The sequence below is a fragment of the Oryza glaberrima genome, chromosome 1, assembly GCF_000147395.1.
Source record: "Oryza glaberrima chromosome 1, OglaRS2, whole genome shotgun sequence".
Taxonomy (NCBI): domain Eukaryota; kingdom Viridiplantae; phylum Streptophyta; class Magnoliopsida; order Poales; family Poaceae; genus Oryza; species Oryza glaberrima.
The window spans coordinates 12,716,992-12,777,496 of NC_068326.1; the positions used below are offsets into that span (position 1 = coordinate 12,716,992).

The 60,505-nt window shown below is 42.4% G+C and overlaps 4 protein-coding genes and 1 long non-coding RNA gene across 8 annotated transcripts in view; 3 read left to right on the forward strand and 2 right to left on the reverse strand.

Moving 5' to 3' along the window:
- Positions 1-6,783: 6,783 nt before the first annotated feature.
- LOC127759812 (uncharacterized) lies at positions 6,784-8,589 on the reverse strand. The gene is made up of 2 exons (XM_052284037.1): positions 8,425-8,589; positions 6,784-8,258 (listed from the first exon to the last, which is right to left on the reverse strand). Exon 2 carries the CDS (start codon positions 8,248-8,250, stop codon positions 7,057-7,059), a length of 1,194 nt encoding a protein of 397 aa, XP_052139997.1. The 5' UTR covers positions 8,251-8,258; positions 8,425-8,589; the 3' UTR covers positions 6,784-7,056.
- A 3,349-nt stretch (positions 8,590-11,938) lies between these two features.
- On the forward strand, positions 11,939-14,189 carry LOC127769392 (uncharacterized). 3 transcript variants are annotated; one of them, XM_052294972.1, is made up of 3 exons: positions 11,939-12,231; positions 12,312-12,601; positions 12,850-14,189. In XM_052294972.1, the coding sequence occupies exon 3, from the start codon at positions 12,859-12,861 to the stop codon at positions 14,017-14,019; it is 1,161 nt and encodes a 386-aa protein (XP_052150932.1). In that variant the 5' UTR covers positions 11,939-12,231; positions 12,312-12,601; positions 12,850-12,858; the 3' UTR covers positions 14,020-14,189. The 3 variants fall into 3 exon arrangements, with proteins under 3 accessions (XP_052150932.1, XP_052150922.1, XP_052150941.1); XM_052294962.1 differs by having other exon boundaries at positions 12,312-12,465; XM_052294981.1 differs by lacking the exon at positions 12,312-12,601.
- A 9,317-nt stretch (positions 14,190-23,506) lies between these two features.
- LOC127776650 (uncharacterized) lies at positions 23,507-31,313 on the reverse strand. Its single transcript, XR_008018217.1, has 6 exons — positions 30,484-31,313; positions 30,192-30,395; positions 29,575-30,115; positions 28,719-28,825; positions 28,107-28,160; positions 23,507-23,607 (listed from the first exon to the last, which is right to left on the reverse strand). It is a non-coding gene; the product is annotated as an uncharacterized LOC127776650 (long non-coding RNA).
- Positions 31,314-56,539: 25,226 nt separating this feature from the next.
- On the forward strand, positions 56,540-58,650 carry LOC127754778 (uncharacterized). Of its 2 annotated transcripts, XM_052280366.1 has the most exons (3): positions 56,540-56,755; positions 56,847-56,989; positions 57,401-58,650. In XM_052280366.1, exons 2-3 carry the CDS (start codon positions 56,987-56,989, stop codon positions 58,586-58,588), a joined length of 1,191 nt encoding a protein of 396 aa, XP_052136326.1. In that variant the 5' UTR covers positions 56,540-56,755; positions 56,847-56,986; the 3' UTR covers positions 58,589-58,650. The 2 variants fall into 2 exon arrangements, with proteins under 2 accessions (XP_052136326.1, XP_052136319.1); XM_052280359.1 differs by having other exon boundaries at positions 56,540-56,989.
- A 1,102-nt stretch (positions 58,651-59,752) lies between these two features.
- The window catches only part of LOC127760794 (uncharacterized), a 3,453-nt gene continuing 2,700 nt past the window's right edge, over positions 59,753-60,505 (forward strand). The window contains exons 1-2 of the mRNA XM_052285089.1: positions 59,753-60,064; positions 60,162-60,505. The exon at positions 60,162-60,505 is cut by the window's right edge and continues 2,700 nt beyond it. Of these exons, the coding sequence (XP_052141049.1) occupies positions 60,200-60,505 (306 nt within the window). The 5' untranslated portion in view covers positions 59,753-60,064; positions 60,162-60,199. The remainder of the gene's footprint in view (positions 60,065-60,161) is intronic.

The window sequence follows — 60,505 nt, forward strand, 5'->3', positions numbered from 1 at the left end:
ATGGCTACCTATTGTACTCAGCCTATTGTTACCTTATGCCATTGATAGCTTGCGATAAAAATTGATTAGATGATTGGTTTATGTGATGCTTAGCCATACTTAGATCAATTAGCACACTATGGGTTCCACCTTAATTTAGTCCTTAATTTAATGATAATGTACCACCATGGTATTAATTTAATTAAACTAAAATATGCTTAAATGGTGGGTTGTGGGTGCATGGTTTTGCTAGTTGCACCCATGATAATTAAGGACCGATTCTCAGGAAACCCTGGAAGAATTAGCCGTACTTATCAGAAGCCAGTATGGGCTCCAGGCTGAACTTCGAGTGTAGCTTAACCTAGCCAACGTACCAAGGCAAGGGTGGGCGTGATGGAGTAAGACGGATCATGCTGCGGTCTCTGCTGCTTCCGGATTCACCTTGGCACGAGAGGGGACTACCCGCTTCCTGCTGAGGAGTGGGGGTGAAACCTGAGGTGGGTACTATTGGATAGGGAGGGTTATGCGAAGGGTTCTGTCACAGTCCCTGTGCGAGGTATTGTGGTGGTATTGAGGTGCATGGTAACGTGTTGTGGGGCTGTGTCTTGTGGGTAAACTTGTACACCTCTTATCAGAGTAAAACTATTCGAATAGCCGTGCCCGCGGTTATGGGCTGTCAACTATATTCACCATAATAAGTCTCATCTTAATAATTGGAAATGTTGAACTGGTTTAGTTCAGGTGGTTTGGTTGGGCCTGTTTCAACATGGTTAACCGTTGGGCGGTGATATTTCATATTGATTAATTTATATCTATTGTTTTACTATATTCAACTTGTGATTTTAAAATGCTTGCTTTATGTAAATATCCTATAGCTCTCCTTTGTTATTATTCTGCATCATGCCTTCCATTGGTATGACTTGTTGAGTACAGTGGATAGTACTCAGTCTTGCTTTATTTTCCCAATCCTCGGAAGCAGAGTATAATTCGGATGGAGATTTCTTTGAGGATTAGGCTTGTTTCGGACGTCGAGGATGCCTGTGGTTATGGAAGATGCTACTCTATCGTGTAGATCTTAATTTAGATTATTCTCTTTTTTTTCCGCTGCATATGTAAGATTTATTCATATTTTTGTAAGACGTGGAACTATGTATCAATTTGTCGTTTGTGTACTCTGGCTGGTCCTGGACAGAGATTTTAATACACATTCTACTTGAAATTCGGGTTAGTGAATTTCTGGGCGTGACACTTCTCTATCGCTCCTGGTCGAAATTTCTCGGGCCACCGTACTTGTAACGTCGGCATGAACGCTCTGCATCCGCCTCCTAGTACGAGCGGTGGTCAATGACCATGTAGTTGTCGGGGTGGGTGTCACGCCCAGAAATTCACTAGTAATTTCCGAACTTGTTTGTGCATAAAACCCTCGTCCAGGAATCAGCCGAGGTACACAAACTGACAATTCAATATACAAATCCATCATAATAATAGCGTTACATACTTACAAAAGAAAAGAAAAATAACAGCAGCGGAATAACGGTCTAGCGATGGCTTCAGCTCCACTCCCACAGGCAGCTCAACTGGGGTATAAGCCAAACGTCTTCTCCTTCTGGATCCTTTTTCTTCAACTGAGGTTGATTGATTATTGCAAGAATGAGCATATGACATACTCAACAAGCCACACAGCAAATATGCAAGTGCACAAAGATACCAAAGGATGGCATAATATAGGCTCATTTGCAAAAGCAGCATTTAGCAAACATTTAAGAAAAGTAAAACAGTAGAGTAATTAATCATCAATTTTAATCAACACTGAACAGCACCCCAATGCTGCACAGGCCCAACCATCCTGAACAACCATACCCGGCTGTACAGATCTAACTCCAAACCAGGAGCTAAACAAATTATTACCAGTTATTGCATCAATAATTATTTGTGAGAGGTGTGAGACTAATCACGAAAAACATTGCTCAACCCGCCCATAACCGCGGGCACGGCTATTCGAATAGTTTTACTCTGGCCAGAGATATACCATTGTACCCACAAGACATGATTCCACACATGTTGCCATGCCCCGAAGTACCACCACGGCACTGCAAAGGGGGAAATCGTGACAATACCCTTCACACAACACAACTCACCACAGTGCACCATTCCTGGATCATAATCACCCCCTTATAAACAAGGCATGGACTCCCCAGCGACCCCCACGGACTTCTCGCCGCTTCTCAGTCTGGCACCCCGCAATGAATCATGCTATACAAAAGGTAAAGCCGTTGCCCACGCTGGCTTGTGGTTGGCACGGTTAATGTCTCACAACAGTAGCTCGCGAACCGGTCCTTAATTGCCATGAGCACGACTTTCAAAACCATGTGCTCACAACCCACCTTTAATCAAGTTTTAATTATCAATTAATTATCATAACACGATTAACCATCATGAGCTACCATTAAATATAACCATAAATAATAATGTAGTATATATGATTCATCCCATTAGTGAGCTAATGTTTCTAAGCATGGCTAAGCAATAATATATATAGCATTTAGCTGAACCAAACCAATATATAAGGTTCTAGCTAATCAAATTATAACCCTTAGGAAAATAAAGTCATCTTCGGCCATAAATTAATTGGGAAAGGCTCACCACCCGATGACATTCGAAAATAATGAATAAGTTGAAGTAAAACAATAGCTTTAAACGGGTTCAACATGCTCAAAGGGTCGTTTGGGATCTGTGTGACTTGCCTTGCAATAATCGGTCTTCAATTAGTCTTCTTGAACACTTCCGACGCACTCACGAACCTTCCTCAACGAAAACGCTCTCCTCCGGAACGTCGGAAACTAAAGCGAAAGAACAAAATCAACAAAACAGTACAAAAACAAGCATAAACAGTACATGTGGATATTTTTAACATGTAGATCTCGATTTTAGAAAAATTTAGCAACTTGAACTACTCGAATCCGAGATACGATGATTTAGTTATGATTTTCCGAAGATTTAATCTATTAGAAAAACGGGAAAAAGAAAAACGATGATGACGTCATGATGACATCATCAATGGCCGGCCCGGGTTGGCGACCTCGCCGGAGATTGGATGGTCGGCTGTGAAATTGGAGGACACGTACACGTAGAGGACGACGAGACGAACCCAACGGTACTCACCCTCGAGCCAAACGACGATGGCCGGCGACGAAGGGGCGGCGACGGCAGCTCGGCTTGCACGGGGCGGCGGAGCTCCGGTGACCGGCGACGGAAAAGGAAGGGTGGCCGAGCTTCCCCTCACCACGGCGCACCCAACGGTGGTGACGGCGACCGGCGACGACGATGGAGACGGCGGCGTGGCGGCACCGGAGATGGCCGGCGGCGACGGTTTGCTTGGCGGCGGTGGCGACGGAGCTACGGAGCACGGGAAGGCTTGGGAATAGGGGCAAACGAAAAAGGAGGACTAGGGGGTCCTATTTATAGCCTTGGATTGAAGAGATCGGACTCCTCCTGCAAGAAATCGCTCCGGGAAATCAAAAACTCGGTTTTGGAGATAAACTCAAAAACGAGTTCGATTCGGATAAAATACTCAACAATTTGCTCCGATTTTTAGGGGTAAAGATAGAGGAGGATGAGAGGATCAAAACCCCTCAAACAATCGGAAGAAAAGGGGAGAGATTGGGGAGGAAACGGCGCGGCAAAGCGGCGCGGCAAGGCGGCTCGGCTACAGCCGGCGGCTGGAGCTAGAAGATGAACAGTACACGGGGAGTCAAATTAGACTTTCGGCTGGGCTTCTACTTCCAAGGACTGATTAAAGGAGGGACAAAAGGCAGACTTCGGGAAAGAGAGGGAAAGGACTGCAGGCTGAGAGGAGACTGGGCCGAGAGTGAGAGGACTTTTCATAATTCGGCCCGAAAAGGAAAAGGTGAATTTTAATTACTTTTCCAATTAAATTAATCACTGAAATGATCTTTGAATTGTTAAAAATACTTCCATTGCTCAAATAATTTCAGGAAAAATCCTGAAAATACTTGGACACTCAAAGTACTTAACAAAATTAAAATAAGATCATTTAATGATTAATTTAATATGTGGATAATTACTGAAATGTTCTTTGTATGATTAAAATTAGGAATTGAGCTCCGAAAAATCCGAGAAAATTCCAGAGAGTATAATTAACCATGGAGAATTTAATAAAAATTAAATCCAGCCATGCTTTATATTTAGGAAATTTTATTTCTCACATCTAACTTCACTTGTAAATTAATGAACATTTAATATAAATTCTAATAATAATTTATTAAATAATTTATAAATCCTGAAACGAAAATCAGGACGTGACAGTGGGCCAGGTGACGATAGGGATGACGATGATGATGACGAAGGGTCGCTTGGGTTAGGTGTGTGACCGCTGGATCGTCGTCCTCGCTGTCGATCTCGACGGGCATTAGGGGAACACGAATCTCGATGTTGTCGATCATCATCATCTTGTCATTGACCTCAGCCGTTGTCGCCTTGAGCTCATCATCCATGGTGGTCACCATCATGGTGGCTTTGCAATCCTGTCGGTGTTGGTTCTCGCTGGGACGGCCCCCGTAGGTTAGTGTTGTTATCGCGTCAAGGTGGAGAACATCGCTGATGATGCCTGGCGTCGTCCTATCCTCGCTGTTCCAGCTGGCGCCCATTCGGGTGGTCGCGTAGATCGTGATTGCCTTGAGGCGGTGGGGTCTACTGGCGAAGTTCACGTGGTGAGGCATTGCGGGGGTTACGACCTAGATCTCGGCTCGGATGATCACTCACTACTACAAAATAGCAAATAGGTGTCACCACTATAGGTGCCGGAACATCTGAAACCGGCACCTATAATGCCTTGCAACCGCCCCCACGCGCCAAATATTTAAAACTGGCACCTTTATGTCCAAATAGGTGCCGGTTTTTTAATAAAATCGACACTTGAAACCTGTGCCAGAGAAAGGTGCCAGTTCTAGACCCAAAACCGGCACCTTTAATCTTCTCCCTCCCACACTAGCCGTTGGTGGGCCCCGCACATAGGTGTCGGTTTTAAGACAAAGGTACCATTTTTTTAAAAACCGACATCTATAATAAATTAAAGGTGGCTGTTTTTCTTAAAATGACCGACACCTTTACAGATCGAGCCGAGCTGGCTGAGCCGACCGGCGGGCCCCACCACCACCACCTGGCATCGCATAAGGTCTTCTTGCTCTCAGCCTCTCATCATATCCTCTCTCATATCGCTCTCTTCTCTCTCTCTCTCCCTCCCTTCTCTCTCACCTCGCTCTCTTCTCTCTCTCTCCCTCCTCTCCCGCGCGCTGCCGCGCAGGCGGACACGGCGACCGCGCCCTCCCCTCCGCCAGATCCGGCGGGAAGGGAGGCGGCAGCGACAGGGAGCTGGAGGGGAGCCGCGGCAGCCCGACGGCTGGAGGGGAGGCGGCGACGCCCTCCTCTCCGCTACATCGGGCGGGACCCCATTGGCGACCGCTCGGCGGTGGCGGGAGAGACAGCATCAGCAAGGGGCGGCGGCGGCGGCGACCTCCCCTCCGCCAGATCCGGCGGGAGAGGAGACAGCAGCGGCGGCGGAGCCTCCCTCCACCAGATCCGGCGGGGGTAGGCAGCGGCAACGACGGCGGTGGGCTCCCCACAACGACAGTGAGCGTTTGATTCAATGATTCCAGTAAAGTTTGATTGTTTGATTCGATGATTCAATGATTGTTTCATTCAATGATTCAGTGATGTAAACTTGTTGATGAATATTTGATTTGTGTGATGCATGGATGTTGCCAAATTTTGTGATTGTGTGATTGTGTTCGTTCTGTTCTTGCATGTGGAAGGAGGGACTGCTCGGGTCGATGCGTCGGCTTGATCGCATAAAGCCGGCTTTGTTTTTGATTCTTCGAACCTAAAAGGTGCCGGTTCTAAGGAACCGACACCTTTTTGATTTCAAATCAGTGCCGCCTCTCTTGTGCCAGTTGGGAAAACCGGCACCGGTCTCCCAACCGGCACAGAATTCCTTTTTTGTAGTAGTGACTGGGTTCCCCATTGACCTCTATGTTGACGTGATCATGTACCTCTTCTTCTCGAGTTGAAAGTGGAGGTGGGTTCTGAGCCGGTGGTTCAATTACCGCCGCAAAAGCACTATTGAGATTTGCCACTGTGGACCGTAGTCGTTGAACCCATTGATCACCGTTAGGGTGCAAGGCTGATTCAAAAGGGCTTTCTCTCAATATCGAGTTGACAGTGTTTATATGCTGGGCGGGGGTGTGAGTAGGATCCGTTGTTGCCCGAGCAGCTGCACCACTGGTACCTTCTCCGTCGATTACGCTCACCTTGCATGGAGTGTGAGAAGCCGAGGACTCTTGGTCCTCCAAGCTGTGTAACACCGAAGGCTCGTGTGGATCTACTTCGATGAATCCTACTAAGCGATCAGGAGTTCCCTCCAGGCCATGTTCCTCTACAACATCCTGAGTTTGAAACTCATCGTTGTTGGATCTGAGGGCGCGAAGGTTTGATGGTGCGAAGGAAAACTTTGCAACATGAAAGCTCACGTCCTTTTGTCTTGTGAATCGGGCACCAAGGGATCCTGGTCGGCAAAACAAGCTGAATGCCCCGTTCCTTGCAAGCTTCGAGTTCGGCCTTCGCATGTTGCACGACCTTACAATCTGCCAAGAATGACTGGCCGTCCTGTGGATAAAGCACCAAGTGGTATGCATGGTGTGTATACGAGAAAGCTTGTATACACAGGATATGTTCTTCTTACGTTAGTGTGACAATGTTTATTGGCACATGATGATAAACTGTGGCCAGTAACCAAACAATCTTAAGTGTTTAACTGACGATCAGCTACAACGTTTGACTGTCCTATATATACTCCTATTGCTCTACCGATTGGGCACCGGATTCCTAGTTTATACAAATTTTGAAGCAATACAAGTTCTGGTTCAAATGTCCAACTGTGCAGTACCTTATTTACATCGTTAATAAGCACTGTGTATTCAAGGAAAAGTTTACACTAAAGCTAAATTAACTAATCACATATAATTTCCAAGTTAATCTACGAAACTCACGATAAATGGCACATTAGACGTAGTACTCTTTCAGAAATTTAAGCAGTGCATGAACCGCATGTTCATGCAGGACTAAGCGCACAGCCGCCACCGATGTTGGTACCAGTAACGCAGCCGCTGCAAATAGTAGAAGGTTTGCCCAAAACTTGAGCAGCTTGATGGCCTTCTCCAAATAAGAGACGGTACTACTGATGCCCGTGGCCGTGCCCCGTGCTGGCCACTGATGCAGCATAAACACAACGGAGTACACTAGAAGCCCCGAGACACCGCAAGACACCGAAGTCATCATCATACACCTGGAGACACCAGACCTATCCATGGAGAAGGCCAGGTACGCGAAGCCGGCCGCTGCTACTGCGCCGAGCAAGACGAGTCCATTTCTGTGCGATTTGATCTCGTCCACGGTGATAACCTGGCTGCCACGGTCGATGTTAAGGCTGAACCAGAGGAGTGCGGGGACAAGCTCCGGCACGAAGAGCAGCACGACGTCCTCGCCGAGCAACTCTGCGGCCATCGCGTGCACGGTCACCAGGAGCACCACGAGCGAGGCCTTGCGCAGCAGCTCCGACGCCGCCACGACGCCGGGAGCCACGCCTCCGGCGGTCAGCCTCTTCAGCATGAGCATGAGCGCGCCCAGGGTTGTGGCGAGGAAGAGGAGGAACTGGGAGACGGCGAGACTCTCGGTGCGGAAGTGACCCATCGCGCATAGCACCCAGTACGGCACAACCGATATCGCCTTCAGCTGCTCGGCTTCCTCCGTAGTCGTCTTGCCTTCTTCATGGGCTACGCCGGTAGAGCTGCTTGTGCCAGGCTCGCCGCCGTTGACACGGCCGCGCATCGCGCTGCCCCTCCCCAGTGCGCCGATGAAGGCGAGCGCGATGAAAGGGAAGACGGCGAGGACGATGAAATTCACGTTGATCACGAGCAGCGACACGTAGGAAATCACCACGACGACGGCCGTGTCTATGTAGACCCTGGCGTTGGGGTGCTCCACGAACAGCGACTTGAAATGCGGCACCGGAAGATCAAGAACAACGTAGGAGAGCATGTTCAGAGACCAGATGACTACCAGAATTATTCGCATGATGTAGGTATGGACCCTGTGCTCGTCGCCGGCCGTTAGCAATGGTTCCACCTGGAAATTCAGAAAACCGCCGGCGGCTGGTATGAAGTGCAGCAGCGACATGCTTACACCTTTCGGCTTCATTAGACAGACTACACATAAGGTACAAGAAAATAAATAAACGCACAATTGCTCCACCTAAATCAAAGATCCACCATGACTCCATGAGGACAACACATATCACTACATGGTAAATCGACTAGTACAATATAATCTCTCTTTACATAGAAACAGAGCTTGGGCTACTAGATAGCTTGCCTTATCAGAATTTCAGATGCCGAAACGAGGTCGTTACTCTCGACAATACGGTTGGAAGCTCTCTCTGGAGATATTCCCTGAGCGATTGACACCAAGGTCTTTCACTTCGGATATGCACGGTTGTATATGACGAGCGACAAAGAGGCTGTAGAAAAGCAGGGCACTTATGATGCTTCGAACCTAGTTGGCTTGTCACTACGGTGATGCAACCTCTTTGTTTCTTTACGTATCAATTTCATTCCGTTGATAAATAAATGATTAGAAAAAGTGGATGAAATCGCCCTGTCCTTTCGGCATTCTTTGAAAATTCTATGCTATTATCCTGATGTTAATCTTTTCATAGTAATATATTAAATATCATTGATTGATGTCAAATTCAACTTATACCACTAGGAAAAATAATTCAACTCCGATAGAACACTTTATGGTCAACTTTTTTGTTTTTGTTTATAGGAAAAATACATGCGGATTCCTGGTGATGCACGATCAACACACGTGGGACTCGATGGTAAGATGGACAATGCATATTTACCTATTATAAAAGTTTAAGATGTTTTTGCCCATGATTTTCGTACGTCGTCCGATTCATCCACCTAACCGTATTTTTTTTTGTTAGATTTCTTTTTCACCGCGCATATATGTCGTGCCGTATTTTTTTTCTTCACTCAATTCTCTTCCCACGCGTTCCAAATCATGTGGCATCTAGGCCCATGTAAAAAACCGCGTAGTCTCTCTGGCGTTCTTTACCTTCCGATTTTTAGCCAGAGGTTTCCGTCGTCCGTGATTTTGATGAAAAAAATCACGCGAAAAAAACCACCCCGTAAAGAAAGCCAAAAATAAACAGCAAAAAGGTGTTAAAAAAACAGCGAAAAAAAAGTCGGATTCATACTTGGAAAAAGAAGTGGCTAGAAAAAAGGAGGAAAATAAAACGCGGGCCAAGAGTACGCGGACTGTGGTAGCCGGTAGGAGGTGCTGATCGCGCACACACACATAACAGTACGTACATACTTAGAGATCAGGTGGGATTAGATCTTTTTAATCTAATTCAGTGAGAGGGGGTTTGCCGGTCATACGTTTTTTTACATGTAACACCTACATACGAACCGTACTTACGCATTAGAGATAGGAAGATTGATTAGCCGGAATGATTAGGATTTAGAAAGAGTGATTAACAGGATTTTTCAAGTTTAATCCAATGGTCATCTATCGATTTAATTGAAAAATCACGGTTTTTTTCTCAAATTTTCTAGCATTTCAAGGCTTTGTTTATTTTTTCGAAAAGATAGATATGATGGTCCAATACCGATTTAAGTGAAAATCTATATACAAATATCTTTTATTAAATTTAGTCTATAATAATGGGTACACAATATAATATAGTGGGTGTAAACTTTGTTTTTAAAATTGTAGAGGTAATGTTTGTAAAGAGTGATATGATAATATATTCAATGTTTAAAGTAACTATTATTTAAAAATTATTATAACTAATAATAATTATTATTATCTCTACTATTATAAAAATTGAAAATGTTTCCGCCAAAATTTTAGTGCGTCGTCCGTATTTGAATCGGTTTTAATTTTATGTTTTTGTCAAATCATTTTCTTTTTTCTTACGATGTAGTGTCCCTCTGAGTCCGTTTTCCACACACGCCTTTGCGTGTCGCCGTGATTATTTTACTTTTGAAAAGAACATGCCAATTAAAATAAAGGATAATCGAAATTGCTCGGATCCATCAATTGGCTTATGATGTTGCTTTTCATCATAAGCAGTCTGATGCTTATCGGTATAAGCATTTCCATCAGCCGTAGAAAAGAGTCGGGAATGATTGGACCCACTACCAATGGCTGATACTTATTTAGCCCAATAAATGAACTGATGGGCTTTTGTTGAGAATCAGCCTCAGCAACAACGAACCAATGAGGCTAGCTAATTCTGTCCGTCATCAATTTCTATCCGACTTGAGATCAAGCTGGATGACAAATCGAGCTCGTGTTTGAAGGCCTAATTGTTTGGCTTATTCTTATTCCTAGAAGTCAAATTTTAAATTTTAGAATTTAACCTTGAATTCGACTTTTTGGTTTTTTTATTATACTTTATTTTACAACATTTGCTTTTGTGTCGCTAAGAACATGTACATACAAGATTTGCACGCACAAATAGTCTTTTATTTGGTAATAAGTGATTCAAATAAGCACATGAATAAATGAAACAATAGGATGTGATTATTTATCCATTGCAACACATATGTATAAATTAAATTTTCTCTATCCGATGCAACGCACGGGTATCTTTTCTAGTAAATGTAAAAATCGAAGGGACTGCACGTCACGTAGAAACCGAGCGAAATGATGGACGATAGAAACACTACTAATGTTTTAAGATAGAGATACAGATAGAATTTGAGCTTGCATATTTATAGTTTGACATATTGATCTATTTTTATCAATATTTTTTTAATTTTTTTAATAACCTTCTAGATGACATGCACCAAACAAGAAGGCATCCCCTTGAGGAAAAAAATCCATCTTCTTTGTAAAACTCTATTTGTCTCTTGATGGGACATTCCCATGTTTTCGTATCTTGCCTAAAAAGTCATTAAAAACTGAAAATAATCAGTATGTTATATATCACTCCATTAACATGCATGTTCAAATTTAACTTATATAAGTAGAAATAATATGACTTTGTAAAGAATGTGTTTGCAGATAGATTTATTTTTTCCTAATTGTATAGCTCAAATTTGAACTTGCATGTTTATAGAGATATATATATCATATATTGATTTATCTTACCAAATTTTTTATAATTTTTTGATGATCATTAGACAATAGTGGGTGGATATCTCTTCTAGCTACAAAATTCCATCTTCATTTTCTATTGATATCCATATGTTTATTGATATAGCATGCTTTTTATTGATGTATATTACCTTAATAAAGAGCATGCTATATATATAAACATAGTGATGATTAAAGAATATTTGACAATAGATTAAGCCACAATAAAATAAATGATAATTACATAAATTTATTAAATAAAATGAATGGTCAAATTTATCTCAAAGTGTTAACGGTGTCATATATTAAAAAACAGAGCTAGTATATATTTAGGGAAAAGAGTTACATTCAGAACTTTGACTTGGTCATACTTTTTTGTGGTCTCTTGGAGCCATTGGAATAAAGTCATCAAGATTCTTCCCTGTCATTGTCTGGACTGTGAAAACACCAGCTGTGGCCCTATGTAATTGAAGGTCCATTATCTACAAGAAAGTAATTGCAGGTTTCTATATCCAAATTTGTTTATATGGCATATTGGCATGTAGACAATCAAAAGATATGGAAAAGGGATAAGCACAAGAGTTGTAGCATTGATGTGATTGGGTATAAGAGCGCATCAATCATTGTATTTTTTTGCTGAGACGATCCATATCAATTTCTACCCGACTTAGTGCTTTATAATCTAAACTGTATCTGTTCTGTAAATTGGCTCCACTGCCAGTCTGAGGCTGAGCACATAGTTTTGTTGCTTTCGAGACTTTTTTTTCATTTTTTTTCCCAAAATGAGATAACCTCTACATTTAACTGGATGTACATGGCCAATAAAGTACACGATTACCTTTTTTTTCCCCATGGCACTGCCATTGACTTTACCAAATCAAAGTCCTCGCTGCTCCTTGGTTTCATTGTGTGTCTTGCGCGTGAGTTGCTTGCCCACTCAGTTTAAATCTGTTTCCGGTATCGCGTGGCGATTCAACTGTCTCTGAAGTTTCATGGAAGCAGCTCAAACCCTTGAAAGCTCAATCACGAGTAATTAATCTGAAACCTTGGAATCCTCTTCTTGTTTTTCAGATCGTTCCTTTTTTTTACTTTTTTTTCTTTTTTTGTAGTGGAGAGTGGTTTTGTTCAAGTGCTTAATTAGGATAAAGATTCCCATGCTTTTGTATCGACTCCTCCAGTCATATTGGACATTCCTCTGACAGCGTACTGCGACTCAGAGTACCGTGGTAGTAGTGTTCGATCAATTGCCGAGGATTTGAGATGGTAACACCAAGCAGATTCAATCCCCAGTCATCTGAAATCATCTCATGCATCGTTTTACTCTCTGTTTTCGATTGCACTCCGTGCATCCGTTGCATATGTTGAAACTGTTTGCAGAGCAGATTTTAGTTGGGCACAGGTAATCAGCTACCAAACTAGCATAATGCAGATACTGAACTCCTATTCGTTATTTAGATAGATGATAAAAGTGGTTATAATTTATAAAGATTCACAAGATGATACCCTTCGGCTTTACTTGGTCGCCACAACTTTTATCAGGAACCAATGATACACTATTGCAGAAAACTTCCGGGGCTCAGGCCAGACATATAATAGCAAGTAGCAACCCTCTACTTCTTCGTAATTTCCAAACTTTTTCTGTCACAGGATGCTCTGATGAAACGCTCCCGCGCATTCGCGGAGGCGGTGGTGATCATGTTGTGCCCGGTGCTTCTCGCGATTGCGCTCCACGCGGTTGACCTGAAGAGCGCTGAGCACGGGGCGGCCATCCCGATCGCCATGCTTGTCATGGCAGCCATCACGATGATATCTGGCACCTTCCCCTTCCTCGCACTCTGCTTCTCCAAGAGGTTCGTCGCCAATGGTGGCGCGTGGAGGCTCCCTACAACGGCGACCAACTGCCTGGTCCCGTTCTCCTGTGCGTGCCTCATCGTCCTCGCGTGCTGGATCATACGCCTCATCGTCTCCGAGCGCTGGGCCAACGTCTTCCCCGCCATTGGAGGCGTGCTCGTGCTCTGCATCCTGATCCGTACTGTCATCTACTGCCGTGCACGGATTGACCACCCGGTTGACGATGCTGAGTTTGATGCTAGGCTGGAGAACTCGCTGGAGTTCTTGGCCGGCGTCACGGCGCTGCTGTTCTTGGGGCTGGAAGGGCTCGCGCTGGAGGGACATAGCAATGGCGGACAGGGAGGGCAGCAGCAGCAGCAGCAGCAGCATCTCGCGTTGCCTCTTGGAGTTAGCTTCCTCGCTTGCGTGTTCGGCGTGTCTCTGATGCTCATCGAGATGATCCCGCCTCTTCCGGGTGCAGCTGACAACGGCGATGGCGATGGCTATGCTTTCCTAATGTCCAATTACACCGTGATATTTGACTTCGCCATGGCTTTCGCCGTCTCGGCGGTCATGTGGTCCATCATGCACGCGATCATGGAGCTGCGGGCGCTCCTGCTGCTGTTACCGCTCTTCCTCATCTTGCTGGTGCGTGCATACGATGTCGCTGTCGGCGCCGACACTGGCACCGGCGGCGGTGGCGGTGGCGGAGAGGATGAGAAGCCGGCGTCGATGGAGCTGACCAAGGTCGCGTTCACCGGGTTTATGGCTGTGTCAATACCAGCTGTCAAGACTGGCTCGCTCTGCGGCTCCACCGACTGGTTTCTCATCTTTGCGGCATCGGCCATTATTTCAGGCTTCGCTTGGAGGCTCCTGACGCACGCCAAGATGGGGACGACGGCCAACTTCGCTTCCTTCTGCACACATTTCTGCATTGCCATTGCAACGGTGCCATTCACCGTTATAGCCGTCAAGGCTCTGCACTGATTTTTGTACTAGAGGATAATTTGAAGGGCCACTTTGACAAGCAAAGACAAACTGCCATATTGGCTGCGTATATCTTTTTTTGTTTAATTTTTAGGGAAGGCCGTGTACATCCTTGTTCATAAAGAGAACAGGTTTTAATCCTTTATCTAACAAAATTATTTACTCCTATATGTTGGCGTTATGTCAAAACTGCGTCTCACTTTGGTCACACAAGAATGTCGTTTTAGTCTTTTCAAAGTTAAATCAGACATTGTCACGAAAAAAGTAAATAAGATATAACTTAGTTGATTTAATTATTTTATATAACTAGGAAAAGCCCGCGCCGATGTGCAGGCATCTTATTTATTTATTGTTTAAAAAAATGTTAAAAGAAGTTATTTATACTACAGACTACGGCTATCAAAAAAGCTCGGAGCTCGCAAGCTGCTCGAGCTTGATTCGTTACAGGCTTGATTCGAGCTCGGCTCGAATACTAGACAAGCCAAGCTCAAGGCTAGGCTGAGGCTCACAAGCCTAACAAGCTCAAACTCGAATAGCTCAGCAGGGCTTGATTAGCATAAGATGCATTGCATGTAGGAAGATATTCTTGATGGGTCAATGTATACTTGTCATCATGCTTGACCTGCTCAAGTCTCAAGACCTCATTAATGCTTATCAATAAAGCAATTATCTGGCTGCTAGTAATAGTACTACTATTCCTATTAGATGTAGTAGCTAGGTTTGTTAATTGCAATGTTTCAAAGCCATGAATTCATGAGAAAAGCCGCAGAGGCTTCATTCAAGACAAGTAGCACCCATTAATTTTGACTACCGATAATTTGCATTAATATCTCTTATAAAAGAGTAAGTTCTTTGGAGTTTCACCAAGTCAAGCTGTCAAGCTCGAGTAGGCTCGAAGCTCGCTCGAGCTCTAACTCGAGCAAACTCCCAAGCTCGATCAGTATCCAGGCTCAGCTCGAGTTCATGTTAAGCTCAAGCCTACATATCTAAACTTTCTCGATCTCGGCTCGTTGACAACCCTACTACAGACTTTGATATGAAGAGTGTCTCTTAGATCCAAAAGAAGGTCAATTTGTGTTGGTTATCTCTAAACTCGTCTATCACCACAACTTATTATTTTCTTGAAAGCTGGGTGTCTTTTTAATAGATGAAACTGTATATCTATGACCAAAATAAACCAATAGATCATAACGCATTAATGAAATTCGTCCCACTTCATACATAAGTGTTTATATATCACCTATATCCAAATCGACGTGTAAATATTTCAAAAATATTGCACCAGATAATTGGATAACACCGTTAATCTTAGAAATGAATGCCTCTCTAACAGACAAAGCTAACGGTGCCCACCAAGACTTTGTTCTCTAATGCTTTGAAACATGACTCTCATATCTATATAGTCGTCCCCTCAAGACGTGTACATGGAGCATGATATTAATGCGTAATTCACTATCTCAACATACTCATTTAGGATTGGATTGGTAAATAGGCCAATTGCCAATTGAGCTTTATTGCTAATAGTGCGCAACTAGTACGACCACTGTTGACGGCTGTTAAGTACCAAATTAACACCGTCAATACCTGCATAAGACCATAAACATGGAACATCCAACATAGTGGTACGGCTTATTTTTAACAATTTCCACGAGTGTTGGTGTATATTCATATGCAGGTGACAAACTACCAAAGTTGAGAGGAAATATACATGACGGAGGAGGAGAATCAAACCCGTATCCGAACTTATGGAATTTTGGACCCAGAAACCCAATTAAACACCTCCAAATGGGCCAAACATTCATACCAATGAATTGAGGGGCCCAAAATGAGTGTCCAGGACGAAAACCGGAGCAAACGGAGCCGTCCCGGGTTCGGCCGAACCCTGGCAGAGGCCGTTCGCCCCGGTCCAAGTCCAGTTCGGTAGATAACTGCTTCCCAATGACGGTTATGACCGTTTCTGGCGCTCCAACCGTCATCCAATTGGACACTTGGCAACACAAGAGAGAAGATGCTCTTTGGATGCTTGGAGCATCTCCACACTCCCAAGGCACTTCTCCACCTATAAATACTCCTCTCATCCTCACTTGTAAACACACACCAAGATGTGGAGCTAAATTACAAGAGGCTCTAAGTATGCTTTAGCTTCATTACATGTTTTATAGTATACTTAGAATAGGGAGAGAGTGAAGTAGAAGAAGTCGGAGGAATCCCGGAGTTGTCGGTAATCCTCTCCTTATTCTTGTACTTTGGTAATTACTCTGCTTCAATAGAAATATCATTCTGAGTAATTAAGATTTGCTTAGTGAGAATTATTCTTGGTTAGTTCCTAATTAGCATACGGGATCATTATTCACTATAGTCCAGTAAAATATAGTGATTACTTTAGTGCTTGGCCAGTGCTAGAGTAGTTATTAAATGCGTAGACGCGGTGTCTGGGTAATTAATCTCCAGTGGTTGATGCGTATCCCACAATACGTTAGAGGTGGGTGTAGAGGTGGTGATAGCCCTCAAGAACACTTAAGTCCTCCCTGTCTGGGTACGTAGTAGAGCGACATCTGGGAACAGCGGGTTGCCAGTGCCTGAAGTATCGCGTTAGGATTAAACTTAAGCTTTCCTTAGACACTATTTCTCACTAGGAAATCCTCTCTACCCTTTGCCCATATTTATCTTGTGTCCTTGGATGAACCGGAGGAAGAGATAATCACACACGTTCCCTTGGATTCGATACCCTTGGAATACTCCGTAGGGAAGTGCCACATCGGTATATCCGTGCGCTTGCGGATTCTATCTGTGATCGTAAGAAATACCAACCACCTTAACTTAGCCATATGCATACCCCTAACATACGTACAATATCCTGCAAGCTCTATTATTCGAACATGAACCCTTCAGGGAAGCATAGAGAGAAGATGCAGATGATGAAATAAGCTTTTTAAAAAATATTTTTAGTCGTTTTGTTGTATATGTAGATACAAATTGGTTCTACTTAAATTTAGTGGTATAGATACAATTTTTCTCTTTTAAAAATAAGAGGGGTTAATCATTCGACACTACTTCCAAAAGTTATAGCTAAAGAGGCATACCTCTATGATAATTTCTTAAGCACCATGATCACTGTTTATTTTTCAACAAAGATTTATAGCCTAGAATCTAGTTTGTTTTCAATACGTCTTGTTCCATAATTACATTATATGTCTTTACTATTTTGAAGAATGAATTTATTTTCACAAACTTAGCTAAAAAGGTTAGATGTGTTGCTTTTTCGTTGGAATTTCTTAGATTTCCTCTATTTTCTTACATAGTGACGTGATGGCATGAGAATGTTTGTAACAAGTTTAATATATTTGTTAGTATTGACTATTACTATTTCAACTTTGAGCATTATAACTCAACCATGTATGTCTCTAAGCTTTGATGCCATAATCTATGTTTTTTTAATAATTATTTGGACAACATGTAAAGGGTTAGAATGCGAACCTACATGCCATTTTTTAAATCCAAGCATAATAGTTGATATGGTTTTTAAGGAAAATTTGACACTTTATTCAATCACATTATCTAGATTAATTACAATCGACCTCTAAAAAATATATTAGATTCAGTAGTTATAACCACCTGAAAACAATATTTGTGTGAGCAATAATCCTTCACAAACGTACTAACTCATATGGGTTTTGATATTTTTTTCCTTGTATTATAGATCTAATTTAGCTATTGATGTGGGTAATACATGATGTAATAATTTATGTTATAAAATTCAATTGCGGACTAATTGTAAGATTATTTGGATGAGAATGCATGAAAAAGATATAATGCCCAAAAAGTTAACTGACCAAAAGAGGCAACTGCCAGGTGCACATGATGGCGATCAATAAAATCTAGCGGAAATCTAGGAACTTGAACCAGCCTTCTCTATGGTAGTTTGCCGCCCTCCAATTGGGACCTTGGACATGATTTACAAAAGTAACAAAGTGAACCCCATCATAGAACTCGGGTGGAGAGAGGACCAGAGCATCCCTATTCATGGTAGACCTCATCTAGAAGAAACCTACCGCAGACGGGTTCCGGAAGCTGTTACGAACCTCGTAGTGAAGTTCATCTTGAATGAAGTTGGCAATGACGGCCCGATGATGATCCCAGTTTTGCTCCAAGGAGATTAGCTCAACAATGGCCACACAGAAGTCTTCATGGCGTCGAGCAGGGCGCTGTGGGACAGTGAGGTCAACCTGCGGCATGCGGAAGTCACCTCCAGCATGAACAGCGAGCCCCTGCCTTAGGAAACGCAGTGGATTAGGGTTTAGATTGGCCATTGGGGGAGGAGGGAAGCTATGGGTGGGAGGCACTGTGTGTTCGGGAGAGGAAGGGTTTCCAGAGAAAGAAGGCGAGATTTCCGGAGGAATAGTTTTAGCCTTCCAAACAGCAGTAGTCCGAGCCAACGGTTTCGGATTGTTAGGGTGCGGGGCTTTTGTGGGCTTAGAGGCCAAACAGGAACGGGCTAAATGGCCTGGCAGGAGATAGGCCTTACATCTAAGCGGCCCAGAGCAAGAAGCCCTCGAATGATCCTTTTCCAGGCAACGGTCGCAAGGATTGATTTCCAAATTCAAATTGGGCGACAAATTAGGATCCCGCGTACCTATGGCATGCGAAATTAACTCCATTGCCGGAATGGATGATGGCGAGACGTCAGCCGCCTTGGAGACCGCGGGAGAAGTGTCTGAACCCATTTTCCTCTGCTCAAGCCGGCGGAAAACAGAGATTCTTCGTTGGTCAGGCTTGGAGGCACGCGGGGAGTCTTTTAAACGTGAAAAAACATGCTTGATTGAGATATCATGATTCTGAACAGCTTGAGCATAAGAACGATCCGGCCGCCTTAAGGAACAGGAAGATCTTTTCTTGGGAGCCACAAGCACCCATTCCTTTTCCTGTTCCCGACTCCAAGAGTCAAACTCCCACTGCCAATTCGGCCCCCCATGTCTCCAAAGGAAGAAACGAAGAGCAAAATTATCACAAGTATAAGATTTAAGACAAACCCACAAATCCACTTGCTTCGAACAGACCACAAAGGAGTAGGAGCAATCCTTAAGATGAGAGACAGCGAGATCGGCAGGAGATCCGCCAATGGCAGCCCGAAGGGCCAAAGCCACCGAAGAAGAAGTGAGACGAAAGCTAGCACGGGGAAGATCCACAACTAATTGGAAAGGTGTCGAACTGAATTTCGAAGAAAAATGGACCGGCGAATGGAAGCGACGCCAGGCCTCCTCACGAATAGCATCGCCGGGAGAGAAATTCCATCCTCCCGGCGGTGCCGACGTCACCATGGACGAGATCACCGGAGATCGCCCATAGTCACATACCGAGAAAACCGGAGGCGCGCTCGTAAAAAAAATAAGACTATTAATCATCTTTTTATGGATTGTCATTATGCAATGTTTATATGGAGAGCAGTTCAGTTTTCTTTTGGTTTATACCTTTCTACTAGCATTTCTCATATTTTTGATGAGTGGCTGTTGGGGGTGAATAACAAGATGAGTAAACTTATATTGCTGGGAGCTTCTGCAATATGTTGGGTTTTGTGGTTGAGTAGGAATGATATGTTTTTTGATAAATTACCATCTATTTCATATATGCAGGTAATTTTCAGGGCAACATATTGGCTCCGGTATTGGGCACAGTTGCAAAGCTGTGACAAAGACGGAGAGGTATTAAAAGTTGCATGCCGCAAGCTTGAGTCGACGGTTATGCAGCTTTTTTGCTAATTATAGGTAGAGATTCACAAATAGAATTTAATAATGTGTTCTCCTTATTTTTTATTGGTTCTTTTTTATCCTTCAGCGATGCTTGCTGTCTTATTTGGACTACACTCGATGTGGAGTGCTAGATTGTAATAGTGGACTGTAGCTCTCTTATAGAGAACGATAGTGTCTTACGAGAAGCAGACACCTATGATGCTTTGTCATTTGGTTGTTTCTTTTTGAACGCACATGCTTTTCTCCCCGCTGTTATTATGAATAAATGATTGGAGATAGTGGAGGTGCAATTTGCTTGTCCATTAGCCATGGTTGCAGATTCGATGGAATCATCATGATGTTGATATTTTTCTATTGTTCCTTGTGCCAGTTTCCCAACCTTTCTCACCTATCAGATTTACCATTGGGCGACAATTTAACTAGAGCCTGGGGCGCGCCTATTGTGCGCCGCTTGCACGTAGCTTCATCGAATAGTTTGGTTCGAGTGTTCTGCTGATTATATGTAATTAACCAAGAAACTTTGCACAACTCTGAAAAGAACTGCAGTGCAACAGAATTCGAGCGCAACAACTATCCACGCCGGGCTTATGATAAAAGATCAATTTGAAGATGTTGCTATGAACCTCTTCGATGGCTTCCATTGTTTCGCTGTAAGCTCTCCAAGTTGGATAGCTCTATTCTTGAAATGCTCATTGCAAAATGCAAGATTGGATGTTGTTACATTAGATGATGTGCATTCATGTAATATGTATGATGTACTTTGCCTACAACACAATAGATGCAGCTAATCCAATACACATTAACATTGCTTAACATTAACTCAGTGAGGTACTTTGCCAAAAACACAATGTTAAGGTCATGCGTTCCAAAAAGCACCGAGCTGCAAAATCACAAACCTTAACATTGCTTATATAAGAGGTATCTGAAGATACAAGACATGTGCCAGCAGTCAGAAGGAAAACTCAGTGAGCTAATTATCAGTCTAAGCTTGACTATTATTCTGACAACTTAAGAAAAAAAAAGAGTAAATTTCATAAAACTACACCTTTTGTGGTCCAAGTTGCAAAAAACCACACACATATTGACACTTAGCACTTAAGTACATATATTTTGGTAGTATAGTTTCACAAAACCACACTATCAATGAATAGATTCACCCACGAGATGACGTGGTTGTTTCACCTGGGACGAGGATGTGGCATCATATTACCAGCCATCACACGAAATTAATAGGATACCACATCCTCATCCTAGATGGAACAAACACGTCATCTCACAGGTGAATCCATTCATTGATAGTGTGGTTTTGTGAAACTACACTACCAAAATATATGTACTTAAGTGCCAAGTGTCAAAGTGTGTGTTGTTTTCTGCAACTTGGACCATAAAACATGTAGTTTTGTGAAATTTACTCAAAAAAATTAAATGTACAGCTTAAAAATTTCTTTTTCGTACTCTGGTAGCACCTCATCTTTCCATTTTCTCATCAGCGAAGTCATGGATTGGAACAGAATAACTAAACATAAGTGGCTACATCAAAGCAAAACAACCAAATTAGTACAAACCTCATAAGCATCCAGCTCCTAGTCAAAGTCACATACTATAGATCTGCAACAAGCAGCACAGAGTGATAAACACAATTAATTTACAACTGCTTCGACGTAGATCATGAGGCACGTACTTAACTTTCAGCTGGCAATAGTACACGTTCAAAAGTTCAGAACAATGGTGAAAACTAAAAAAACTCAGCACTGAACTTTCAAGTGTCAACAACACAAGCTTAGAAATTCGTACTGAAGGTTAAGAAAAATATCATTTTTAAAAGAAATAAACCAATGCTGCACCTTTGAGCTCCATAGCGACTTTCAAATCCCAATAGTACATATTCAGAATTTTAGAATAATGATAAAATTTAGAATTCAACATTGAATTTTCAAGACTCAACAATACAAGGTAAAAATACATACTGATGGTAAAATTCAGATCTTATTTAAAACGAGTAAAACAGTATTGAACTTTATAAATTCATTAGTGAACTTTGGACTGTTAAATTTGATTCAGAAACTTCAGCACTGAACTTTGAATTGTTGAGTGGCTATGTGGGTTACTGTAGACCCCCGATTTTGGAAATCGGAAATCTTCTGTGTTCATCCGTACCAATCCCTGGATCAGTAGTTGGTACACACATACGTAGTTGGATCACAATATATCACGAATGAATTCAGGCTAAAAGAGTTAAATACTTACATTAGGGCCAGGTAGGCCAACAACTATCAGAGAACAACAGCGGAAGACAAAATAATATAAGGGCCCGGTTAACATGCCACAGGCAGTCGACTGGGGAACGAGACCTAGAACAAGACCGCACTCCGATCATCTTGTTGGATACGCAAGCGTACCGACAAGGGCTTCTCTTCAACACTCCCCTAAAAGATATATAAATAGCAAGGGTGAGTACCAACCGTACTCAGCAAGCCACCACAACAACAATGCATATGATAGAGGGTATTCAAGGAATGGCTTCAGGGCATAAAGCTGCGTTTTGCAAATATTTTCACAAGCCTAAGACCTATCATAGACTGATCAAATTTTAGTTCCAGTGTTCACATTAAACAACGACGGTTCTGTCCACCATCCATTGTGATCCCAAGGATAGCTTCCCGCCATTGAGTCGTCATGGTTTTCTAAGGACGTCCACCTTCCCTCCTCTCAGGAAGTGGCTCCATCAGCATAAAAATCATCATGCAATATCCCATCCCACACAAGTTAAGAATTTAGAGTCTAGCCAAGTGTAATACATGTCTCGGTGCTCATTAACCGCGAGCACGGCTATTCGAATAGATTTGGTTTACTCACACTGCAGTGGATGTACACTTTATCCGCACTCCGCGACTGCCCAACACATGAGCCTCGTCTCAACACATGAGACGCGTCACGGCAAAGCTTTTCGATAACCTCGCATTGGCAGTACCCGCTCCATGAACTTAAATCCTCATGCACTCTAGGCGTCCATGTTTCTAGCAGTGAGAGGAGTTCTGGCGCTCCCGGGAAAGAGAAGTCTCACACACATATTAAATTATGGTTCAAGTTAAGTTCTGTCTCTCACACACTCATGGCAGTCCTAACAATGGCGACACCGATGTAGGGCACGCCTCTCGGCCCTACCTCAACGGTTGTCCCACCGTAGCGCACCTGCCTCACTCAGGGGTGAACCATCTATGCAGGGATACTGCCTCCGCTCGGCTATCTACTCCGCTAGGTCTATACCCATACGAGAAGTGCGGTTGTACAGGGGTCGTTTCATGCTTAACTTCATGGCTCGGTCCTTAATTGACCGGGGACGGTACTAGCCTTTTCCAAATACCACCCAAATCCTCCGTCCGCCCCAGTCGAAAACAGTTGTTTTCACTTTATTTTCCTTTCACAAATCATGTCATCAATTTCATGGCAATGTGGCGCTCATGTCTCCACATGCCGCATCTCAATTACCTTCCCAAAGGTAATTACCCAAGCATATAGCATTTGATAAATATGAGTATGCATGATTCTAGAATAGCATTTCTAAGCAATTGTCATAGTTGACTAGGGACTCATACGTAAACATGGTTACAAAGATTTAAGGGTAAACAATAATCAAGGCATGGCATAATCACAAGTGGGATGTTCATCATTGCATGCAATTTTATTTGTAAACAAAACAGTTTCGCAATTGGGATCAACATGTTCAAAGAATAGTGATGACTTGCCTTGCTCAGAGTAGTCCTTATTCTTAATATAATCTTGATCAACCTTCACCTCCTGGAAGCTGCATACGTTGCCTCACGACTAACCGATACACAGTCTAGAATACACGAGAAAAACCAATATTCAAGCAACAATCAAATATGCACAAACAAAATATATTTGTTGAGGTCGAACCTAAGGTTGCTCATATTATTCGCGCTTGCTAATGGACTCTAATCAAGCTAACAGCTAAGGTTTCTTAGTCTTTCTGTTGTCATGGTGGTTCAGTCTAGCTAATGGCTAAGGAAGGATTATGGTTACACATGCATCTATCTAAATAGAACGGTTATACACTAGAGGTTCTGTTGCCGGATGGATTTTGGATCGGTCAAATAATTACTGTGAATCATTTGTATTATTATTTTATTAATGGGGGCTTTATTTTAATTATGTACATATTTTACTTGTCAAAATAAATTATAAGAGGTTAACAATTACCCATGCTTTGTATGTTAGAATTGTTGAGGTTAATCATATTATGGTTACGGATTATCCCATCACATAATTTTACAATGAATATTCCAAATTTACAGTTGATCTGTAATTATACGAGGACAAGATGTATAACTAGTATTTATCTAATATTCATGTTTGTCATATACTCCCTCTAAATTAATATATGCAACAAGAAAATTAATACGACACCATATATCTATAATGGGATGTACAATATATGTGTGTGCACAATATCTTAATATATATTGAACCATTTATTTGAATAGTTGCTATTTACTGCTTGGTTAACTAAGGGTTGCTCACCTCTCCTACTATATGCTAATATATGGGATATGTCGTTGATTAATTTCATATAGATGATTTAATCACACTAGCTCTGTTATTATTTGCCATAAACAAGCTTAGGACCGATCTATGTGTATCCATATTTTACTTACCTAATAATTATAAGGCTAACTTTATTTAAATAACTAATAAGTCATGGGTTTTAATTATATTTGGACATAGTTTAATAAATGGCGCTAATATTTTCCTATATATCCATTAATTTCAAACAGTGATTATAATTAATTTATGTGGTTGCTACACTGACAAAACACATTAAAGGTAATTATTCTACTGTACATTATCCATTTTTATTTATTGGCACATTTTTAAGTTAACTATTATGCATCATCTTGATATTAATTATTTAATATTTATAAATATATTTTATTATCATAAGTTTTTAATTTAATCTACCCGAGCATTATATCCATATAATAGGTTAGAAATTTCTATCGCGAACTAAATATCGGACGGAATCTTAAAATTATCTTATAATGTTATACGATTTAGTTTAGTCTATGAATAAACGATTAAATATAATATACGTCTAAAATTCCTAGTGATTAAATCCGAATTTCTAGCGTGAATCGATTACTTATAGAGATTACCCAAAAATAATCTATAATAGTCTATAAAAATTCATCTAATTGTTTAGTTGTTAATTACATCTAAATTACTACCGCAGATTGGTTTCTTGTAGAAATTATCAAGAATAATCCATAATTTATATTAAATTTCGCAATTCTACGACTATAATTGATCTATAACTAAATTCTAATTCTTTTAAATTTTCTAAACTCCCCTAATCTCCCTCTAATTTCCTATTTATTTCCCTTTTCTTTTTCTCCCTCTCTTCTTCTTTTTTCCTTCCTTTCTTTTTCTTTCTCTCTCTCTTTTCTTTCTTTTTTTTTTCTTTCTCTCTTTCTCCCTTCCGGTTTCTCTCCTCCTTCCTTCTTCTTTCTCTCCCTCGGCCTCTCCCTCGGGCGGTGACGGCGGTGGGCGCGAGGTGGAGGGGGGGGGGGGAAAGACGGCTCACCGGCGGCGGCGGTGGCGGCGACGACGGCGACGGCGGCGCAGTCGCGGCATGGCGCGGCGGCGCGGCGGCTTCGCGGCGGCGGCGCGGCGACTTCGCGGCGGCGGCTCTGAAGGCGGCGGCGCGGCGGCACGACGACGGCGGCGCGGTGGAGAGGGAGGGGAATGGAGGAGTGGTGTGGGGTGGAGGAGGGGGAAGGGGCCGGGGTTTTTATAGGGGAGAGAGGAGGAAATGGTGGAGCGTCGGCGGCGCGGCGGCGCGAGGCGGCGTGGCAAGGGGCGCGAGGCGGCGGGCACGCGGCGCGAGGCGACGGGACGGCGCGCGGCAGTGGCAATGGGACGGCGAGCGGCGCGGCAGGGGCTCGGCGCGGCTCGGCGAGGGGACGGGCGAGCGGCGCGCGCGGGCGCGGGGCGCAAGACGGCGCGCGGCGGCAGCGGCGGAGCGGGGCGATGGCGACAGGCGAGCGGCGACGGGACGGCCGACGGCGACGGCGCGACAGCGGCGACGCGACAGACGGGCGTCTAGGGCTAGGGGACGTGATCGAACACTTAGGAGGCAATGAACAGTGACTTTTCCTATTTATCCCGATTTTAGTGTATTTCCCATATAAATTTGATTCCACAATTCCTAATTTTTGCATATATGCATTTTACTCAATATTTGTGTTATCTCCACTAATGAATTCACCCTAGATTAATATTACTCATATTTTATTTATATTATATATTTTTTCTAATTTTTCCTATTTTCCTACGTTTAGGGCTTTGATTGATTTATAAATTGAGAAAAGTTGCAAATTAAATTTGTATTTTCACTAGTGCATTTGAGTGCTCCTATTATGTATCCAAGTGTGAATTTGTCCAAAATTGATATTGTCCAATATTTACGACTTATTAAAGATTCTATAATTTTCTAATGAGACCATCATTAACATAGTAGCACATTAGCTCAACTTATTTAGATGTTAATTTATTTTGTATGGAGGGGTTTAATCTATTTATTCTATAAATAGTAAATTGAGACTCGGCACAATACTAATCTAATTGTTTAATTAAACACTCACATATTCTTATAAAGCTTAATTTATTTATATGACCATTATTTTATATGAGTGATTTTCATGTCATGAGGAACTCGGCGAAATGTTCTAAGTATCAATCTATATATCCTGGTGAATTACTTATTTATAGACACGATCATTATAGTGGTGATCATCATTTCATGTGTTCTTATATTTCATGTGAGATTGGATTCAAATGAATTAGATTTGATTTTACTATTTCTTTTAGCTAATCATGGCATCAAGCCATCAGCATGGTTCGAATATTTAATATTTGATCTGTGATTTATAATAGAAATTAATATTTGACTTATGCTTGATTTGGCTTGCTTTCTTATGCACTAATATTTGCAGGGTTAGTAACAAATAACATATACTCGTAAATTATATCTATTGCTTAAATTTTAGATCTTTTCTTTACTTTCTTTGTGATCATTTACGGTTTGGCAAGCAATAGCAATCAACCAACATGATGCAAAAGTTTTTAAAAAGTTCAAGATTTTAGTGATTTTTATTACTGGGAATTTTCAGGATGTTACAATTACCTGCTGGATTCCTTGAGCTGATCAGTTGGTCTATGGCAGGTCCATTGGTACCGCCTTAAGTGGTAGTAGAGACCATTCCATTTGATGATCAATGAGAAATGACCACCATAGTCCTATAGTCTTTGTTGTGTTTTAATATCAGCAGGGTTCCCTTGATGTTTATTGTTTCTGAATTTGTTAAAAGGGTTGGTAGTGCTGATTTATGGTAGAACTTGCTTAAGCTAATATACATTAACAATCTCAAATATTTAATCTAAAAAATAATCTCAAATCATGGGGAAGGACAAGGCGCCAAGCCCTTGTTCACTTCCTCCTCCCTCCACTAATGAGATATCTGATGAACCAGCATTAGTCAACAAGTTAATGAACAGAGGGTTTGATGATTCCCTGGTGAGCAGGAAAGCATTAGCAAAACTCTATGAAGCTCTGTAAAGCAAACATACAAACTACTGCTACCTGATCAACGAAATTATAGATTAGGTTGGCTAAAAGCATTAACATACCTACTGCTAAATATTTTTAGATTTATCTGCAATAGCCACCTCATGTTGCTAAAGTGAACCCACAAAGGAAGTATAGGAGTTCCCTTCAAAGATGAAAATTAAATCAGGCTTGGTATAAAAAAAAATCAAGCATGTTCTATAAAAGTTTATGCTCACAGCTACTAATCAAATTAATGATTATGCAAGCAATTGGCAGGTGTTCTATTGATTTCAAGATTCAATGCCTATGTTTGGATCCTATAATAGCAATATGGGATCGAAGAAACTCCCGTAGCATGGTCGATAGCACAACAGCTTAGGCAAGAACCCAAATGCAAAAGACATTCTTGCAATCCTAATGACAAAAAATAATGGCATGGTCTACCAAAATCCTGAACAAGATGAAACTTGCACTTAATATCATCATATCATAATGCCAAACATGAGCAAATGCAATTATCAGAAATGGTGTTGTAACACAAAGTGTAAAATAGGATCCTACCCTCCAAATCGAAGCTACCATCGCATAAAAGCAATCATGTAACCATGAACGCCGTAAAACTTAAATTAATTAAATGAAACATGACTTGTCCAATCAATCCTAAACCCAAAATTAAGTAACAAAATCATTCAAGAAATGAGCATGAGACTCACAATGGTGTAACGGTGCATCTCCTTGACAAGTGAGGTCCAATAAATGATCACTGCCTGTAAAAGCAATTAAATTAGAACGCTTCATCAAATCATCCTTACCCTAGCTCAAAAATAGCAATTTGTTGGTATCAATGACTATAGGTCCTAGAGATGAAATCCATAGTCTGCAACTTGGCTTCAACAAGTACCTAAGAACAACATCATGAAAGAAAAATAATATGTGGTCATTATTATCTTGCGCATATCCTATTCCCATTATTGTGACATACGGTATACAACCTATGCATGAATAATTTTGGGGAACACCATGAAATGGAAAGATGGTGGAATCTATGACAAGGCTGAACAAAAATGGTAACATATTTTTTGTTCAAAACTTCCAGATATATCAGGCTCATTTTTCAACAGCCGCATCTTATAAATTAAAGAATTTAAGTAAATTATGATGCTGAAGTGAACCCACAAAGGCAATAGAGGAGCTCCCTTTTGAAATCAAGGTTGTTTTACAATAGTTTATGCTCACAGATAATAATCAAATTAAGAATGGTGCAGGCAATTGGCAGGGATTCCATTGGCTTAAATATTTAATACCTGTAAAATAACTTGACATACCTATGTTTGGATATTGAACAACAAGGAGGGATGGATGAAATTTCCTTGGTATGGTCGATCCACAATGGATTAGCCAAGCACCCAGATGTCAAAAGACACTTGCAATCCTAATGACAAAAAAAAACCAAAACGCTTATAGGAACTCTTTAGCAAGATATATAACCTGAGATCCACTATGAATCAACTCATCCTACAACCATTAAATATTACGTTAGTGTGACTCTATTATGAATGGTAAAGTCAGGAAACCATTCTCTTGACAGTAAGAAAAATTAGTTGTACATGAAGTAAGAAAAATGTAAATATAAGATGGTAAGCTGTTATATTATGATCTCAAAAATTTTGCTCTCAATACAATGAACTTAATTTCCATTACATGGCCCTAGAGAATTTCCTGAAAATTATGTTTTTGTCAAGGTGAATCACAAAATAATACTCCCTCCATACTTATAAAGGAAGTCGTTTAGGACATCGACACGGTCTCCAAAACACAACTTTGACTTCTTGTTTCTATAAAAATATTTATTGAAAAGTGATATATGTATACTTTTATAAAAGTATTTTTCATGACAAATCTATTCATATAATTTTTACATTTTCAAACTCAACAACTTGAGAGTTATTCATGATTTATATTCCCAAGGTTTGACTTAAATATTGTCCTAAACGACTTCCTTTACGACTACGGAGGGAGTATCTCGCATACTGAAGGCCAAATTTTCAAATAGTAGTATAAACAAACCAACAATGTGAAAGTGTTGCAGTAAGAATGATGTAGCAACTTCTCTTACTATACGAACAATGTTTTTGACAGTTATACAATTAATAAGTGGGGCAAGGCAACAAATACAAATACCTTCCGAAGCCTCTGTTTCTTTCCTTGATTTAACGAATGAACTTTTCCTGCAAGCCTTTCAGGTGTGTTGTCGCTTGTACTCATCGATGCGGTCCTTCCCAACTCAACGAAGCTGGGATGAACCTCATAAAGTTCTTTCTTGAGATGAAGAGACACCATGTTGCAGACTTCGTGGATGCAATTGATCTGTACGCCAATCTTTTGCAGCCTGAGATTCTGAAAATTTAAAAACAATCAATATAAACATACAAATCTGGGAGGCAGGGTTTTAAAGATGGTGCACAATCTTTTCAGTTTGGAGCTCCTTAAGCTGGCTCTTAAACTCTGCTAGCCTCCTTAAGGATAGGTTTGTCTCATCCACCAAAGGAGGTACATGATCCCCATTTTCAACTGTTCCTGAAATCTCTGCATGCAGACGAACTATCTGCGCCAGTACAACCATAAACTCCTCGACTCGCTCATCCCTACTCCGTCTCAAATGTTCTAGAACAGGCTCTATTTTCGCAAGCTGTTCCAATAATGTACCCCCAAGCTTCTGTACCTGAATATGTAAAAACATACACATAAGCGAATGATACATACAAAAAGGTATGGAATGGATAAAGCAATTCACACACCCTAGAAAAAGATTCTCACTCTCCAAGAGCAGAAAGGATTTTCTCAATATCTGATTCACCAAAAGAAAGCTCTTCAGTCAGGTCCTACTTTTGCTTTCTTGTTTGCTCTACTTTCTTTCTATAAACACTGAGGCAACCCTCCTCCAGCTGCAATATCATCCTGTCTCTTTCCGCTTCATTTTGGCCAATTTGTCCCCAGTGTACCTGGATCAACAGTATCAGATTGGTTTGGGGGAGGAAGGAGGAGAAAGGAGATGGTTCATCGAGCGACGAGGGAAGAAAGAAACTGCACCAGGGAAGATGTCGTCGCCACCGCTGCCGTTGCCGGGAAGACGACGGCGCTGCTGCCGCCAGATGTGGAGCTCGTTTGCCGCCGCCAGTAGCCCCCTCCGTCATGGAGCTCGTCTGCCCAAGCCGCCATCGATCTGTGCCACCGCGAAGCTCGCCGTCCTGAGCCGCCCCTCGATCCGCAGCACAGCTACACGTGACGAGGGCCGGCGACGGCGACGGCGCGAGGCGGAGGCGGGAGTGGGGGTGGCGACGCGAGGCGGGGATGGGGGCGGTGGCGGCCGGCAACGGAGGCGGCGAAGGGCGGAGGGTGGACCGGCGGCAGTGGAGGAGGATGGCTGACGGAGAGATGAGAAGGAGGAGGGGAGGCGGGCAGCGGCGGCGGTGGCTAGGATTTGGGGGTGATTGAGTTAGGGCGCGAGGCGGAGGCGGAGGCGGCGACGGGGACACGATGGCTGTGGCGGCGGCGGTGGAGGCGGTGCTCGGAGACGGGGACGGCCCGAGGCGGAGGTGGCGGTGCCGGGAGAAGGAGAGGGACAGGGTGAGACGGAAGAGAGGAGGGGACGACGATGGTGACGGCGCGAGAGGGAGGCAGAGGTGGCGGCGCGAGGGGGAGGCGGACGCGATACTTGGGCGGCGGCGGCGCGAGGGGATGACGGAGGCGGTGGCAGGAGAAGAAGAGGGAGAGGATGAGAGGGGAGGGGGGAGGGGATGCGGGCGGCGAGGTGGAGGCGGAGGTGTCGGAGACGGCAACGCGATGGCGGCGGCAGAGGTGGAGCGCTAGCGCGAGGGGCGGCGGCGTGAGAGGGAGAGGGAGGATGAGAGGCTGGCGTCGGCGGCTAGGGTTGGGGGGCGTGTTTGGGGTTAGCGCGCGTAGTTTTGTGAAAAAGCTCCTCTGCTTTCTACTTTTACAGAGCCGTCCCAACTCGCGATTTTTCTCTCCTTACCATGAAATATACGTCATTACGAAGGGCCGAAAAACAAAATAACACCTCAATGGTACTGTTCAGGGGGACTGCGGCCGAATTACGCGCGAAGCGGAGGGCCTTTTCGCAAAAATGCCCACGCACTGCACATACTGTAGCAAAACCCTGACGTGGCACCCCTCCTCGCCCGCCCCTTGCGCGTCCCTTTATATACTCCGATTGGCATAGACTTATTTTCGGTCAACCATATAATATCATTGGTTGATGTTTGGTGCAGATCTATCTATCTATTATAATATTATCTATTATAATATTAAGACAACTTTGAAAATATGCTCCACGTTCATCCTAGGGGCTAGAAATTACCACGTTAATTGGAGAAAAAGAAAAAATACGCACCGTTTGATCATGGTGGGTCCAGATTATAACGGTGTAGATTAATCGGAGATAAAGAAAATATACACTGTTTGATCATGGTGGGTCCAGATTATAACGATGTAGATTAATCGGAGATAAAAAAAATATGCACCGTTAGAGCATGGTGGGTCCAGATTATAACGGTATAAATTAATCAGAGAAAAAGAAAAAATATACACCATCTATCTATCTATCTATTATATTATTAAAACAGCTCGAAAAGAAGACACCATGTTCGCTGTGGGGGCTAGAAATTCCCACATTAATCGAAGAAAAAGAAAAAAAAAGAAAAGGAGAGTCCAAGTAGAAATACAATCTAAAAATAGCTGAAATTCATAATTAAAAATAAGCAATATTGAAAGAAGTTTCTATATAAGAACCCAATACAAGATTAATTAAAATTCGAAATAAAAAAAATCCAAAATTAGAAAAGAGAAGGATAGCCCAAAGTAGAAATACAATTTTAAAATAGCTGAAATTCGGAATTAAAAATAAGGAATATTAAAAGAAGAGTTCATATAAGAACCTAATACGAGATTAATTAAAATTGGGAATAAAAATAAAAATAAAATCCAAAATTAGCAAAAAAAATAAAAGAAGAGTTCAAAGTAGAAAAGAGAAGGATAGCCCAAAGTAGAAATACAATTTAAAATTAGCTGAAAATTCGAAATTAAAATAAGCAACATTGAAAGAAGAATCCATATAAGAACCCAATACGAGATTAATTAAAATTCAGAATAAAAAATAAAATAATATCCAAAGTTAGAAAAATTAAAAGAGAGCTCAAGTAGGAATACAATTTTGAAACAACTGAAATTGAAAATAAAAAATAAAAAATTAAAAGAACACGATATGATATTAATTAAAATTTGGAAAAAAAATTCTGAAATTAGAAAAAGAAAAATAAGATTTCAATTAGGAATACAATTTATAAATAACTAAAATTTGTGATAAAAAATAAAGATTATTGAAAGAAAATACCATCTAAAATACATGATGAGATAAATTAAGTAATAGGCCTATAAAGGAGTAGAGCGGTAGCGGTTGATACGACATATAAAAAATATTAATAAAACACCAGATAGAATCCTAATGACGATTAAAAGGAGGAACGACGTGCAGACCATGAAGCAAGTGAGCAAGGTGGTTGCCAGGACTTCTATAAAGTTAAAAAAACCATTGATAATGATATTCGATTTTTAAAATCTCAATGACACTAAAAAGTAGAAGCAGCGGGCGGGGTGTATAGGAGTGTAGTTGCAGAGCCGCCGACAGTTGCCAAGACTTCTAGAAATAAAAAATGAATTCCAACGATAGTTATGTTCGGTTTTTAGAATCACGATGATAATAAAGAGTAGGCGGCGGACGGGCCGTAGAAGAGCATAGTGGCATTGTTTGACGAGACTTCTACAAATTATGAAAAATGAAACCCAACAAAACAATAAACCCTAAAAACTACAAGGTCCAATTTTTAAAGGCTCAGAACTTCTAAAAAGTAAAAAGAAAATAATGATAATCATGTTCGATTTTAAAATCTCAATGATAATGAAGAAGGGAGACAGTGGGCGAGCCGTAGAGAAGTACAATGGTAAAGCCGATGACAGTTTGGCGGGACTTTTAGAAAGTAAAAATGTACTTAAATGATTTCGATTTTTAAAATCTCAATGACAATAAAGAGAAGAGATAGTGGACGGGCCATAGAGGAGTATAATGGCAACGTTTGACGGGACGTCTAGAAATTATAAAAACGAAAGCCAACGTGACAATAAACTCTAAAAACTATAAGATCCAATTTTTAAAGTCTCCAAGAAGAATGAATAGAAATAGTGGTAGATCAAGCAAGCAAATAAAGAAGGAGACGACAAAAGGGTAGCAACTTGTGTGACTTTTATAAAACTACTCCATTCGTCCTATAATATAAGGGATTTTAAGTTTTTGTTTGCATTGTTTGACCACTCGTCTTATTAAAAAATTTATGCAAATATAAAAAACGAAAAGTTGTGCTTAAAGTACTTTGGATAATAAAGTAAGTAAATAAATAAATGATAATTTCAAAATTTTTTGAATAAGACGAGTGTTCAAACAGTGCAAGTAAAAACTTAAAATTCCTTATATTATGGGACGGAAGGAGTATATAATTAGAAACACGGGGATAATAAGGTTTGGTTTTTTAAAGTCTTAAGACAATGAGGTAGCTATTTAAGAAATTTTAAGTAAAATTATACTAAAAATATATGATTTTGTTTAGGTGCTAGCCATATAATTACGCGGGCCACCCAGCTAGTTAGATCATAATAATATATCTAGATCAAAATATTTACAATCGGTATCTCTCAATTTTTTTATCAGGATAAAATTTACGCCGTTAAATCATGATATATCTAGATTATACGGTCTAGATTTATTATATAAAAGGAAAGCAAATAGATCTAACTCGTGATCGATGGCTGTCTCCGGATCGTCCTCTTCCTGCATCGACACGACATCCACCAGTACGAAGGGAAAAAACAGTAAAGACGAGGAAGGAAGAGATGACGTGGAACGTTCCACTCCTGAGATGGATATGCGGCGACGCATGCACATGGTGTAAGTTCCGGAGAAAAAGGAAAAAAAAATATGTATTGGAAGCTAGAAATTAATCGGAAAACAAAAAAATCTGATTAGAAATACAATTTCGGAATTAAATAAAAGAAAAATAAAAAAAGAGTTAATGTATAAATACAGTTTAGAAAAAATCCAATGCAAATTTCGGATTAAAACTTTTATAATATTGATATTAGGTAAGAGTCCATCTATAAATACAATCTGGAAATATCTAAAATTCCGGTTAAAAAGAATCCAATTAGAAATACAATGTAATAGGGAAAAAAGCCACCAAGTTCACTTTCACGGGTTAGAAAATCTCATATTAACCGAAAAACAAAAAAATAGATTAGTCAAAGGAAAAAAGAAAAAATCTACACCATTAGATCATAATATATCTAGATCGTAAGGTCTAGATCTGCTATAAAAAAAATACACCTTTACATCATAATATATATAGATCGTAAGGTCTAAGACCGTTCTACTGTAATATACCTAGATCGTAAGGTCTAGATCTGCTATAGAAAAGAAAAATCTAATCATAATATATCTAGATCGTAAGGTTTAGATTTTGATGCGTCAGCAAGTCAAACAAAACGTAAACAGCCACTTGGACCTCTACACCGTTAGATCATACACATTTAACAACAAAAAATCCTACTAGAAATAATATAAAAAGAGCCTTGAAATAAGGCACCAGAACAAATTGCACATCATATATATATATATTCATGTGGTCATTGGTTAATCTTCTCCATAATCATAGATAATATAGATTGGTACAGATAATAATAGGCATCAAAAGGTATTTGTTTCCACATTATACTTTTAGATAGACAAAATTGACATACAGTAAATATATTACGATTTTAAACATATAGCAGGAATTTTAGTTCACTTTTGCCATCTTACTATAAAAAATCATCTTTGTTCTCATCTTTACCGTCCTACTATTAAAAGCCATGCATTATCTTTTCAAGCTTACATCTTTTGCCACCCTTTTTCGTCACCACTTTCTTGAGAGCATATATGTTAGAAGACAAACTACACAAGAAATTTAACGAGAATGTCGAGCGAGGTCGATATAATGGTGGTTGTGGACAAGCTTGAGGGCATAGAAGTAGTGATTGTTTCAGTTGAGATCGAGGATGCGACGATCATGAATAAGCTCGGGTACCCAGCCCTTGCTGACGAGTTTGAGTTGCAAGTTCTGAGCTCGAGGACAATAGCAATTGTGCATGAGGCGAGATCAAACAAGGTGACAACCACAAGTAAGCACAAAGAGTGCAATGGCCATGGAACAAGATTGACGGTATGACAATAGAAAGCGAGCTTGATGATAGTAATGTCTAAAGTGGAGAGCAAGCTCAAGGAGATGACAACATGATAGTCTTGAGTAAGTTTAAAGGATGGTAGTTCACATGATCTCACATATAGCTATGGTTCCAAGCTTGCGCAACACCATGGCACAATTAATATATGCTTAAAGAATAAAAACATATAGATAAATATTAAATAGAATTATACTGAAACAGACAACAACTACGATAAGTAAACAAACACATGTTTTATAGTTTAAAGAACAAAAGAAATATGAGTAAAACATAAAATGACTTAAATCTAGCCGCGCAAATGCACGGGCCAACCTGCTAGTTGAACATAATACTAGGGAATAAGCATACCTCTTGGTGCACTTATTTTTATAACGTCTATAATCGTAACGTTGAAATTTTATCGGACCATACAAGTGGTCTATATGCCTTTGATAAATTTTTATTATTCAAAATGTTGTTGCTGAAAATTAGCACCTCATAGTCAACACTACAAAAAAAATTTGTGTATGTGGCCGATAACCCGTTTGCATGAGCATTTCTTTTGAGCTGCCTGCAACCAAGGACCTTTTGAAATTGAGGAAATTGTGTGGGCGGAATACTGACCGCCCTTTAAAATCAATTTCACGGGCATCTCTCTTAAGTGTTGAATGTGGATAAGATTGATTGAGCGAGAGGGATTGAGCGAGAGAGAGAATTGCACACAAGAATGTAGGGAATGAAATGAGCGGATTTTTTTATTGATCAATGCGGTACAATATATAGATGGGGAAGGGGTGGCAACCGGAGACGCGATGGTTGGGAACCATCGCGTTCGTTGCCAAGGAGCGCCTAGGGAAGAGGCGCGGTTGCCTTCGGTTGCGATCCATCCTTTTATATGGATTTGATCACCCTGTTGTTTCATAACACTCCCCCTTGATCGAATCCAGCTTTGATCATTGCTCTTTCATTGTTTCAGATATCTGTAAAGATAATCTTAGAAATAATTATAGTTAACTACATCACGTAAAACTCCTCGAAAACCCAGTGGGAAAAATAAGGAGAGAACCATGATATATATTATTGACTATTTTATATCTATGAGTAAAGCTCATAGTATGATTCAAAATAGTATAATGTCTACAGTTATCATTTAGTAAAAACCCAAGTGAGGAAAAGCCAAATGATAAGACATATAACTTATGTTGTTATTACCTCGTTAAAAACTTTGGATGAGAAAACCTAAAGGGTAAAACTCATACAAAGGAAAAAGAGTATAATATGACGAAAATAGGTTATTTTCCAGAGGAAGATACTCCCCCTGAATCCTGCAAATTTGTAAGCCGTCTCATACCAATTCCTTCGATACATTTAAAGAATGTGGAGTATGGTAGAGATTTTGTGAATAAATCAGCAAGATTATCACATGACTTAGTTTGCAAGATGTTTATCTGTCCATGTTGCTGAACCTCATGACGATAAAATAATTTAGGAGCAATATGCTTAGTGATGTTGCTCTTAATATAACCAGTTTCCATCTGAACAACACAAGTGGCATTATCTTCATAGATAATGATAGGTGACCACAAGATATTTATATGTGGTTAACCATTCTGCGAAGCCATACACATTCACGTGATGCCTCATATAATACAATTATTTCAGAATGATTTGTGGAAGTGGCTACCAGAGTCTGTTTAGAAGACTTCCATGAAATAGCAGTTCCACCTTGCAAAAATACGAATCCTGTTTGTGATCTGGTGTTGTGGGGATCAGATAAATAGCCAGCATCAGTATACCCAATTAAAGTCGAATCCTGGTTCTTTTTAAAGAAAAGTCCAAGATCCCTTGTGCCATTAAGATATCGAAAGACATTCTTAACTCCAGTCCAATGGCGTTTGGTAGGAGCAGTGTTGTATCTTGCTAATAGATTTACCGAGAAAGCAATATCTGGCCTCGTACTATTTGCAAGGTACATAAGTGCGCCAATAGCACTAAGATATGGAAAATCAGGTCCAAGCACATCCTCACCATCTTCCTTTGGTCTAAATGGATCTTTCTCCACGTCTAGAGATCGAACCACCATAGGGATTTTGGAAGGATATGACTTGTCCATATTAAATTTCTCCAAAATTTTCTGGGTATATGCACTTTGGTGCACAAGGATTCCAGAAGGTAAATGCTCAAGTTGTAGACCTAAGCAAAATTTGGTTTGACCCAAATCCTTCATCTCAAATTCTGTCTTCAAATGATGACGTGCTTCATTAATATCTTGTGTATTGCCAATGATGTTGAGATCATCGACATATACCGAGATAATAAAAAATCCTGTGGGGGACTTTTTGATAAAGACGCACGGACAATCATCATTTTTAGTGTATCCCTTTAGCGAGAGGAATTCACTTAATCGGTTGTACCACATCTTGCCCGATTGTTTTAAGCCATAAAGTGACTTCTGCAACTTAACACAATACATGTTACGATTTACCTTCTGATTCGAGATGTCGATTCCGTCAGGAACCTTCATGTAAATATCAGAATCAAGTGACCCATAAAGGTATGCTGTCACTACGTCCATCAACTGCATAAATAGACGATTTTGTACTGCCAATGATATTAAATATCGGAAAGTTATACCACTCATAACTGGAGAGTAAATTTCGTTGAAATCAATACCAGGTTTTTGCGTAAAACCTTGTGCTACAAGCCTTGCTTTATATCTCACCACCTCGTTGTTTTCATTCCGTTTCCGGACGAAAAACCATTTGTATCCCACAGGAAAGATACCACGAGGAGTAGGCATTACAGCCAAGAATACATCTTTTTTGTAAAGCAAGGCTAATTCTGTATCAATTGCGTCCTTCCATTTGTTCCAGTCAGAGCGCTTTTGGCACTCTTTTATAGACCTAGGTTCTGGATCAACTTGGAGGCAATCAGCAATTTGTTCAGAAAAATTAATGTCAACAATTGTAGCTCTTCTATCAAAAGATTCTCTAGTTTCGGAGTAGTTGATGGCAATTTCATCAACCCTTATAGACTCATTGTGATCTCCCGAAACAATGTGTCTATGGTTTTCCAAATTCCTAGTCTCAGCATTGTGCACCACCGAGCTAGGTTGCAAACTATCACGATTTTCTTGATATATAGTATAAATTTGGTGTGTACCAACTGAAGGTTGGTTTGCATTTACCGTCTTTCTTTGCTTATTAGCAATTGTTTCTCGCTTAGTGGCCATACTTCTTCCTCTCTTTTTAGTGAGTGGAAGTTGAGTGGTTTTATTTGGTACATCCACTCTTTCTAGCGCATTCTGAGCGGGAATAAAAGATTTAGTCACACCTTTATAATTAGTAAATCCATCTGGCAGGTTATTTGCAAGTCTTAGCAAATGTATAATTTTCTGAACTTCAAGTTCAGTTTTAGTAGTACGTGGGTCTGAGGCTGAAATACCATGGGCATCCCAATCAATTTCCTGGCATTCTTTCTAGTACTTGAAGTCTCCCTGTAATGCTGGGAAATGTTCCTCATCAAAGATAGATTCAGCGAACCGGCCAGTAAATAGATCACCTGTTAAGGGTTCTAAATACTTTATGATTTATGATTGACGGAGATTTGAATCCCACAAAGATCCCCACTTTCCTGTGTGAGCCCATAGCGGTACGCTGTGGTGGTGAGATCGATATGTATACAGCACATCCGAACTTATGCAAATGGGAAATACTTGGAGGATTTCCACGTACTAACTGCATTGGGGAAGTTTCATGATATGCAGTTGGTCGTAGTTGGACAAGGTCAGCAGCGTGCAGAACTGCATGACCCCAACACAACGAAGGTAATTTGCAATAAGCTTAATTCTGTTGATCAATGATTCAGCCAAACCATTTTGTATGTGGACATATGGAACAGAGTGCTGAACCTGAATTCCCAATGCCATACAATAATCATCGAAAGCATGGGATGTAAATTCGGCAGCATTGTCCATACGGATTGATTGAATCCTATGTTCAGGGTAATTTGCTTTCAGCCTTATAATTTGAGACATTAATTTGGCAAAGGCATGGTTTCGTGTCCATAGAAGACACACATGAGACCATCTTGTAGATGCGTCAATCAAAACCATAAAGTACCTGAACGGTCCAGATATTGGCACAATAGGGATGGGCCACAGATATCTCCTTGAATGCGTTCAAGGAATTTAAGTGGTTCGGCCCTAATTTTGAGATAAGATGGTCTCAAAATCAGTTTCCCAGTAGCACATGCAGTGCATACGAAATCAGAGGATTTGGGAAATTTATCAGTGATCAAATGATGACCAATAGAGTTGCCAATAATTTTTCTCATCATCCCGATACCGGGGTGCCCAAGTCGATCATGCCAAGTGTGGAATGCATCAACATTTTGAAAAATTACTTTGTACGCAACATGTGCAATGGGCTTAATGTATGTATAGTACAATCCCGATGTGAGAGATGGAATTTTCTCGCAAATGCGTTTGCCATATCCGTTTTGTTTGGTTAAGAGAAGAAACTCTTCTTGATTATGCATATGGGTTTCAATGTGAAACCCATTTTGACGGATATCTCTATAACTTAGTAGGGTACGGGTTGAATCAGGATACAATAAAGCATCCTCGATTGTAATTTGTGTACCTATTGGGAGTGTAATAGTTGCTCGTCCGGAGCCAACTATCACAGTATCGCGCCCAGCGATAGTCAAAACTTTGCCTTCTCTCTTTTTGATAGTTTGAAAGTATTTGATCTCCCTAAGTATAGAGTTTGTGGTACCACTGTCCACAAGACATAATTCCTCTCCAATCGGAGCGATATCCTTAGACATCTATAATGAAAGAAGAATTGCTTGATTAAGAATTCTTTATCCAATATATATACATACATACAATAATTAAAACATCAAATACATAGTATGATGTTTACATATGATAAAAGTACATACTCTAATGACTAGCAAGCCATACAATCTTACAATATAAGGGAGTTCGAACTTATCTACTTATTACAACCAATATTGTTTTGCAAACTTATATGATATCAATATACTGTTTCAAGCACATTGAGATAAGAGCAGCTTCATCTCCAAGTGGGACGCACCAAGATTATTGCAAATCTCCAAGTGGGTCCGTTGAGCAGTATTCGATGAACATATCGTCCATCGCAGAGAGTGGAGCGACATCTTCTAGGAGAACATTGAGGTTGCTCTCTGGTTCAACAGGAGCCTGGAGAGAACTTGCAACCTCAGGGCGCTGTTGGGCATTCTTTAAAGAAAGCTCATGGTGTCTTTCTGCCTGAGTCAATGTATGTATAAGCAGAGAATGTTTCTGGAAATTGTTAGTGCGACACTGTTGAGTCAGTATCCTGTCCTCCGGAAGCATAGTTGATAGAGTTCTCTCTATCTTCTCTGCCTCCGTTGGCTCTTGTTCGCAAAACTTCAACCTGGAGCAAATGTTATGAACAGCATGCTTGTATTCTGCCACAGTTTTAAAGTCCTGTAGGCGTAAATGAACCCACTCATAATTAGCCTCAGGCCAAATGAGTTCCTTTTGCTGATCATAATGCTCTTTTAGAGCTTTTCAAAGGTTGAGAGGGCTCGTCTCTAACATGTATTCATGTTTGAGATCCTTGTGAATGTAGAGCCTCAAAAGAAAAAGGGCTGTATTGAGCTTCCTGTGCTCAATTGGCGGGTCCCCATCATTGGGTTCCTCAATTGTATTTAAAATCCCCCGAGAGGCAAAATTGATTTTGATATCGGAAGCCCAGATGGGATAGTTAGTCCCATCGAGGGCGAGTTCATCGAACTCTTTTGTTGCCATGTTCCTACAATCATGGTTAACATTATCAATTTACAGAGGTAAATTAATAAAAACATGATATTAAGGTTGTAATCTCAATGCGAAATGTAAGACTTCATATTTTGTAACGTTTCGAAAAGATGCCGGTAATAAACCTGACAATTCGAGTTAGAATTCGAAATTAGGTGGCACAATGTGGATAATCTCCAAGTAATTAAACAGTGGAGTAGATCTCTTAATAGTGGGCAAGTTATACTCGCTGCCTAAAGCACGGTCTCCAGGCAAATATATTCTGGTGAATATACCGCAGCCAATGTTTAGGACTCCACTACCTTGTGCTCAACCAAAATTCAAATAATCTCATTTTTCAAAACATATTCTCGAAAAATAATCTCATCGTGAGATGTAGACCTCTGTGAGATGGGCGGGGTGCTCGCTGCCTAGGTTATGACCAGTGCGGCCAATTTGTAGGACTCCATCGGGTAATCATCTCAAAATGTAGACCACTTGATGATGGGCGAGATACTCGCTGCCTAAGTTATGGTCACGATGACCAAAGTATAGGACTCCATCAACATGTGATTAATTTCCAAGTCAAATTGTGAAGTGGAACATGCATTAAATCCTCCATTAACTATGTTGTACATAATTAAGAGAATTTGCTAAATCAAAGTACAAAATTTATAGAATTTTGTAAATTAATAAAGCGAGAAAGTAGAGCATGTCTTGAAATAATATGCAAAAGGCATGTTATTAAGACAACAAATAAATTTAGTGAAACAGGGTATTTGAATAAACACCTATGTTAATTAACACATAACATCAGTGGTCTATAGGACCATTACATAATAATGTGAAGAACTGATGAAATGTTTCCACTAAATTACATAAAACATAGGGACTAAAATGTAATTGCTGCTGAAAATGGTAAATTGGGTGGTGGGCCGAAATCTAAAGAATTCGGCCCACCACCGTGGGGCACAGGCCGGTAGGCTAGGGGGGCGGTGGGCCGGCCCATCCGGCCCGGCAGTAAAGGGGCACAGGGTGGGGCGTCAGGGGCGTTAGGGTTAACCCTAACCGCCCCCACGATTTTGCCGCCGCCGCCGCCACCCTTTCTGCCGCCCACGCCGCTGCGCTGTTCGCCGCCCACCGCCGCCGACGTCGCTATGGGAAACGTCGCCGACGCCGCCCTGGGGCGCCACTGACGCCGCCGAGGTGCGCCGCCGACGCCGAGTTCACCGTGGGGCACCACCGACGCCACCAAGGAAGTGCCGAGGGGGCGCCGTCCTTCCTCCGCCGCCGCCGCACCATCTGCCGCCGCCACCTCCCCGTTGCGGCGCAAACGCGTGATGCGCTGCAACCGCTGCCTCCATAACTGCCACCGTCCACCACCGCCTGCATCCACAATCCGCCACCCATCGCTGTCGCCATCCACCATTTACTGCCGCCACGGCCGCTCCTCCGTCCGCCAGCGGTTTGCCGGTCGGATTAGGCCGACGGCTCCCGATCCTCATCGGAATTGGAGGCCGGCCGAGCTCGGACGCCATTCCCCAGCACCCCGTTAGGGAGTGTATGGCTAGGAGAGCCATGGGGAACGGCGATGAAGTTGTGGCGGAGGCCGGGACGGTGCGCGGCAGCTTCACCGGCATGACGAGACGAGGACGGATTGAAGAAGCGCGGCTCCCCCGTGCGCGCAACCAGGGTACCGGTCCGGCCGGACCCCGGTGGCGCGGGAGTGGGGGAACGGCGTCGGCGTCGGCTTGGTGTCGGTGGAGGTGGTGAAGGAGCGGTTGGTGGTGGCGGCAGCGACTCCATCTCCGAGGGAAGATCGCATGGCTCGCCGGGCAGTGTCACCACTGCCGTCCATCCGTGGTGGGCGCAGTACTGCACCCCCTGCACATAGATACGGCGAGGCATTGCGGCAACCAGAGACGGAGGCGGAGGAGGAGCAACCGGAGTAGTGGCCACCACGATGCGTCGGCGAGGGTGGTGGCGACGGCCACCAGCCCTAGCCTGACGTTCATGGTGTTGGTGGCGACCGTGGCGGTGGCGGCGACTCCTCTCCGATTGATGGAGAAGATGGCGAGGGCGACGGGCACGCTGATGGCGAGGGAGGCCGAGAACGGCATCCATAATCCAATGAAAGGTAGGCATGCCGTACCTTCTCTGTTGATTCTTCTGTTCGCTTTTCTTGTAGATCAAAAGCGATGTTTCTTCCTTCTTTCACTTCGCGATCTCCTTCACGAGAGCGAAAGTGCTGATAACGTGCTGAATGTGGATAAGATTGATTGAGCGAGAGGGATTGAGCGAGAGAGAGAATTGCACACAAGAATGTAGGGAATGAAATGAGCGGATTTCTTTATTGATCAATGCGGTACAATATATAGATGGGGAAGGGGTGGCAACTGGAGACGCGATGGTTCGGAACCATCGCGTCCGTTGCCAAGGAGCGCCTAGGGAAGAGGCGCGGTTGCCTTCGGTTGCGATCCATCCTTTTATATGGATGAGATCACCCTGTTGTTTCATAACATTAAGTACCCACCCGTGGAAATGAATTTTCAGTTTTTTATTTTTTAGACGAAAATAGCTCAAAAAAAATATTTTGTCATATTCTAGTAGGCATCTATGCTCGTGATTTTGCGTGCAAAATATGCACAAGTGTGACTTATAAGATTTGAACCTACACTAGTACAGATACTTCCATCTGTAACGACCCCTAACATGCCTGAAATTAGCGAGCCGTCACAAGGAAGTAATCTCAATCGGGCCGAAGTTTCGCCGATTGAGATATGGTCGCACATACATGCTAGATCGGCATAAAACTAGAGCCCGTCATGGATGACACTTATCTATGATAGACCATAGTTGAGGTCTGATTGAGATGATGGTTCAATATCTCGATCGGACCCTAAAAGAAGCCCGTCATAGATGACCGTCATCTGTGACGGGCTCCAACTAGAGGCCCGATTGAGATAGGTTTAATGCCCGTCACAGATGACACTCTTCTTTGACGGGCTTTTATTAAGGCCCGATAGAGATTACTTGTATGCCTGTCACGGCTGATTGTTTTAGGACCGTTACAGATATCTATTGCACAGTATAAATACCCCCAACCATCTAGTGTAACTATATCCCGCTGTTCACTATTTTGGTGGGAGGCTGTAGGGGGCGATTTTTTATCTCTTTTCCAAGGAAAACAAAAAATTCCCAAAAGTAATCATTAATTCAGCAATCAAGTGAGTAATACTAATCATTAATTCAGCAATTTTGATCTTATAAGATGTGCCTCTAAATTATTTTTTTATTTTGTAGCAATGGATCAAAGTTGGATATATGCGACAACTTTGAAACATCATTTTGCGGAGTACAGAAATGGCGTAATAAATTTTACGAACGCCGCGGAGGAGGATAGGAAAAGAAGAAACAACGATTACATGTGTTGTCCATGTGCAGATTACAACATTTTTAAATACTAAATGATTTCAAATGGAAAAGTCATCAACAACAAAGTTGTATAACTCATCAAGATGTACAACTTTTATTTTGGTCATTTTTCTATATAACTTTTTCCCAACAGTTTGAATTTGAATTTGAAAATATGACAAATTTAAACAACATTTGTAAATACCAAATGATTTCAAATGGAAAATTCATCAACAACAAAGTTGTATAACTCATCAAGATCTACAACTTTTATTTTGGTCACTTCTTCATCCGACAAAGTGAAAGTGATAGTAATATTGTTTACAAAATTGACATATATGTGTTGATGTTTATAAACCACATAAGAGATATGTTATTTTTGTGAAGAATATTACTATCACTTTATCGGATGAACAAGTGACCAAAATAAAAATTGTAGATCTTGACGAGTTATACAACTTTGTTTTTTTATGACTTTTCCATTTGAAATCATTTAGTATTTACAAATGTTGTTTATATTTGTCATATTTTCAAATTCAAATTCAAACTGTTGGGAAAAAGTTATATAAAAAAAGGACCAAAATAAAAGTTGTAGATCTTGATGAGTTATACAACTTTGTTGTTGATGAATTTTCCATTTGAAATCATTTTGTATTTACAAATGTTGTTTAAATTTGTCATATTTTCAAATTCAATTTCAAACTGTTGGGAAAAAAGTTAAAATGGAAAAATGACAAAAATAAAAGTTGTAAATCTTGATAATCTCTACAACTATGTTGTTGACAATTTTTCCATTTGAACTCACTTACTAACCGAAAAAATATTATGACTAATAAAATGAATTATTATACCGCAGCTAATTATTTTGCACGCACAAATATAAAGACTTCATGCGAAAAATGGAAAAATTGTCATCGGTGATGGGCGTTAGTTATAGCCCGATAGAGAATAATTTATCTCAATCGGGTATTAGTTTAACGCCCGTCACAAATGACTCATCCGTGACGGGCCTAAATGTCATCTCAATCGAGCATTACTATAGAGCCTGTCACGGATGGCTCATCCGTGAAGGGCTCTATGCTAATGCCCGATTGAGATGACTCATGACTTTAGTATAACTAGGGTTTCTCATATCGGATCGAAAATTTTTCTAAGTCCCGCTACTGTTTCCCGCCCCGCCTCTCCTCATAACCCTAGCACCTCCGCCTCACTCGCGCCGCCGCTAACTCCTCCCTCACTGCTGTCGTCCTCCCTCGCGCCACCGCTAACTCCTCCCTTGCTGTCGTCGTCCTTCCTCGCGCCACCGAGCTCGTCGCCACTGCCACCGAGCCTCTCCACTGACTGGCGTCATCCTTCCTCGTCGTCGTCGCCGCCTCCTCTCCGACGCCCGACGCCGCTCGCCTCTCCACCTCCGACCTCCATTCGGACCGCCGCCGCCTCCTCACCGACGCACGACGCCGCCTCAAGCCAAGCCCGGCCCCTCCACCGACGGTGACGTCCTTCCTCGTCATCGTCGCCCCCTCCTCTCCGATGCCCGATGCCACCCACCTCTCGGCCTCCTCCGACCTCCTTGAGGACCGCCGCTGCCTCCTCTCCAACGCACGATGCCGCCTCAAGCGGAGCCCGGCCCCTCCACCGACCTGCGACGCCCTCCACCGAGCTCGCCACCGACCCCCACCGGTGGTGCTCAGGTTAGTCCTCCATCGCGTTCATGAATGATTTAAGTGATAGATTATTTTAGTGATTGATGAAATGTGGTGCATGAATGATTTTAGTGATAGATGATATGTGGATGAATAGATGATATGTGGATGAATAGATGATAAGAGGTGAATGTATGATTTTAGGACTTGATGATATGTTTAATTTATTTTATGTGATATTCAATTCATTTTATTACTGTGAGATGTGCAATTTAGTTTATTTACGTGACTAAGTGATTTTAGAACTTTGGATTCTTAGCCATTTAAGCACCTAATTGTGTATTTTCATTATTTTGTAAAAAAATAGACGATGTCTCAGCAAGGCGAACCAATGTCGACGACAACTAGTGGGTCCTCAAGGGCACATACTCCTAGGACAGGGAACAAAATCCCTAAGGAACGGTACCGCATAGCAGAGGTGAACCAAGTAGGCTTGTCGACAAGTCCCCGGAAAGTATTGAGCTGATTTAGGTCTATCTGCGGGGTCATAGGGAGGGAGAAATTCAGTATTCTGCAGGATGACATCAAGCAAATGCTGATAGCAAAGAAGAACAGTGGTTGGCTAAAGTTCAAGGAGAGCTTCCATTATCCTGCAGAGCATGAGGACCTTATCAACCAGGCTGCATTTAAGGTTATGGGCAATGCTTGGAAGAACTTCAAGAGTAAGCTGGTCGGCGAGTTCGTCTTCAACCTGGTGAATCCCGATCCAACAGTGAAATTTCCTTGGATCACGGGTCAGGTCTGGGAGTCATTCCACGCGAAGAAGTCGACCCCTGAGTCCAGAGCTAGAAGCGAGGCATATCGGTTACTCCAGACCTTGAACTAGCACCCGCACTGGCTTGGCACCACCGGATATGCCAGTAAGGAAGAGGAATGGCAGCAGAAGGATGAAGAGGCAGAGGAATCGAACACGCCGCGGGTGTTTGGTGATATCCTGCACCCTCGGGCAAGGAACTGGGCCAGGGCCAGGTACCATAAGAATGATGATGGGACAATTTGCATGCCAAATCCAGAAGATCAACGAGTGTACGAAGCTATAGTAATTGTCTAGTCATTATAGATGTTCGCATTGTTTCCCATCGTGCTTTTGATTTAACCCCACTAAATTGTAATGCAGAAGGAGTTGGTTGCCGAGCAACAAGCCTTGCAAGAGGTCTGCCTTCAAAGACGCGAGGACGACCTCCTCACAAAAGCGTTGGGTACCAAGGAACACCGTGGACGGACAAGGGGCATTGGGTCCACCGTTCCTTGGAAGTATGGATTTCCAGACTACGCGTGGCAGTACAAGATGCGGACTTCCAACAAGGCGGAGAAAGATGTACGCCTTGAAGCCAAGATCCGGTCATCGATCAGAGCGGAGCTGACCTCTGAATTCGACGAAAAGCTCGAGTCAATGAGGACAAAGATTAGACAAGAGATCCGAGAAGAGCACATAACCCGTAGGCCACTGCTGCTGCTGCGCAAGAAGAGTTAGGACGTCCCACCCAAAAGCGCAGCAGTTGCGCATCAATTGAGTTGGTGGAAAATCCAACATCGGTCGACAGCACCGTCGACCACATAATAGTAAAAGTTTCGTCCACAATACATGAAAGGCTTAACGAATCCATATGCTATATAATATTCTAAAAAAATTGATGAATCTATCGCATGAACCAACAAGCTGCACCCTCACAGTTAGGGTGATGCCGACCTTCACAGTTCCAGCAGCCGAGGGACTTGCGTACAAGCCGACCCCAGAGACAAGAGTGCATGGAGCACAACTTAGGGCCGACTGTGCAAAAGTTCAAGTCGACTCGGTGAAGCCCGAATACGAGCTGTTCCCACTGAAGTATCCACCGAACGACGAGGTCCTATCACTACGAAATGCCTGTGGTATCTTCATCCAATGGGTCAAGGACCTCATTGAGATAAGGCTTATAGTAAGGCCAACCACTGCACCAAGCGGTCGTCCGCCAAAGAGACTCGCCTTTGCTCCTTCAGCCCCTCTAGCTCAAGATCGTCATGCACAATCTTACGATGTGCAGTTGTAGTATGACACAGATTTTGGGGAGGACTGTACAGAGGCCGACAACAAGGCGATTAATGACCCCCCACCGATGAAGAAGAGTAGGAAGGCACACTCTTCCCCTCAGAGAATTACTCTAGATAAACCCTGTTGGAGGCATACCACGAAGGACCTTCGGCTGGACCTGTTGAAACCAAGATCTTGGGCAACAGGCTCATACCGGAGGCAGGCAGAGAAGATTGAGGAGAAAACCATATGGGCAAAGGCTGCAAGGCGAAAGCCGTGGCTTGGAACACGCCAACTTCGCCAAGCGAAGGCCTTGTCAGAAGGCCGCACGGGCGAAGATGATAAGGCGAAAGCCTTGGCACGGAGCCACGGGTTTCGCCAAAGCACCGAACATCGCTGTCAGGAGGCCCAATGGGCCGCCACGCCTTCAAGGGATTTCGGCAAATAGATGAGCCAAGCCGTTTAAGCCCAATAGGGGCCCGCATTTATAAAGGACACAGTGTGCCCTCAATAATGTCCCTATCATAAGGGTAACCATGTAAATTCCCCTATAGGATCTAAACACTAATAGGGGGAACCTGTAATAGGGTTATAAATAGCCCCCTACAGCCATGTAATAGGGGGATCCAAAAAATTTTCACTAAGTAATACAATTGTTCCTTACTTCCAACCATTGTTGAGAGAACCACGCCTTTCGACGTGACGCAGTTGTCCATTCGACAATAGCTAGCGTCGACCGTGGGGACCTCCGAGCGAAACCACTGATGCCACCGAAGGTCGTCAAGGAGAAAGTTGCCAAGCGGAAGGAATACGGAAGCGAAGGTGAGATGGTAGCCGAAGAGGGAGTAGAGCCTTCGGCCTCCGAGGGTGAAGCCGGAGCAGCGCCGCCTCTGATGGGACTGCCATCCCTCCCATCTTCAGCGCCCACGACTTCGACTGATGTGGAAGCGGCGAAGGCCCTCCAAGTCAGAGACGCGGTCTTGTCCTCCCATGTACCAGGGGCGCCTTCCACCATAGCTTTCGCCCAACCGGCTTCGACGTCAGCAACGATCACCACCTCACAAGCCAACGCCAACCTCGAAGCACAAGCCGAAGCTGACATAGGGGCCATGCGTCAAAACATGGCCAGACTTCAAGACACGCTTCGCCGGATGCAAGAGCAGCAGCAAGCATACGAGCAGCAAGACAAGCCAAGGCCAACGCCCAGCAGTTCTATGCTTAGGCACAAGTCATTCCCTCTTATGCCGCGCAAGCACCGGTGTACTTCGCCAGGCCCGCCCCAGCCGTTGCCATGCATCCGACACCTCAAGTGATCCTAGCACCGGTTCGCCCAGCGACGCCTCAAGCCCAGTACCGAAGCCTACTCATACACCGCAAGCAATGATGGAAGCAGCTTCGACCTTGCAAGCTCAATTCCAAGCTTTTCTACAGCAATTCAATCAGCCCCACAACAACATACAAAGAGCTTCGCCTCTGGTTCAGATCGAGGGGAGCCTAAGTCAGGGTGCATTGGCGGGGCAGCTGGTGGGACAGTTCGCCCTACCAAGTCAAGTTCAAGGGCCTTCGCCTGAAGGTCCACCTTTACAGTTCGACCCAAGCACAATGGCCCAAGCACCAATAACTTTCGCACAACCCGTACCTCCTGGATACGGAACAGCCCCACCACCAAATCAGGCCTGGAATCAAGCCATGTTCGACATGGCCACGGCAGTGCAAGTCGCTTCGACAGACCAGCAAAACCAGGCAATGATGTTTGGCACGGCGCATCAGTCGATGCCTGCAGCGCAACCACCTGTGCAAGAAGTGGCTTCGCCGTTCGCACTTTCGTACCCACAATTGAGTTAGCCTGCTCAGCAAGGGGCTATGATCAAGCCGGAGACCAAAAAGGGTTTGCCCCTCAGCTAGGGGATCAAGAACCATCCTATCCCACCCCAGTTCAAGTACCCTCTAGTCCCACGGTATTCGGGAGAAACAGATCCGAAAGAGTTCATGTTCATCTACGAATCTGCAGTCGAAGCCGCTCATGGTGATGAGAATACTAAGGCGAAGGTAATTCACCTTGCGCTCGATGGCATAGCCAGGTCTTGGTATTTCAATTTGCCTGTTAATAGCATTTACTCATGGGAGCAATTGTGCGATGTCTTTGTTCTTAACTTTCGAGATACCTATGAGGAGCTGAAAACTCAACAAGACCTTATGGGCATTCTCCAAAGGCCCGATGCAAAGGGGAGAGGAAGAGGAGGAAAGGTGAAGGCCTCGCTTCTAGCTCCAAGGAAGCTAGATCTAGGTAAGGGGCATGAAAAGACTCAGGGGAAAGAGGTCAAGAAGAAATACCTCGCTCCACAGGAGTTCCAACTAGGCATGCCATTGGTTGGAGACGATGTGCTAGCCACAATGGGCACCGCTTGCAAGGGCCTTCACGTATACTACATGGAGAAATCTAACGCCAGGAGGCAGAATAGAGCTAGCGATATCCTAGGAAAGCACGATGGAAAGCCTATCCTTGGTCCAACAAATTATATTGTGGTCGACTTTAAGGATCTATTCGACCTCTACAGGCTCCGAGCGGTGGACACAAGCCTCCTTAAGTGCTACTCCTTGTAAGTGTTGTTACCCAACTCAATTTGGTAATAACAATCCATTTAACTCGCTTACAAGATCGTTTATCTTGCGTGTAGGTTAAGTTGGCAGTGGTGTCAGAAGAATGCACCGGAAGTTGCCTTCCTTGATCCACAAGTGGTCACTATCACAAATCTCCAGAATGACCGTAAAGGAATGGTCAACTACATCTACGACACCTTGTGGTCCCACTGAGACAAGGAGTACATTATGTGCGCCTATAATCAATAGTAAGTGTGTTCCCTAAATATACACAATAGCATGACACATATTGCTTTAGTACTTAACTTTCACTATATTAATGCCGCAGTGCCCATTGGATCCTTCTGGTCATAACACCTATGTGGAGTACATGCCACTACCTGAACTCTAGAATTGATAAGCAAGCATATGATTGGACCCCTATTCAACTAGCCATAGATGAAGCGTGGGGCCAATACGTGCAAAGAGGAGGCCTCAGGAAGACATGACATGACACCCTCATCCACAAAAAAGACTTCCCGGTGAAGCAACAAATAGGTGACCAGTGTGGATTCCATGTGTGCCACAACATGCAACTTCTGTACAGAGAAAAGGTGAAGACTTTGGCTGAATTTGAGGTCGGTGGTCTCAATTGTGATATACTAACTACATCGAAGTACATATATATGATCGATCAACTAATCTCGAATTATGACAATGTAGGGCAAAATTACCAAGTCTTTGCCTACCAGCTTTGAGGAGGTTCGCGACGAGATAGCCGGCTTCATTCTCCACGAAATAATTAACCCCAAAGAAATGTTTAGGCTTAAACTAAAATGATGAACATTGATGGTCGTCTGTGACGAGCTATAGTTTAGGCCCGATTGAGATGAGTATCATCTGTGACGTGCTCTAGTTTAGGCCCGATTAAGGTTAGTAGTCATCTGTGACGGACTCTATTTGTGGCCCGATTGAGATAGGTCATCTGTGACGGGCTATAGTTTGACAGGTAGTCTGGATCAAAGCTATCGGTGACAGGCTTTAATTAGGGCCCGATTGAGATAGGTTCATCCGCGACGGCCGTTTGCCCGATTGAGATAACTTTTCACATCTGTGACTTCTAGCCTGTGATGGACGCCGTACCCGATTGAGATGGGGCTTACCGCCCGATTGAGATGATGGTATCCGTTCTAGTGCTACGTCTTCTCACTCAGCACATAGTCTTCTTACCATCTTGGATTCTATTCTTTTGACTTCCAACTCTTATTAAATTTGTAACACATATTTTACACCATAAATCGACATCAAATGGAAAATTCATCAACTACAACAGCAGCTCATTTGCAAAATCTAAATGGCCAGTTATATAAAAACTTTCAACCAAAAAGTTATATATCTTATCGAGCTCTACAATTTTAATATAGAACATGTCTTCACCTATCCGAAATAGTTTGGAAACTAAAAAAGAAATTCAAAAATAGATTTGAAAATGAAAAATGAATATTTAAACCCATAAACATCTCAAATGAACAAATTTTGAACTACATTATTGTAGATCTCATCCAGGGCTATAATTTTCATGTAGAACATGTCTCCATCCAAGGTCATTTAGAATCTAAGAAAAACAAATTCAAAAATAGATTTAAGATCGAAAAACGAATATTTAAAACCCTAAACGATCTTAAATAAACAAAGTTTGAACTACAAAGGTGTAGATATCCTCTAGAGTTACATTATTCATAAAATGTTTGTATTCATCCGACTTCATATGAAGGAGTTACAATTTTGATCGTACTTTAGTGGTGTTCCCACTTTTAAGGGTGTTTTTTTTTTACTTTGAACCGTCTACGAAAAGCGTTTTTTATAAGTTGATTTCGTAGAGAGCTGCCCGTAGAAATAGCCTATTTTCATAGACGGATTTAATAGAGATCCACCAAGAAAAAAATATTTTTTAGGCGGTTTATGACCTGAACAGAGGGAGTATTATTTTTAATGGTAAGTATATTTACGTGCATTTTATAATAGTTTTAAGTATCAATTTCTTAATACCTATTTTTTAAAAATAATTTTGATTCATTTGTTTGTGCCCTTATATTATTGTCATGAACTTAGTTTCATTTATCATCGATCAGCTAGGCATGCCTCAGCAACTCAGCGTGTGTTCATAGTTTTCTCTTCTTTTTCCATACCAGAAATAAATCCAGCCTCTTCATTGACACATATAATATGTGTACTACAATCGCAGCATACAGTTATTTTCATGCCCCCAGCATGATAAAAAACTTCCATAACACATATCTCTACTATTATAGAAATTCAAGATGTTTTTGTCGTTAGTTTGGTAAGTCATCCATGTATGAGTTGGTTTTTAAGTCTGTTCCCTTTTGAAAATATATATCTGTATTTGAGTCAGATTTTAAGTTCGTTCGTTTTTGAAAATACAAAATGAGTCGTATAAGAAATCAAAAATTTGCATCCTAACTTGAGATGGTCGGACTCCTAATAGTAGCTCATGATTTTTTAGAAAAATATATATCTAAGCGAATTCCCATAGTGCATAATCTCTACTATTATAAAAATTGAGATATTTTTGCCGGTACTTTGGTAAGTCATCCGTGTACGAGTTGGTCTTTTAAGTCTATCCCCTTTTGAAAATACATATTTGTATTTGAGTTGGATTTTAAGTTTGTTCGTTTTTGGAAACACAAAAGGAGTCATATAATAAATTAAATATTCGCATGCTAACTTGAGATGATCAGACTCTTAATTACATCTCATGATTTTGTAAAAACTATATATCCAAGCGAATTCCCATAGTGTATTTCACCTTAACTAAACCGTATAATAATAATAATAAGATTAAAATAACCTTCACCCGTTGCAACGCACGGATATTTTTTTTCTAGTTTATATATAATGTTTATTAGTTGTTCTTCAAAATTGTACATATAAATATAAATTTTCAATGACCAGCACACATAGGCTAGCTAATATATTGTACTCACTCCGTAAAAAAAAATCAATTCTAAAGATAGATCTGTACATAGTGTATATCCATATTCATCCTTAAAATTAGGCACATTTTTTATAAGACAGAAGGAGTATATATTAATACATGAAAATAAATAATTAAATTACAATAAACGGCTTTTACACATACATCTTCCGGTTCTAATGACCTTGTATTAAAATACCTTCGAAGTCTCTCGATCCTTCTTTTTTACTTTTATTTATATCACGTATTTTTCTTACCTCGCATAAATTCACATTTATCTTTATATCCAATCCGCCACGTGGTCCAATAGGAATCTGGCAAAACGGGGAGATTAGTTGATTTGCACTATGGATACAATTTAGATTTTTTTTTTGAAAAATGCAAGTCGATTTAGAGGTACACAGTACTACAGCAATCTGATGACATATCATTTTCTTATGAAAATGATTTACATTAAAAACAATGACTTGGTCATATTTCCTGGTTTCTGTTGGACAAGGTGGCACCACTACTATACAAAACATGAAATAGATGTAGGCACTGTAGGTGCTGGCGAAGGTAAACTAGAACCTATAGCGTCTTTTCCCACCCACACGCCCGTCAGCATGAAAAATCCAAATGAACCGGCACATATTGCTGGTGTTAGAGAAAGATGCTAGTTTTTATTGTAAATCCGGCACCTTTTAGTACCTATCCCATTGGAGTAGTTAGCGCGGACCCACCCAAGAAACAACATCTTTGTGGTAAAATGAATATGTGTCCATTTTTTTAAAAAAAGACGACACCTATAATATATTATAGGTGCCAGTTTTTTAAAAAACCAACACCCCGTAAAACTGACCCGAGGCGCACGGGGAGCCACACGTTCTTATCCATCCAGTAGAGTCACGTTCTTATCCGTAAATCTCTCTCTATCAAACTCTGGTGGTCTTTTTTTCCTGAAGATGAAGATAAAGATGAAGATTAAGTGTTTTACACAAAACGAGGTGGTATTAACGTATGATTAATTGTTAATTATTACAAACTTGAAAAATAGATTAATTTGATATTTTAGAGCAACTTTCATATAGAAAGTTTTCACACGAAACACACCGTTTAGCAGTTTGAAAAACGTTCCACAAGTATCCAAAATTTTATCCAATTTATGTTGGAGAAAACCCTCTCTATCTCTCTTGTCTCTCTCTCAAACACGTTTTTCTCCGTCTCCTCCTCCCCGGTGGCTACGAGAGGTGGCGGTGGCAGCGGGCGACGGCGGGCGGCGCCCTCCCCTCCACCAGATCCGGCGGGAGGGGAGGCAGTGGCAATGGTGAGTCGGTGATAGTGGGAGGTGGCGGCGCCACCGGTGGTAGCGGGAGGCGGGGGCAGCGGGCAGCGGCGGGAGGAATGGCGGTAGCGGCGGGCGGCGCCCTCCCCTCCGCCAGATCCAGCGGGAGGGGAGGCAGCGGTAGCGGCAGCGGGCACCCACGGGAGTCCGGGAGCGAGCTCCGACAGGCGGCGGCGGCGGCAGAGGCGGGCGATGGCGGGAGGAATGGTGGCGGCGGCAAAGCCGGGCGGTGGCAAGAGGGGAAGAGACAGCGGCGGCCTCCAATGGAGGAGGCGGCGGCAACTTCTTGTTCATGTTCTTGTTCTTGTTCTGAATCGGGTGTGTTCTTAATTGGTCGGGGTAAAAGGGAGTTTCTTGGCTCCATTGAGCTGATGCCGGCATTTTTTTTTATTCGTGAAACCTTAAAGGTTTCGGTTCTAAAACATAAAAACCGACATCTTTACCTATACAGATACTAGTTCTAAAACTGGTACCGATGACCGAAGTCATCCGTGCCGTCTCCGTGGTGCCGGCTGGGAAAACCGGCATCTAAGGGAGTTCCCAACCGGCACCTTTTGCCTTTTCAGTAGTAGTGCACGGTCTGCTGTATAAGAGGAATTTTCTTGGTATCCTTTCTAAATGAATGGTTAGATTTTAAGTGGTACCTCGATACCTTTCTAAGGACGATAAAAGTACTCACTGTATAAATATACTAGGATTCTTTTCTATCGTAGTCTGGACTACGGAGACAGACACAAAGCTGTGGTCCTAAGTACATGGATGTTGCTATAATCAAAATTGTTTATGGCATGTACTGTAATATAGATGTAGATAGGGCAAAGGGGATAAGCACAAGGTTAGGCCAACTTGTTGTATTTTAAGTAAATGATTTTTTTTATCTCCCTTTGTAGCATTCATATGATTGGGTACAAGAGTATATCAATCATACTGCGCTTTTACAGAGGTCCATGTCAATATTTATTGGAATTGGTGCTTAATAATCGAAACATGTAGTACGTAGTAGTATTGTATATCTGCTTTACAAATCGGATCCATTGCTCAGTGCATCACGAGGATCATGCTAATAGGTTTTTCTTCTCACGACACTTCCATTGACTTCACCAAATCGAAGTCTTGGCTGCCCCTTGGTTTTTCAGTGTTTTTGCCGCGTGAATGAGTTGCTTGTCCATTCAGAAGTTTCATGGAAACAGCTTAAAGCAGGGTATTTAATCTGTAATCTTGGAACCTTCTTGTTGTATTTCAGCTTATTCTTTTTCTTTCCTTTCTTCTCATATGTTCTTGGGGTTCCGAAGTTGGGAATATGATCAGTCTACCTTGAGAGTGAGGCGATCAGCAAGGCAAAACACCACTTGACAACGTTTGTTGCGATTCCTCCAGCTCATATTGGGCATTCCTCTGAGGGAGCGCTTGGATTAATTGCCGAGGTGTTGAGATGGTAAGCAGGCGGAATCCCCATTCATCAGAATTCATCTCTTGCCATCTTTTTTCCCCCACTATTTCAGCTTGCACCACACGGGTAGTTATGCATGGCCTGAAATTGATTTGCTATCAGAAAAGTTTTTAGTTGGTCTGTTGGGGTACAGATACCAAGAAAGCATAATGCAGATGCATATAGAATACTTATCCTTTGATGGATCACAAAAGTGTTAATGATTAAGATTCATAACATGTTACTCTTTCCAGCTTTACTTTGCCACTACATTTAGCTAAGAAAAGAAAGACAATGACATAAACGGTAAAACATGATACAACTTCGTATCTTCCTTCAGATTCCCATGAGATGATTCTTTCAGTTCGTTATTTCCACTCGATTTCTTAGTATCTCACACAACTTTTTCTGTGCCAGGATGCTCTGATGAACCGCTCCCGCGCCTTCGCGGAGGCGGTGGTGATCATGGTGTGCCCGGTGCTCCTCGCCGTGGCCCTCAAGAAGGTCGACCTGAAGAGCCAGGAGCACGGCCGCGCCGTGCTGATCTTCATGCTTGTCATGGCAGCCTTCACCCTCGCATTCGGCACCGTCCCCTACCTCGCTCTCTCCTTCTCTAAGAGGTTCAGCGACCACAGGTGGAGACTCCCCGCCAAGGCGACCACCTTGCTGGCTCCCTCGTCGTGCGCCTGCCTCGTCGGCCTCGCGTGCTGGATCATACACCTCATCCTGTCCGCGCGCTGGGCTTACGCGTTCCCCGCCATGGGCGCCGTGTTCGGCCTCTGCATCGTGGTCCGCACCGTCAGCTACTGCTGCCGTGCACGGGGTGACCCGGCTAATCTGGTAGCTGCCGACGAGCGAGAGCTACCTATCACCAGAACTGCTTTAGAGGATGCCATGGAACTGGAACGCAAGCTGGACGAGTCGCTGGAGTTGTTGGCCGGCGTCACGGCGCTGCTGTTCCTGGCGCTGGAAGGGCTGGCGCTGGAGGGCCAGATCAACGGCGGCCAGCGTCGCCTCGGCGCGCCCATGGGCGTGTGCTTCTTCGCCTGCCTGTTCGGCGTCTGCTTCATGCTCGTCGAGATCATCCCGCCGCCCACGCCGAGCAGGAACGACACGGGATGCCGCGCCAGCATCGTGAGGAATCTCGCCGAGATCTGCGACGCGTTCATGGCCCTTGCCATCGGTGCGGTCATGCTGTCGATCATGATCGTGCTCGTGAAGCTACTGGCGCTGCTGCTGCTATCCCCGCTCTTCCTGATGCTGCTGGTGCACGCGTTCGACGTCGCCGTCGGCCGCGACGGCGGCAGAGACGGCGACGGCGACAATGTGAAGCCGGCGTCGCTGGAGGTGAGCAAGGTCACATTCACCGGGTTCCTGACCGTGGCGATATCTGCCAGGACGACCAGCCGTGGCCCGCTCAGCACGTCCACCGAGTGGTTCCTCATCTTTGCAGCGTCCGCCATTGTTTCGGGCTTCGCTTGGAGGCTCCTGACGCACGCCAAAGTTGGGAAAAGTGCCAATGTAGCTTCCTTCTCCACGCATTTGTGCATCGTGCTTGCAACGGTGCCATTTACAGTTATGGCCGGACAGGCTCTGTTGCACTGATTTTTTTTTTTTGTACCAGAGGGTAATTTGGAGGGTATTTTGACAGGTAAAACTTAATTAACTACCCTTTATAGTTGGGTTTGGAGGTTTGGTCCAAAAAACTATTCTGTTCAGTCACAGGAGTAGGAATATACCACCGTTTAGAAGTGTTCAAAGTCAATAGGACATAATTTTAACTACTCAGTTGTTTTATAAAATTTCAAAAAAAAACGTCTTTTTTAACCGGAAGACTACTTTGGATTGAAGTACTGAAATACATTTTTTAAATTTTTTTCTTGATCCAAGATGATCAACTTACTCTACATGTTTTGCCCTTTTTGTTATTTCCTCCTCTCCTTACAAAAAGACATAGCTTCTTCATTAAACAACTGGAGAAAGATTCCATGCATGTAATCAACTGGCACTTCAATGTTCTTGCAAATACTATTCTATAAGTCACTTGATGCTCCATATTCCATATCATTTGACATTTTGTTACAAATGTCTACCTATACTATTTTTTGATGTAAAAACTACTCTGGTGTGCACATGTTAATTTAACCGAATCATGTTTTCATAAATTGTGAGCTATCAATGTGATCGTTACCATAATTAAATATTTCTAGAAGTATAGTCTGAACGCTTTTTTGAGATTCCACAAATATAATTGCTGATAAGAGATTAAACATTGTCTCATTAAGTCTCGCTATATGAAAAAAAATCGATGAAACATGAAGAATAGATCTAATGCAAGCACTTAAATAAGATTGACTCGATTAGTTTAACCTGTGGTGGCCCTACTTTAAAAAGGGGGCATTTGCAAATTTGCCACTGGTTTTTTTAATATTGCAAGGATGCCACTGGAATGACCGTAACTGTCATTTTTACAATTTTCTAGTGACAGTCTTGCAATAACGATTTAAAGTAGTGGTAAATTTACAATTGCCCTAAAAAAAATGGGTTGATTCATTTAAGCCTGTGGTCAAGCACTCAAGAAGCCAGAGGGTAGAGAAGGCGATCGGAGCTCAAGCTGTTTCCGCGGTTGCGGAGCGCCGGCGTTGGAGCTTGGGAAGGGCAGCTGGTTAAACCGTGTTCTCGATAGCTCTACCATGTGCCAATGGTTGTACAATTGACATTGTTAATTATGTACATATCGATACTATTGGGTTAATTAAATGTAGGTCAAGGCAGTGGACCAGCGGTTATTGAATATCCTTCAATTCTAAAATTTCCGTGAACAGGCAAGCTGCCGTGAAAAAGACAGACCAAGACAACGATATTCACATTTCACAGAGGTTGTGGCCCAACACGGGGAAGTAGCTGAGAAGTCTCGTCAATGGCCACCCGAGAGATGAGCAGCAAATTAAATTCACCAGATCACAGAAATTGGTAGTGCTCATCTGTACCGTAATCCTTGACAACCTGTGATTCTGAGCAGCGGAGTTTCCTTAGTAAAAAACAAGTGTGATTCTGAAGAGTGCAACTATCAAAGATTTGGTAAAGTAAAGGCCTACTGATCTCGATGCATATAAACCGTATCATCTCGGACATATCCATACATAGTAAGTCCAATTAATACTGTCCAATTTTTCAGAAAATTTCAGGTAAAGATCAGGAGAGGAGAAATTCTCCATGGAGTTAGAGCTGGTGTATCTGTATCCGGTGACCTTGGTGCCGGCAGTCGTCGGCCGGTTCAGCATCCTTGCCTCGCCGTTGCTGAAGGAATTCGAGGAACACAACCTGCAATTCACCAGCATAATCCCGCTCTTCTTCTTCTACTCCTACATCAGCAAGTTCCTCTCCGACCTGCAGGGTCAGCCACTGCCTCTAGTCAAGCTCTATGCCCGGGCGCTGCACCGGTTTACCAGCTGCAGCAGCAGCAAAAGCCGTGCTAGCTTGAGGATCTACATGGACACTGCCGTCGTCGTGGTGCTGTCC

Bases quoted from the DNA above. Each gene is read 5' to 3' on its own strand.
- LOC127759812 (XM_052284037.1), bottom strand. From the start codon at position 8,250: ATGAAGCCGAAAGGTGTAAGCATGTCGCTGCTGCACTTCATACCAGCC.